This window comes from Amborella trichopoda, chromosome 2 (assembly GCF_054954075.1).
Source record: "Amborella trichopoda isolate Santa Cruz 75 chromosome 2, AtrichopodaSantaCruz75HAP2 v2.0, whole genome shotgun sequence".
Taxonomy (NCBI): Eukaryota; Viridiplantae; Streptophyta; class Magnoliopsida; order Amborellales; family Amborellaceae; genus Amborella; species Amborella trichopoda.
Genome location: NC_142337.1, coordinates 14,817,747 through 14,878,694, shown reverse-complemented (window position 1 = coordinate 14,878,694; position 60,948 = coordinate 14,817,747). Strand labels below are relative to the sequence as shown.

The window sequence follows — 60,948 nt, the reverse complement described above, 5'->3', positions numbered from 1 at the left end:
TTCTTAGTTTATGGAAGGATGTACTTATCGAGATACTGTAGGAGTTTCAATCACTATATAATTTCCAAGAAACCCTTGGGAAGTTTACTATAGCACACTATTTTACATACTGTCTCGTTAAAAATGAGGGATATAGTGTAAGGGTGAAATACAAAGGGTAATGGATGTAAATAGGAGATATATGATTCAAAGTTTGATAGAACGAATATTTTTAGAATCAAAACATGGTAAAGAGAGCACTCATGTAATATTAGGACAAGCAATGATGTACAAAGAAGAGCATTACAAAAATATATTGCTTCTTTAATCAAGGATAAATTAAGTGACATTGCGTAATACAAGGCTAAAGAAATCATAAATGATTTGTCTCAAGATTATGGGTTAGAACTACCTTATTATAAAGCTTCACGAGGGAAAGAAATGGCCATTAAAGAAATACATGATTCATAAGAGGAGCTATACAACAAATTACCTGCTTATGTAAATCGTATGTTGGAGACGAATCTTGAGAATTATGCAACAGGACAAGTATAGGCAGAGGGTAGATTTCATCGACTATTCCTAAGATTTTATGGATCAATATATGGCTTCAAAAGTGAATGTCGTTTACTTCTATTTCTCAATAGGACATCACTTAAAGGTGCAATACCTTGGGACTCTACTTACTGCCAACTCATTCGATTTCTTATTGCATTCACTCTTGTGGATACCAACAATACTAATAATTGGTCTAAAGATTGCTATTGAGACATATCGTTCAATCAATTTTTTGTTAGATAGACACCATAGTTTAGTTTATTTTATCTGTCAATTTTTTCGAATGCCCATCCTTCCTTCTATGAGCGTCATTTGGCAAAAAATTTCAAAAGGGATGTAAAATGTATACCTAATGTAGAGCATGTTGGCATACAGGAAAAAAGAGTAGTTTGACAGTAGACACCCCCCTCAAAATTCTGGCTAAAGAAACTCCTAAAAACCTCGATTTTGGACCACACAAACTTTAGTAGACCATGGACAACTTAAAATCAATTTAATTGGTCAAAAAATACACAAAATCCTATCCCAAATTGAAGTAGAGCCCGAGATCTTTCCAACGGTCCAAGAATCGCCTGAATCAAACTTATGGATAAAAAGACACAATAAATGACAATTTAGTCCCTATGAGACCCAAGTTTCGGGCCGCGGCCCAAGCTGTAATACAGCCTGGAAGGCCCATACACGGCTTGATAATACGGACGCGGCCTGATGACACAGTCAACGCATTTTATGATGTTGTAAAGGCGTTTTTTTAAATTAGATAAGGCTAAAACTTTAAGATAAATCCAAAAAAATCCAAAAAAGATAAAAAATAATCACCAATTGAATCTTATAAATACCCCATCTCCCTTACCCAAAAGGAGGATGAAAAAAAGAGACCAAAAAAAGAAATAAATCCCTTAGAAATTCTCAAAATTAGAAAATTTGACCAAAAATACCCAAAAAAAAAACCTTTAGAAAATTCTAAAAGTCCCCAAAAATCCCAAAAAATCAGATAAAATCTCTGAATTCAGATTCAACCTTTGGAGATCCCAAAAACCTTAGAAAACTAAAAAAAATTTCCTTCAATCCTAAGAAAAGCCTAGGTAGACTCTACTTAAAATTCTCAGTTTTTCTCTCTTCTTTATAAACATTAGATCTAGGTCAAAATAACTTTAGATCTACCAATTCCAACAAGCAAACACATCCAAAAAAAAGAGATGGTGGCGCAAATCGGAAGAGCGGCCTGATCCAAACCCGAAACTCCGGATTTCGGGTCCCTAGAGGTAAGTATCACTTTTTTTACTTAATTTAATTTGTTTTTCTTCATTTAATTATCTGTTTCTTTTTTTTTTTTGAAAATTAATTCATCATTAGATTTTAAATTTAGAAGCAATTTGTTTTTTAGTCAAAGAACGGATTTGGAGCTCGCGCTCCCAATAGACTCAGAAAAAGACTAGATCTACATAGATTTGGGATTTTTCTGAGCCCATAATCTAAACAACCCTATTATCTCTATCTTTTAAAAAATAACTCAATTTTTGTTAAGATTTGAGCAGATCTCATCACAGAGATCGGCACAGATTAGAGTGTAAATAGTTTGGCTCCCACCGTGGGGCATTCGGACCTTTAGATCCGTATTTTAGATTTAAAAAAGCTTCTTCTTCTTTTTTTTTCTCATATTTATTTTTTCAAAAAAAATAAAATAAATAAAATAACAAAGAAAGAAGAAAAACAAGGTAAATTTAAAAAGATTTCTTTTTATTAGATTTTATCTTTTCTTTCTAGATCGTATTTTTTTCTCTCTCCATAAAAATTTTAAGATCTTTTTCCTCTCAATCTTTAGATCACCTTTATTTTATTTTATTTTAGATCATCTTTCTTTTAGATCCCATCTTGATCTTCTTTATCTTTAGATCACTTTAGATCATCTTTATTTTTTTTAGATAATCTTTCTTTTAGATCTTATATTGATCATCTCTATCTTTAGATCTTCTTTATATTCATCTTTATTTTTTTAGATCCATCTTGATCATCTTTGTCATTGTATATTTCTTTTATGTTTACCTTCTAGATCATCTTTTTAGATAATCTTTTAGATCATCTTTATCATCTTTGGTTTTTTAGAACATCTTTAGATTCATTTTGATATCATATATATCATATTTTTTTTATCTTCTTTCATTCAGTCTTATCATTTTTAGATCATCTTTCATCTTTTTTTAGACCATACTTATCATCTTTAAGTGCATCTTTATCTTTTTAGAATACATCTTTAATAAATAATTTTTATCTCTTTCCTGATTAAAAAAAATAAAAAAAATTTACCTCTTGATAAAATACTTTTAAAAAAAAAATCATTCTTTTTTACCTCTTTTGATAAAATACTTTTTTTTTTTTAAAAAAAAAAAAAAAAGAGAAAATAAAAAGAAGATAGATCCGGGCTTTCTTTGCTTTATCTGTTTAGATTAGACATAGATCTCATCTTTTTTTTAATCTTATCTTTTGCTTTTAAGTCTTATCTGCATAACTTAGAATTTTCTTGACTTTATCTTCTTTCGAAGCATCCTTTATTCTCTCTAACAAAAAAAAATTCCTTTTAGCAGTATATTTATCTTGTTTCTTAGATAGGAAAAAAAAAAGAGGATAAAAGACAAAAAAAATGAGATTTTTGTGCATAGTCTTGTAGTTATGTCCATAGTTCATGGTGACTCAGTCATGTAGTTTAACTACATAGTCCAGACTCCTTTAAATGACTAGACCTACAAGACCTTATGGCTCAATTCCCTGGGTCTGTCATCGCTCAAGTAAATCGATACTAAGTTTCAGTGGGTCTATAATCTCACACTCAAGGCTAAGCCTATCTAACCCATCTGTAATCTAGCCAAACCGTAAAGTGCAGTAAGTTTGTATGGCTCGAACTACTCAAAACAGTCAGAGCATTCTACCGAAACCAAAGAATTAGGGTTAACCCACCTTCATCTTTTAAGTCAATGTCTAGGGAATATACTGCCCAATCAGAGGCGCACCTCCCACAAATGTCCAAATCTAACTCAAGCAAGGCTAGCCACCAAGGAAAACTATAGAGTAAAGCATCTTTACCTATACCCAATAGTTCATCAAGCTATGTCTCTATTCCTCAAGGTTCATTCTTACACAATTCTATTGACTACGAGTCCCTTCCAATCGAGTGTCTTAAGAACTTACCCAAGGTCAAAACTTTTTTGAAACGTGTTGCCCTTGTTGAGTCACACGTCTTGCCTAGTGTATCGAATCATAAGTCAGGTTCAAGTCAAGGGACCTCTTTAGCCCTTAAACAGCAAAGTCATGTGAGTTCCACTGCGTCGGCAAGCCGACACCGCCAATCTTCTCGTCCTCCACCATTCATAGAACCGGCTCGACCACAGTACCATCCATCCTATAATCAGTCTAGACCTGGCCCTCCTCAGGTCATGTATAGTCATCTACCAGTGCAACCTCTTCAGGCCACCTCAGTCCCACACCATTAGTCGTAAGTTGCCTATTCAGCTCCTGTTCCAACTCAATACTCACTGACTCAGCTGTACTAGTCGTCTCCATACCTTCCGACTGTAGTCTCGGCCTCTAGTCACCCATAGCTTGGATACCTGTGCACCGGACCCCGACTATCTATTTCCAGGCCCCGGCACCGGCTTATCAACCTCCGGCTCCTTCAATCCAAGTCACTTCTCAGACCTACCTGTATTATCCCTTGACACAAGCCCCTATGTCTGTACCACCTCTCTATCCGAATCCAACCATCTTGCAGGTCCAACCTACCCCTAGTCCAATGCAGCCCATATCAGCCGTATCTCCTACACCAAAAATTATGACATCAATTCTGGAAAACCAACAAACCTTTGAGGTTAAAACCCCTGAGTCAGTTGAGCTCACCTAGCTGAAAGGCAAATTAACCACATTTAAATAGACCCTAGCTAAGATTGGAGTTCCAAATATACTTCCTCCAATATCTTACGTCAATGATGTTCTTAGGGATATCGAACATCTTCCTTCGGGTTTCGATATCCCTCATTTTGAAAACAAGTTCAACGAGAAAGGTCATCCTAAAAATCACATCATTGCGTACCTATTGACCGTTCCTGCACTTGAAGAGCAACCTCGCCGTCTCAAGGTTATGTTTCAGTACACTCTCTCCGGACAAGCTTTAATATGGTTCCGAGAGGTGGTATCACCCGAATCAAACTTCCAATGCGTTTCAACGTTTTGCTAAGCAATAGCACGGGACCATAGAGAGATCAATGACCCTTGGCAAATTGGTCTCCACCAAACACAACTCAGGCGAGTTGTTTACAGATTTCGTCCAACTATTTAGAGAGACTATATCAAAAGTCATTAATTGCACTCTTTTTGAAGCCTTTAAGATCGGTATGGCCATAGAGAATGCTTCCCCTGAGTATAAACTCTACCTCAGTAAAGGCCTTCGGCCTTTTTCTTTTGACTCAATGCTAGAAATGATTTCACGTTATGAGAGCAAAAGAAAGGGCTCGAGATCGGTCACCAGTTACACTGGGGCAAGAGCCTGATGAAATTATACTGGGCCAAGAATCAGATGAAGTCATGAAGGAACAAGAGCCTAACTACAATGTGATTCATGCAAATGTAACTATGAAGAGACGACAATTGAAGAATTTGACGGCAATCCCAAGTCATAGCCATCACCAGAATCATTTAAGGACATAGATGAGGCTTACTCAAAACAAAGCCAGGTAATATCAAATGATAGGACTGATAAAGATGAAGAAGTCCTAGCTGGTATCGACTCGATAAAGATTGACGAGTCGAAATCCCTGCTCAAGCCTGAAAATAATCCTATATGGCATTGGGTCACAAGAAGATATTGCCTTGAAAATGAAGACGGTATCAACTTGATAAAGATCGACAAGTCAAAATCCATGCTCAAGACTAAAAATAATCCCATATGGCCTTAGGATACAGGAAGAAACCGCCCTGAAAATGGAAATCGAAATGGTAGAGTGACGTATTTTACTAAGAAATTTCAGACACCGAATGATAAGAATTGACTTAGTTCTGTATCTATTCTATGGGGAGCTCCTATAGAATTAGAGAAGTGCAACCCACAAGAAGAGGAAACAACTCCAATAGTCCCAATAAAGTTGAGAATATGAAGATACAAAGGGACCAAATTATCTACCCTATGAAAAAAATACCAAATGAGCATGAGTACACTCAAAATCATGTGGCTAGGGACTTTCATAAAGAGAATGTCAAGAATTGCCTTAGCCCAAGGTCCATGATTCATGAGAGAATGAAAGAGCAAACTTCCGCACAAGAAGTTCCAATTGAAGTGAAAGGAATAAACTTGTGGAAGGCTTAAGGGCAGGGGTAGATGATCCAAATCTTAATGTTATAGATTCTCAAATTCAAATTGAGGAAAGCAATTGTAACCAGAATTTTGAAACTCTGAAAAATGAAGAAGGTATAAGAAAAATCTCGATTTCGATCGAAGAAACGAGCGCAAAAAAAGTTCAGGACAATACATGTCACCACAAAAGAAAATGATCTCATCTGTCAAATAAGTGCAGTGGATGACCCACATGAGGCTCAAGACATCAATGAGCTCAATTGAGATCCTAAAACTAGGGACTCCTGAGACTACATTTGTGATGAATTCCTTAATCTCGACAGTGCAATCTACGAAGAAACAAAAGAGTCAAGCCTAAAGGATTCAATTGACATATTCATTAATGTGAACCCACCTATATGGGATGAAGAGCTGAGCCTAAAATAGTTATTTACATCAGTTACTATGACTGATCTAGCAATTAACAACGAAAAAGCAAGGGATTCAAATTTGATCAATCTTGAAGATCCAACACCTCTACAAGAGTTAAAAGAAATCAAAGCCCTTCTATGGGGACCACCGGGGTCACTTTCACAGGATTTTGTGAATAACCCATCTATATGGGATGAATAACCAAATATTAAAGATCAAATCATAATATTCCCTGAAGAGAAAGGGTCCAAAGAAAAAGATAGTGGCAGGGGCATGACACCATTACTTGGGGCACCCCACATTCAAAGAAAAAAAGAAGATCCAATAAAGGTAGTCATATCCATCAGTTTGATAGGGATCGCCCCATCTGATGAAAATACTATGGAGGCGGTCCCATCCAAGATACTGATTGTCTTGTCAAATGGAGAATATCCTACAAGGGCAGCCCTGCCAAACCATTTGATAGGGGTACCCTCACTTAATGTTGAAAATAAAGCAGGGGCAACTGGTGAGGGCCACACTTCATTTGACGACTCCCAACACGCCTTGAGGCGATGTGCTCCTCAAGAGTAACATGAAGTTGCAATTAAAAAGGATTACTGAAAAGGCGTCGGGTGATCGCTTACTCCTCCCTTTCAAATAAGCCAAGTGGGGCATCCACGCTCCGCTTAAGCATTCTACTATGTGGTATTGATAATATAAGGAGTTGAAAAATAGAAAAAAAAAAAAAACAAACAGGAGAAATATGAGCTTAGACCACCCAATAAGAGATTGAAGGACTAGGAAATTGATAGTGACTCCGAGTTTGATGATCAAGGCTCGAGTGAAGCAATCCAAGGAGGAAATATTCTATAGGGATTCGACAACTTTTTTGTCAAAGAAGTATCAGATACCAATTAGGGGTAAGGAAAATCTAAGGATAATCAAGACTAGGACCTCCTTGCCACTTGGAAGAAGGAATGATGATCGAGTTCATATCTGTTTTTTTTAAGATCAAGTGCCACAAGAAGGAAAAATGCTACAAACTCTTCTCCTCCTCATCTGTTTCCATCTTCTTCAAAAGAACAAAAAAAAAAATTCCGTTGAGATGAAAATCGAAAAGAATCTCGAGCGTTGGAAAAAAAAAATCACTGGGTTGAACACCTGATAGGGACCTAGCGGCAAAAAAGAAAAAAAAATCAGTCGGGCTTAAAATCTGAAAGGAACCCCGAGTGTTGGAAAACAGGTGACTGGGTTGAACATCTGAAAAAGATCTCGGGGCGATAGAAAGGAGGATGAAAAAAAGAAATAAATCCCTCTGAAATTCTCGAAATTAGAAAAATTGCCCAAAAATACCAAAAAATAGGAAAAACCTTTAAAAAAATTCTAAAACAGATCCCAAAAAATATCTAAAAATCTCAAAAAATCAGATAAAATATCTAAATTCATATTCAACCTCTAGAGATTACAAAAACGTTAGAAAACTAAAGAAATTCTCCTCCAATCCTAAAAAAAGCTTAGGTAGACCCTACTTAAAATTATCAGCTTTCTCCCTACCTTAGAAACCCTAGATCTAGGTCAAAATAACATTAGATCTACCAATTCCAGCAAGCAAAGGCATCCAAAAAAAGGAGATGGTGATGCAAATTGAAAGAGCAACCTGATCCAAGCCCGAAACTCTGGGTTTCGGGTCCCTAGAGATAAGTATCACTTTTCGGGTCCCTAGAGGTAAGTATCACTATTTTTGATTAATTTAGTTTGTTTTTCTTTATTTAATTCTTTTTTATTTTCTGAAAATTAATTCATTACTAGATTTTATTAAATTTAGAAGTGTTTTTTTTAGTCAAAATATAGATTTGGAGCTGGTGTTCCCAGTGGACTCAGAAAAAGACCAGATCTGTATAGATTTGAGATTTTTCTGAGTCCATAATTCAAGCGACCCTACTCTGTTTACCTTTTCAAAAATAACTCAATTTTTGTTAAGATTTGATCAGATCTCATTCTAGAGATCGGCACATATCAGAGTGTAAACATGACAATACAAGTGAAAGTAGATGATATTTTGAGGATGCATACATATGGTTCATGAAAACATCGCCAGAACGTTGGGCTGCATCCCTATTCATGGGTAAGCAATATGACCAAGTAACAACCAATGTGATAGAGTCATTTAATAAGTGCATTCTAAAAGCTCAAGATATGTCAATTCTTCAATTTGTTGACTTAATTAGGGGGCAAATTATGAAAGTAATGACCACCCACAGCCTGGAAGCTGACATGTAGACTACAATATTTACCCCGCACACTCAAGATGAACTGAAAAAGATCATAAATGTGAGGGCCACTATAGTAAATGCATCAATATTTGAAGCAAGGGGTGATCACATGAATTACAAGGTAAATATTATTACACGGGAATGTTGCCTTGCAAGCATGCTTGTAAAGCCCTTAAATGGATGACTATGGATCCCATTGACTTTTGTGAAGACTATTTGACGGTTGCAAAATACCGTAAAATATATTAGGAAGCTATTATGTCAGTTACCTTGATCGGTCTATCTAAGCGTAGTTTGTGTGGACAACTTCCTCTTGATGGAGTAAAAGTGCTTCCACCTCACTCAATACACCCCCCTGGCCAACTTAGAAAGAAGTGCATTGAGTTGCAAGAAGTAGAAGTGTGACCTATCCACTGTAGTCAATGCAATACACCCGGTCACAACATGGCAACATGTAAAGCTAATATTTGAAGGCTTATACTATTGCTTATCTTCTTTACGTTGTTTCTTGATCTTGTTTTTAGCGTTCCTTTTTTATTGGAGCACCCACTTGTGGGAAATGTTGTAAGTACATATCTTAATGGTGTTTGTGCTTTTTTGTATTTAAGCACCCACTTGTGTTCATTTCATGCTATTGATGTTTGTTTCTTTTCTATTAGAGCACTTGCATTTTTTGAATGTGCCAGTTTCTCTCTCTCTCTCTCTCTCTCTCTCTCTCTCTCTCTCTCTCTCTCTCTCTCTCTCTCTCTCTCTCTCTCTTTTAAACAATGGGTTGTGCATGTCATATGTACATGTAAAACTCTGATGATATAAATAAATCTAGCGATGCAAAACTCGAAACAACTAAGAGGACCAGGGACTCATCCACCTCATTTGATCATCTATTTGTTTTAGTTAATGATTTACATAATTAGGTAAAGGGTTATATTAGGGTGCTCACACTATAGAGTTATTTATCATTGTATTCAATAAATTTTGGACGCTTATATATCCTTATTTTATACATGGAGTATTTTTTTAATAAGTGTATTTTTGGTCATTAGGGGAGTTGTGACATCATCCACATCGGGTATAACATCACCTACATGGAGGACACTACTCATATTAAATGTTCATGTGGGTGATCTTACTCCCTTGTACATTACATCATACCCCTCCCAAGACTAAAAATACTCTTATTGGAAAAAAAACTCCATGTACAAAAAAGATATATAAGTGTCCAAAATTTGTTGAGTAGAATGATAAATTACTCTTTAGTGTGCGCACCCTAGCATAACCCTGAGGTAATTCTCCTATTGTTAATAATTATATAATTTTTATTGAATATTTGTTCCAAGAGAGAAATTTAGTATTTACAAATAAACTAAGGCTATAGTAAAATGGGAGCTTGATCGACGACATGTAGCTCTCGTTCAAAGACTAGTATGAGATCATTGATAGACATTAGGGTCTCCCATATCGATTGTGGTCTACTAAGGTCATTATAGGGGAATTGTGCAATGAGACAAATACCACACATCTAACCATTGGTGAGATAGCTCCAACCATGTACGATGTATGGTAGATATTAAGGATACCCGTGACAGGTAAGCCTATAACAGGCATCAGGTCTAAAATCTATAGAGAATTCGTGTATGAGTATCTAGGAGATTGCCTTCAAGAAAATAAGTTGATACGGATTAAGCATTCATGGTTGAGGACGAGATTCAAGCAACTACTAAAAATCCTATCAAACTACAGTGGTTGTAATATACTCAAATGTATTTCCATTACTTGGTCTACACAACTATATTTTCTTACTCATCTAAATGATCGACTCTTTGGATGAGGCATAGAAGTATGCATGGGGTGTTGTTACGCTTGCCTTCCTATATCGTTCCTTATTTGAGGTCGTGGTGGAGAGATGATGCATTTTAGTGGGTCATAACCCCTACTACAGGTAATTCTCATTATGTTTAGAGATTTACCATTATTTTGGCTTTTTTACTCTTTTTGGTGAAGTGCTGGGTCTAAGAGCATTTTTTAGCTCTATGCCCCAAGCCTATATTGATCAACCTAGGAATTCTTAGAGCTTGCATGTGGAAGAAACAACAACGCCACAAAGAATTTGAAATTCTTGATGACCCCTCATTTGATTTGGTTAGTGGTTTGCTTGTGTATTCATATAGTTGTAGTTAATGTATCAATTGCAAATACAAATAAGTGTTTATTGTGTCTTTTTTTTAGGTGATCTGGTAACCATACAAGGAGTCTTGCGATGAGGAGTACAACTCATTAGATTTGCTCAGTAAGGGAACCATACATTGCCGAACATGCTTGATAAATTTCAACATTGTAGAGTACTATATGCATGATCTCATGTTGTGACAATTTGGGAAGGCGCAAGGGATTCCTGTTGAGCCTCCCAAGTGGGACAAGAGGGAACAGGTCAGCATACACCCCACAAATTGAATTGGGGAGTTGAGCACGTAGATAAGCGACTGACGACAACGAGAACATAATGTTGTCAAAACAGATGTGATATGTATGGTGCAATACCTACAGAAAAGTACATAGCCCAGTACAATATGTTTACACACATATAGAATTACCTCAATCTTCCCCCCTCGTGCTCGCAGTCACATGTACAATGCTCCTTTAGCCATAACAACGACAGAAGTTGGGTACACTATTTAATTTATGTATTTCATTGTTTTATTGTCTTAATATGTATTTAAACTAATTTTTATTGTCATTTCTAATGAAAGCAATATACCTATATAGATGGAGATGACTAGACGTTGCACTTACTAGTGAAGTATTAGCAAGGGAATCCAGGCGGCCCATGATTTGCTATTGAAGAACACTCCAATAGAGATATATATCAAAGAGACAACGAGGAGTGCGGATGGAGGAGAAGAATATGAGAGTACGAGTGAGGCCGGTGAGGAGAGGGGTGGAGAAGCGGAGAGTGAAAGCAAAGAGGACAATGAGAATGGGAGTGCAGAAGAGGACATTGAAAGGGAGGAGGATGGTGAGGAGGGAGATGGAGGAGAGGAGGAATTCAAGAGCGAGGAGGAGAATGAGAGGGCAATAAAGAGAAGAGATGACCAGTGTCAAGTGCATATCCATGCACTGCCGTTGGATGAGGAACCAAGGTGGAAGTTTTGACCGTGAAGAGGGGGAGATGGCCAAGAAGCGAGGACTATAGAAGAAACACATGTGAAGGAAACGAGCATTCTTAGCTGGCCAAAATTAATGAGGCAAAGAAGCTGAAAGATATCTACAAATTTCAGTCTTTAACATTTACTTATATCTACGTAGTTTGATATGTACTTGTGAATCAGATGTTTCACAACGCAAAGGATACGTATTTTGAAAATACTGAGAGGTCATGAAATGTAACCTTGCAAATATATCTATCGCACTCATGCATAATCACACCGCCAAATCTTCATTACAAATTAATATGCATGATTCAAAGAAACAAAGCATAATATAGATATGGAGAAGCCTAGAAGCCAGTAGGGTCAGTTTCTGGAATCTAGAGGCTAGGGGCGGTATTTGTTTCTATGGTATGACACTTTTTGACAGCGGTTCGACACAGTCTTCTAGAATCCTAGCGGTCTGGGACTGTTTGCAGTGGGTCCAGTACTTTATTGCTACAGCCTGGCATATAGGCTTCTGGGTGCGGCAATGGTACCGATATGTCTGGCAGTTTGTAGCGGCAGTCTGGCAGTTGTAAAGATCAGACCATATTTTGTAGTGGCAATTCGGTAATTGTTTGTGGCAGTATAGCATTCCATCTTTGGGATGCCCTCTTCAGTTTGACAAATAATAACGCGGTTTGGCAATGTTTTGTTTGTGGTTCGGCAAAATCTTGACGCGGTCCAGCATTCGATCTTCTGGATGCCCTCTCCAGTCTGACAAATAATAATGCAGTCTGACAATGTTTCTGACAATGTTTTGTTTGCGGTTCGGTAAAATCTTGATATGGTCCGACAGGTGGATTTGTAATGCCACTGGTTTGGCAATTGAAAATGGTCCGACAATGTTTGCAATTGGTCTGGCATTAGTGATGCCCGACTGACACCGAATTTGACATATTTGTATCCGAGTTCGGTAAATTGTTCTATTGGCTCATTACCGGTCCAACATTGGTTCTATGACGGTCCGATATATGATTTGGGTTCCAGTTCGATAGGAATATGTGTCGAACCATCTTTGGTGATTTAGCATCCTACGAGAATGTGACGCTATAGTTTACGGAAATGAGCATTTTCATCCTAACACCTATGACGTTTTGATTGGGGTCTTTGCTATAAAAGTTAGTTTCAAAGTAAAAGTTGGGATATAAAAAATTGTTAGAAAAAAATATATAAAAAGTCATGTCAAAGGGGTTTTAATAATTTTCCGTAAGTATTACCATGTTTCGAATGCCAGAAAGTGAACCAATAAGAGAGGAGAAAGGGAGGATAACATCATCATCAGATAACCTTCATGTTTTGGGTCGTGGACCAAAAATAGGTCTTGTAGTGGCCCCGCATGCCAATTGGCCATTTAGGGTTTACATGTCCCTATAGCTAACTTGTTGTTCTCTAATTAGTTATTTTAAAATTTATTTATTTTTCTTATATAAAACTTTTATTTTCTAAAACTTTCAAAAGTCTTCAAAATTTATTTTTAAACATGGTTTGAATTCAAGGGAAAATCATTAAAGGAGAAATAAGCGCCTCAATCCTGGATTTTTAACTATACTAAGGCACTCCACTTGGCTCACCCTAACCACCTTCTCAAACCGTCCCAAGGAAGCTCATGACCATTGTCTCATTAGCTTATCCCCAATTCAATTGGTCCTAAAATATTCCAAACGTAGAATTTAACCATGTTTTTGTTTAAATTTTTTTATTCACAGCTCTAAGTTTTGAACATACGTTTCTTTTCAAAATTTTGTGCTCGAAAACTCAAAGTTCAGAATATAAGTATTTTTTAAAAAAATTATGCTTCAACTCTAAGTTCCAAACACAAGTTGTTTACTATTTAAACTTTATGTTAACTACTTAGAGGTTGAGCAAAGTTTTTACTAAAATCTGTTCCAAACTCTAAGTTCCAAACATAACTTTCAAGCTAAAATTTGCTCGGAAGTTATAGTCCTAAACAAATGGATATGCAACGGCAGACAAAGTAGGTTTGGAGCTTTGCATTGCAAACTAAAGGCATTAGGGAAAAATAGAAAAAGGAAAAAAGAACATGCCTCTAAAAATTAAAAAATTTATGAAATTTTTTAAAGGGAGCGGTTTGTATAAAGTCTAGGCTCTGAGCAATCAAATTAGAGCCTACATTCAAATAGTATCGAGAAGTGTGGTTTCAATACTGAAAATCTTTATGATAGCCTTTAAATATATTTTCATGTTTATTTATGAGGTTTAAAGATTAAAAAATAGTGTAGATCGAGCCGATCAATGAAAACTTGAAAATCTTAAAAATTGACGGTCTAAAATTACATTACAAAATGCACTATTTCCAAAATTTGAAATCCATTTTTTTCTCATGTCCATGCATCTTGATGTCGAGATGATCAATTTGGGGATATTTGGGCATCAAAACAACCGTTTTTTTTTTTTCGACCAAGATTCAACTATTTCATTAATAGACTAAAAGGAACTTACATCATTAGAAACAGTAAGAGAAGAAAGAGAGACACCCCTTTTGGCCAAGGCATCCGCAACGTCATTTGCTTCATGATAAATATGGGAGAAGGAGACTGATAGGTTGGCCACCACATCCAAAATTTGCAATCATAAAGATCGCAATTCCTACGGTACCCTCTGCTCCTTCTTACACCATCTGATGACATTAAGTGAATCCCCTTCTATTAGACAAATAGTGCCTAGATTCTTCCCAACGAAGATTTTGATACCCCTTAAAGCGTCGAAAGCTCCGCACAATTTCCTGTAGCAACACCAATTGGGCTACCATAAGTAAGCAAAACATTTCCAAAGCAATCTCTAACAACCGCCCCCCCCCCCCCCCCCCCCCCCCCCCAATGCTTGCTGGCCCGGGATTCCCCATCTAACTACCATCAAAGTTTAACTTAAAGCTACCAATAGGCGGGGCATACCACAAACTTTTAGGCCTACTGGGTTTAAAACCCAGAGAAAACAGGTTGGTTAAATTGATCATAACATCAACCTTAGTTATGCCCCACCTATTCTTATCCACCGATAGAGATGACTAGATAGATAGCTTAATTAGATGGATAAGCTTATCTAGAGGCAATGCCATACCCTCAAAAGTCCTTCTGTTTCTCTCCTTCCAAACTTCCCAAAGAGTCATACCTTTGCAATCTTCCAAATCGTGCTTCCAACCTTAGGTAAACAAGGAATACTAAATTGTGATATAATCTCAACCACTTTCTGGGGCAGCGATAAAAAAAAACCAGCTTCATTAATTAGCCAAAGCCATACCTTCAACGTATATGGGAGTGGATCAACAGATGGTCAATTGACTCACCATCCAATTTGCATAGCAGGCAAACATTGGGAAGAATTTTTTCCCGTTTTTTGCAAATTGTCAATTGTTAAGATTTTACCTTGCACAGCTAGCCAAATGAAGACTTGCACTTTATGTGGTATTGGCCACTTTCAAATTTGCGCAATTTTGACGACCATCTCCATTGGTCGTGAAAGAGGAGATTATAGCAAGATTTAACTGAAAATATTCCATCCCTTTCAATCTCCCATATCAAAATATCCTCTGCCCCCTGAGAAATATAGACTTTATCCAAGAGTTCCATCAGTGCGCATCATTGGGATAGCATGACATTATTTAACCTTCTATACAAGAGGGGTAAGTCCCACACAAACTGTTGGCCTCTTTTTTCAACTACATCACTAACTTTATGATAAGGAAAGGCAACAACCCTAAAAAAAATAAGGGAAAACAGACTTCAATGGATATTCCCCAAGCTATTTTTGATGCCAAAACAGAATTTGATTGCCACTCCCTAAATTCGATCTAAAGTAACCCAAGGCCATGGTCCTGCAATTGAAAATAATCCGCCACATAAAAGACACCTCGTTCGCTCTACCACCCCCAATCCACAAGTTATGCCTGTCCGTCCCATATTTTGACCATAAAACTTGATACCATAGATGATTTTTCAGGTGTAAACTCCACCACCACCATTTACAAAGCAATGTCTGGTTAGACTTCATAACTTTCCGTATACCCAATCCACTTTCATGCTTGGGTGTGTAGACTCTATCCCACCTTAACAGATGAAACTTCTTGCTCTTCGTGCTTGATCTCCAAAGGAAATCTCTCATCATCTTCTCAATTCTCTTTGCAATCAAAGCTGACATGTGAATTAGGGACATTTGGTACACAAGTAGATTATGATCTAAGAAGTCACCCTTCCCCCTATAGATAGGTACTTGTGTTTCCAAAGGTCAAGCTTGACTTAAATTCTCTCAAGTACCCTATCCCATATTGAAATGGGGAATTTTGAGTCTGAAATTGGAAGGCCTAAATAAGTAATAGGGAACGAGTCCACTCTACATCCCATCACCATGGCCAACTCACTCACGGTAGTCTCACTACAGTTGATCCCCAACATAGAAGACTTATGGAACTTAACCTTAAGTCCTAAAGTCACTTTACAAATCTCTAAAAATCTCGTAACATTCCTCACTTGTGAAGTTTCGGCATCAATAAAGGTTAATGTGTCATCCGCATACTGAAGAAGAGAGACGTAAATATCAGAGTTTGTGATTTCTGAGGTAGGCTCTAATTTGATTGTTTAGAGCCTCAGCTCTATATAAACTTTTTTCTTTTTTAAATATCTCAAAAACAAAAAATTATTTACATTAACTGCATACAATGAAACCATTTACTTTTGATTCAAGAAAGTTACAATTACTTATAATCATTTGGTATGTAATCTGATAGCTTGGGTGTGTCATATACTTCGAAAGAATTTCTGTTGAACTTTGAGCTTGGTTAATAGAATAAATGTAACAATCTGATTTTACATCCTTATGCTAAGGGCGCGCTTGTTTGGTTGAAAGAAAATCTTTCAGAAAGAAAAACTTTTCTATTTCTTCTGGAAGTAGAATGTTTTGTTCTGGAAGGTTTAAGTAAGTTCTGGGTACGCTGTCTGATAACCTATTCGAATGTTAAGAAAGTTTTGGATACTGTGTTTGATAAAAAATATATATTAACAATATAAATATATAATATAATGTATTATATATATATTATTAATGTATATTTATATTATGTTATATTTTATCATATTAATAATATGAGTATTATGTATTTATATTATGCATATATTATCTAATATTAGATAATATAGTATAATCATCATTATCGTTTTAGTATTTTCTCAATTAATTGGGATCAACTACATGAATCTTAGTTATCCATTATACTCTATTAAAATCTATATCTTTAGTGAGGTCATAAGTCCCCATATCTTTTCAGACTTATAATATAGTATAATATAAAATATTATATTATTTATATAAATTTTTATTTGTTTATTAATATTATATAGTATTGAAATATGATTTATATATCAAATATATAAATAAAATATTATATAATATATTATATTGTAAATAGTGAATAATGAATTGCAATCATCAGGCGTACTAAAAGACGAAAATATTATGACAGTTTAAGTTCCTACCCTCACTCCAGAAACTTAAACTTTCACCTTGTAAAGGATAAATAGAAACTTCATTGGAAGATATTTTAAAGAAAGAAATAGAAGTTATGACGCGTCAAATGCGCATCAAACGCAGAACTTTTACAAAATTGTAAATAAATCTTTGAGAAAATCAAACACACCGTAAAGGTAAATGGACTAATTGTATACTTTTTCTTATTTTAAAGGGTGCGATTTCTATAAGGTTGCAACCTTAAACAATCCAATTAAGGTTCACCTTCAAATTTTATCATAACATGTAATTTTGTTGTAAAAAAGTCTTAGGATTATCTTAAAATCTATTTTCATATCTAATTAGAAAATTTTAAACTCCAAAAATGGTTAAGATCAAGGAGATCTATAAACATATGAAAATCTTGAATATGGATCGTCTAGATAATGTGTTGCAAGAAGCATTATTTTTGAGACTCAATTTTTTTTTTATATTCATACATCTAGATGTCGAGATGATCAAATAGAGGGTTTTCCAATATTAAAACAATTTTTTCGATAGATTTTTGAGGTGCATCTGAATTCTACAGGTTGCAACCTCATATAAACTTTTCGGTATTTTAAATAGTTTAAAATTAGGTACAGTTTGTATAGAGCTGAGGCTCTAAACAATCAAAGTGAAGCCTACCTTCAAATAGTATCGAGAAATATGGTTTTAATACTGAAAATCTTTGCGGTAGCAAAACATATTTTATATTTAATTATAAAATTTAAAGCTTAAAAAAGAGTGTAGATAGAACAAATCTATGAAAACTTGAAAATTTTGAAAATTAACGGTCCAAATATACATTACATGATGCACTATTTCCAAAACTTAAAGTCCATTTTTTTCTCACGTTCATTCTGTCGAGATGATCAATTTAACGAAATAAACTTTTTATTTTAAAATTTCATGTGAAGGTTGGTGGACGTCCACTAATTTAGTATCACGACACACCCCATCCTATGATCCAAAAGGGTAAGTGGTCAGGTCTTCGAAGTGTTGGGGACACATTCGAATTTTTTGATAGTACGTGCTCTGCGCGTTCATTGCGTCGGTGGTTTTCCCTCTCAATTTACTAATTCGAACTTTCGAATGCGTCTTTTCTACTCCATTATTTTATCCATTTTTTTTTTAAAGCAACTTCATCTCTCTACAAAATGGACCATCCCCTCCACTCCCACATTTGAATTCCTGCAAAGTGGCCATGATTCCATCACCACACTACAATGCTGATGATCCTCTCTTTCCATCGCTCTGGTCTCTCTCTCTATTTTTCATCTTTTTGGTGTCAATACTTTTGATTTTCCATCTTAGTGCAAGCGTATTTGTGTATTTGAACTCAATTTGGGTTTTTATGAACACTATTTCAGTAAAATTAAGGGAGCTCTCGGAGATTTTTCTCGTGACCGCAAATCTAGTTCAGGTCCTCTGTTGGAACTGTTGGAGGACTGTACAAAGTCCTTTGAAACCGAAGATCGGTACCGGACTGACCCCAGATTCTTGAAAGTTTGGATTCTTTATGTAATCCCTAAACTCTCTCATCTCTCTCCTCTGCTTTTCTTTTTCTTTCTCACCTTGTTTTCGTAAATTCATTTCTCTTTTTATTCTGTTAAAGTTGTAGACTCCCTCTTCTGACCGTTTCAATTTTTTATCCATCTAATAGTATGTAAAGCTCATCCTGTTCAAGTTTTTCCTCAATGTAACATATTATCGTTTCGGAAAGGTTTTTGATGAAAGTATGTTCTTTTGCGTCTTTCTTGTTCTTTCTCTAGGCCGACATTTCTGAGAAGTTTGAAGAGGTTTTCAAAGAGATGGAGGAGAAAAAGATTGGGCTTACTCATTCTCTTCTTTATGAGGCCTATGCTGTATATTTGGAAGCAAAGGGCAAGCCTTCAGAAGCTGATGCTATTTATGAGCTGGGAATTTCCAGGTCATTATTCCCAACTTTCCGGGTTGTACTTGCTTCTTCCCTCTATGAGTTAAGGGGAAAAAAATGGACATGTTTTTGTTTGTTGTCTCTTACAAAGCTAGAATGTACTGTGTAATAGGAAAGCTATGCCATTCGAGTCACTGAAGAAGGCGTACACTTCCTTCCTCTGTAGAATGGCTGAAGTTACCCAATTTTCAGGGCTTGATAAGGTAACTCAATTCCTACTGTTTGGATAAGTCATTTCTTTCTTGTTCTTTAACATGTAATTCTATTGAAGGTATCAATTTGGATTTTGCCCATTAGTTGTGCTGCAAATGGTCTCATGCTGATGAATTAGGCTTATTGATTTGGGATGATCTCCGAAGAATATCGGTTTCAATTGAATCCAGGAAATGATATTCTTATGAATAGGACAAGATAGTTGTCAAAAACAAGAAGGGGAAGAAGAAACGTTCCCTTATTCGGAAAATGGTAGCTTATGAACTGAAGCCAACATGCTTGCATACAAACTTCCCTCAATTTATCTGACAGGCTAAATGTCCTTGGGTTCATTCACTCGAGACAAAAGCTATGGTTATGGCTGCCGGAATTGCCTTTTAGTATGGATTGCTTGAGCAAAATGTGTTTGCACTCTTTGGGAGTTTCTAATGGTCCCTCAAGATGATCCATCTTCCGATATATATAGCTATCAAGCACATATTACAACTTGTTAGTTTGGAAAAAATTCCTGGTCAACTTGTAACTTACTGAGTTCTGAAGCATTGAGATTCAGAAAGGTTAGGATGAACAGCGTGGGCCACAATAGTAAATGATAATGAGAAACATGGATCATAACAATATGTCATTATTGTCCGATAAACACTGGTTTTGACAACAAATATATGTGACAAAGGCACCTACTTAAGTTATTAAAAGATTGGGTATAAGCATAACAATGTCAAAGGGAGAAGGCATCTTACAAATAAAAGTTGAAGTTGCAAAGGTGTCAACCTTAAGCTGAAAATAGCATGAGTTAGCTGCATTTTTCTATTTTGGTGAATAGGTGTATTGAATGTTGCTACTACAAACTTCATCGAGCATAAAGGGCGAGTCCATTATATCAGATGTCCATCATCTAGGTAGTTGCTGAAGATAATCTCAATGCCTGGTCGGACCCTAGGCTTTGTTTGAGGGCCATATACACCTTTCTATGTTTCCCTCCTTTTCTCCTCCAATTCCATTGTCCTCGAGGATTTTCTTTCTTTGTGGAATAACAGCACCTGCTGTACAATGCTAAAGTGAAACCCATTTCTACTTCTTGACATTCTTGAATGTGATCAGTGGGCCACAATAGGTAAATAATGAGAAATTTGCACCAATTAATTTTTGTAGCCAAGATAACAGCCGTTCAAGACATTGGAATGAACAGATTTCAGTAACATTTACTGCTTCGTGAGTTGTAGATGGTAGATGAGCTAAAGGAAGATATATCTATGTAACAACTTCCTCACTTTAAAGGTATCTCATTGTCGTGATATATGCTGAGGATTGTATTGTTTGAAAATTAGAAATAATGTTGTTTCAATTCATTTTATTCTCAGAATAGAGGCAATTATGATGTTTATTTTTATTTATTTACAAATTTCATGTAAAATTGATTTTCCTTGTAGTATTTATCCTTATTTATGTAGAAAATTACCTTTTTATATATCAATACTGCTAATAAAGGCTTTAAAAATGGAGAAATACTAATACCAATACTTCTACAAATTTTATACTTCTGCAATGGAGAAATAAAATTCAGCAGATTAATGTGAATGCTGGATTAAACCATTTGTATAGAACTATTAGTATATGAAATATTTAAAATATCTTAAAGTATTATACAGCGTGATATATATTATCAATAAATGATGGCATTGTGCTGTTTGTACATTTCGTCGTTATATTGTGCACGCAATAATGAAATACATGCATTTTTAGCATTTAATCGACATCCTGCTTTTGATGTTCTTATGAAGATTTTTCATGATACATTGATTCTACTTGTGTTATGCTATAATTGGTTTTGATATATATATATATCAGCGTTTTTGGATTCGGCATATATATATGGAAAACACTACAAAATGCCTATAGGTGAAGTTCTACAATACTTCACCTACACCTCATCATCGTCCAAAGTTCATTACACGGTCACGGTTGTCTGGTAGTAATGAATTTTAATAATTATTGTACAAATCAGATTTATCTAAAATTTGGGGCGTATGTACATATGGCCAAGTAGCACCAAAATAAATATTAAAAAACTAATATTTATAAAATAAAGTAACAAAAATGCCCCTGAAAATTTATAGGGGTATTTTAGGTTATTTTTATCATCCAAATTATTTGTTTTATATTTTATACAGGTGCGTCTCACTAAGCCGCACACACTTACAAAATTTCAGATCAATATGATTTGTAAAACAAATATTAAAATTCAAATACTATCAAATATTTGTGGTTGTGTGATGAACTTTGGACGGTGATAAAGCCGTAGGTAAAGTACTGCAGAACTTCACCTATAGGTGTTTTGTAGTGTTTTCCTATATATATATATATGTCAACATTTTTGGACTTGGTCGAGGTGGCTCGGACACGGTCGAGTTACTCGGCCTTGGCTTATGGGCGAGGCCGAGTGCCCTGTACCGATATTCTATATATATGGTTATTTGTTAGCTCATTTGCACAGTGCCTCAGCGGTTTTTGGCTATTATACATGTTGTGGCTACCTTACGTCCTGAGTTCAAAGCCTCCCATGCACGATCTACATTTTTTATTAGAAAAATAAATTTTTTTGGCTATTATACATGCTGCGGCTACCTAACGTCTTGAGTTCAAAGCCTCCCACGCACGATCTACATTTTTTTTAGAAAAATAAATCTCTTTTACTTTATTAAAAAAGGCAACACTTTGCAAGGGGGTCAAAAATTGAGGGTTGGACCTCTTGTAAAGGGAACCTGACAACTTACCAGTATGATACTTGCATACTTCCATCATGTCAAGGTATGTTATTATATATGAACTTTATTTACTTTCATTATTCCTATTTTTTTAGCATGAACTCGCACGAGTTATTCGAACTCTGCCAAGTAACTTGGTTCGGCCAGGGTCTCAGTACCTTGGCTGAGTCGATTGTTTGAACATTGATATATATATATAAATGTTGACCAAATGTGCCTTTTGATGGTGCTTTCATTCGTGTTGACGTAAACACTGTTTTATTATGAGACTTTTGAGTTATTTCCAAACATACCATCTTTTCCTTCTTGTGTTACAGGCTAAAACAGATGCATGTATTGAGCGGGAAAAGATAAAGAGCATGAACCCATGGTCAGATTACACCATCAATAGTCTATTAGAGAAGTTGAACCCATTTATCAAAAAATATAATGTAAGATATTCTTAGCCTGCCAAGAAAAAAAAATGTAAGATATGTTTGGAAATAATTTTGTGCTTGTAGTTTTCCCCTTGAAGTGTCAAACTGATTTGTTGGTGTTCTCATACTCAGGGATACTTTAGGAGTGCAAAAAAGTATTTGGGAAAGATGCCTTTGTCTTCATTGCGAACGTCCCGCAATACCATCTTAGAGCTAGGTGGTATATCTTCTTAGTCTCGCTATTCTATTTTGAATAATTTCTTGATCTATTCTATTTTGGATAAGTTTTTGAAATATATTAGATACTCTTTTCCCAATGCATTTCTTGATCTAAAAAGTTAGAAATAATATTTGTTGATCTAATATCGTATTTGTCAGAGTATTGTTTTTTCAGATAGAACCCTGGTGTTAGCTATGCAATTCATCTCATGGTTTGTAATTTTCTTAATCATTTGTTTGTTTTCTTTTTTTTTCTAATGGTAGTTTTGAAAATTTCCATACATTGTCAAAGAGTTATATTAGCGATTAAAAACTTTAGTTTCATCATGCATCGAGGTATCAACAAATTCTTATAGTTATGTCTTTACAAATAAACTTAAAATTATATCTAATTGCTTCAAACTTTTCAAAGTATCAAGTCTGATATTTTTGAGAGAATGAAATGATTCTCATTAATTGGATAACGTCAGCCTTTGGTTATGTACATGTGATTTTTGGATCAAATGATACAAGGAACCTACTCCTATGCTTTAAATAATGCACATTCATATAGATGATCTAGTGCAGAATCTTATTCGCACCTTCTAACTCTGCTGAGTGTCAGTAGCGAAGAGTCTCTCAATGAGAAATTGATGGTGCTTGAAGGTCATGGCCTTTGCGAACAAATCTATGGTCTGATCGTTCAAGCAAACATCGTTTAAGTAAACATGGGGTATTGTATCCATGTTTAAGCTTGAAAGCTTCTTCCAAACAAAATGGCAGTCAACCTTTATTTGCTTGGTCTGTTCTAACATTGGATTGTGAGCAACCAATGTAGCGCTGGGGTTGTCGTGATGAATGGCTAAGGGAGGAGTCAAATGTACACTTATATCCTGAAGAATAGACTGAAGCCGAGTAATTTCAGTAGTCACAGAAGGCATCACCTGTACTCTATCTTGATACTAGAATTAGGAACAATGTGCTCTTTACTAATCATCCAAGAAATAACATACATCAAGAAAGCCACAATTAGCAAATTTATCAAAAAGAGGGGAAAAAATAAGAAAGATTGTACTTGTAGTAGACTATTGTTACAATCTGAATAAGCAACTAAGCTGAACGTGAGAGGTCAGTTTATGTCATAAGGGAACAATGGCGTTATGCCAAATGATAATAATGAATAGTCAGTCCTATGAACTACTGCACTATGACATGTCGGGAAGCAAATATAAACTGACTGGTAATGTTAACATCATAACAGCATTTAGACAAGTAACAGTCATGCTGATAATATTACCAACTAGCTGATGTTAAAGGGTAGATTCTTGAGCTCTATGTCCCATCTGTAAGTGAAGGCTTAGCTGCTAGCTCACAGCTAGATAAAACTGAAAAATTTGTGTGAAATTCTGCTCATTTATGAGCAGTCCCAAATAGTGAGTCAGAATTTCAACTGCCTGGAATAAATTGGAGATGCTGTGAACAATTATATGGATTTTGGATTCAATATTATGAGACACATGTCCCACTAAGGTAAATAACCATCTAGATGTTGATCTATATTCATCAATTTCACCTCCTAAATTAGCATCATTATATCCCTCAAGGATTAGATCCTTAGTACCATAACATAAACCATAATCATGTATCCCATTTAGGTATCTAAATAATCTCTTAACTAGTTGCCAATGCTAAACCAGGATTGGTCATGTTTCGACTAGCAATCCCCACTGCATAAGTTATATGTTTGATCCAAATTTTGCTTGTCCCATTTATAGCCATTTGTTTGATCCAAAATTTGAAATATACACTCTGTTCATTCTAATGAACAATCACAAAAAAGAAAAAATTGAAAACACAACTTTAAAAATATTTTTTTTGCCAATTAACATAGGTCGTTCATTTTGGTGAGATGCTTAGATCTAGGCCTTAGAAGAATTTTTTCATTTCCAATTTTTTTGGGATGGCTTTATTATCATTAGATGAACAATGTTAAAAAATAAAAAAGTGATTTTGGGTTTGTAAAGGCTAAGATCTTGAAATTCACCAAATGAAAGGTCTACATTCGTTTTTAGAGGGGACTCATTTTGACCATAACTAGGATTCAAATTGAAATTTTTTTTTTTGGGATTGATTATTGAGATGATGAGAGTGTGTATGCAAAATTTTGGTTCATACAAATACTATAAACATGGTTTTCCTAGAAGTGTCGTTGCATTAAACTATGATATAACCGTTGCATGAAATCACTGCTTTAACTTTAATTCTTAGAATATAGTCAACAAATCCTATATCTTTTATCTCAGACTTAAAGGACAACCACATCTTACATTCCTCAATGGCTTTTCCATCATTTTCCATTATGATCACATCATCTACATACAAGACCAAAATTAAATGAATACCTCGATGCCTTTAGTGTATACACAATAATCTGCGGTGATATTCTTAATCCATATTCTCTAAGCGTATGTGAGAATATGAAATATTATTGTCTAGAAGATTGTTTTAAACTATATAATGATTTAGTTAATTAATTTGTATACTTTATTTTCTTGACCTTCGCATACAAAACTTTCATATTGAGTCATGTACGTTTCTTTTAATTCAACTTTTAGAAAGGCAGTTTTAACATCCATTCGATGAATCTCAAAATCTTTAATGATTAGCTATGGCTAATATTATTCTAATAGGAAATTTTTTGGCTATAGGTGATAAAGTTTCTTTGTAGCCAATGCCTTCCTTTTGACCAAAGCCCTTAACCACCAACCTTGCTTTATATCTATTACCACTTCCATCAGAATTAAGCTTCTTTGAATATACCCATTTACAACCAATTGCCTTTCTATTTGTAGGTAATTCTGCTAGTACTCATGTTTTATTATATATTAAGGACTCATATTCAATCCTCATAGCCTCCATCCAACTTGTTGCTTCAGGTGAACTAATAGCTTCTTTAAAATTACATGGTGCTTCATTAACTTCAATTATAGTATACATAATCATCTAAATAACTTGGTCTTTAGTTCTCCCTAGTACTTCTTCTAAGCTCAAATAATTCAGTGTCATCAATTCGAGAAGAGCTTCCTACATCAATTATGTTAGGATTTCTTCTAAGCTCAAATAATTCAGTGTCATCAATTTGAGAAGAGCTTCCTACATCAATTATGTTAGGATTTTGTAGTTCTTCCCCACGTTGTTTTAAAATTCTAGCTTGTTTTACCTTTGATGCTCCAACATTTTCAAAGAAGTAAGCATCTCTACTCTCCACAATTTCTTTAGTCTATATCCCTTAGAGTCACTTGAGTACCCTACAAATATGCACTTTATAATTTTGGTTCCTAGCTTATCCCTCTTTTCACGGGGAATATGAACATGTGCCATAGAGCCCCATACCTTGATATGGTCTAGATTGGGTTTCCTGCCAAACTATAACTCAAAGGGTGTTACATAAGTTGATTTATATGTTGCCGTCATGATAGCTTCTCCCCAAATATGATATTCTGCACTAGCTTCTTGAATTATACGATTAACCATATCAATTAAAGCCTTATTTTTTTTCTTGGCCATTCCATTTTGTTGAGGGGTGTAAGGGAAAGAAGTTTGCCTAACTATTCCATTGTTATTACAAAACTCACTAAATTTGTTGGATCTATATCCTCCTCCTCTATCAGTTCTGAGAATTTTGATTTTAGTATTTAATTGGTTTTCAACTTCTAATTTATACCTTTTAAATTTATCTAGTGCTTCATCTTTATGAGAAATTAAGTAAGTATAAGGGTATCTAGAATAATCATCTACAAAAGTAATGAAATACTCACTTTCACTTATACTTCCACATATATCGGTATGAACAATGTCGAGAAGATTTTGAGTACTTTTACCTTTAGGAAATGATTTTTTATGCATTTTTCCTTTTAGACAAGTTTTACATTTGAACGTTTCCTTTTCTAGATAACGAAAAACATTTTGTTTCATTAATTTACTTAAATTTTCATAATCAATATGATCAAGCCTTTTATGCCAAATATTAAAATACTCATCATAAGCAAATGACATGTCCATTCCATTATCAATATTAAGTTTATACATGTTGCCAATCATTGTGGCCTTTACAACGAAATCACCATTTTTCTTGATAATCATTTTTTCCATCCCTTATATAAAATTCACCTCCACCCCTATCAATCCTAGAGGGAGAAATTAAATTCTTTCTCATATGTAGAGCATACAAAACATCATTTAGCATCAAATTGCTTAATTATCATTTCTTCAAGAATGTTAATGCTAGACGAGTTGCCCATAAACATTTTCTCAACACCATCACTCTTTTATTTGAACTTCACCATATTGTTTTTGGTGTTAGAAATGTGCCTGTAGCTTCAGAGTCTACCCACCATTCGTTGAGGGAGCTCACCATCAATGACTCTTTAACCACAAATGAGAAGTCTTTGGAGCCACTACTTTGTCCAATATTCTTCTTCTTGGGTTCAAGCAATATGACCAAATTTGTTACAATTAAAACATTTCTTAAGCTTGTAGGAAGTTTTAGGAGTGAAATGCTTCTTAGCATTCTTATTAGAAATTTTTTTATTTTTTTTCTTGGCCATTGCTAGGAGGGAAATGCTTCTTAGCATTCTTATGAGAAATTTTGTTTTTATTTTTCTTAGCCATTGCTAAATAGGCGTGGTTTTTAGCTTATCCATCCTTCTCTTTAATTTTATCATTCTCTTCCATCCTTAAATGTCCTCTAAGGTCATCCAAGGTATGATTTGTGCCATTATGGCGCAAGTTTTTTCTCAAAGCTTTCCATGAATTTGAAGGTTTTCTATAATCTTCATAATTATGCTTGTGCTCACTTATGGGTTCACCATAATCGGCAAGTTGATTATCCATAATGTTCATATAATCAAAATACTCTAGTACCGATTGACCATCTTTCATCTTACACATATTGTATCTTTCATTTAGCTCACATTTAACAACATAATTATCATCTGTGTGCCTCTTTTCGATGGCAACCCATAAGTTATTAACATTAACATACTTTTCAAATACTTTGTGCAAATTATCGCATAAACAATTTAGGATAGCAATTCTATATAAAAAATCATCATATTTCCACTTCAAATATTTTTGCCTCTCTAAGAGTTGAGTCATCGTTGGGTTCAATAGGTTTCTCTTCATTATTCACATACAATAGTTCTATATTTTGAAGTAAGAAAGATAATTTACTTTTCCATAAAGAAAAATTAGATCCATCAAGCTTATCAATTTTAACCAATTCTGATGGTATGCTTCTTGTAGTAGTCATCCAACTTAAGCTCTGATACCAAATGTTAAGATCAATTTAAGGTGGCTACTAATATGGAATAATGCAAAATCAGATTTGGATCAAAATATCTCTTTGAATCTTTTTTTTAATAAATTATCAAACACTTCACATGCATGTAATCCAGTCATATAAAAAGCATAAACATATATCTATAACTAAGAGCTTATCAAATCAGTCAATCAAATCCCCAATTTGTTATCATCTATTTCATGCTTTATCTTAGTCATGAATCATACCAAAATGAGCAAATGCAAACTATGAAACAAACTTACCAATATGCTACAACTAGGACTAGTAGAGAATATATAAATCCACACCTTTAGAGCATTAAAACCATGCAAATACCTTGTTGGAAAATCTGGAGCATGAAGCGATTAGTAGTAATGTAGAGAGAGAAAGTAATAGAAAAGTGATGGATCAATATGGCTTCACAATAGATGATTAAGGTCTCCCTTGCAAGGCTATGTATATGTACCCTTGGATACAAGGCACCTCCAAATGTTTAGTGAGAGAGAGAGAGAACTAAGATGTTGAGAGAGAATGAGAGATGCACCACACCACAACCCCCAAACCCTACCTCAATGTATATCCTTAATTGCATCAACGATTGGGAAGAATGAATGGAGGAGTTTTTAGAAAGCATGGATAAAAGGGACCAAGTGAAAATATGATATTTTGGTTAATTTTATTTATTTTCAAAACAAAAAGCAATATACCCATAGAATGAATGTAGCGGAGATGAGGATGTTGAGATGGATGAGTGGCAAGACAAGAAGGGATAGAATTTACAATGAATTTATTTGAGAGAATTAGGCGTGACACCAATAGTCGATAAAATGAGAAAGAGTAAAGAGTAGACTTAGGTGGGTAGGCCATGTGTGTTGTTGACCAAGTACAACACCGATTAAAATGCGTGAATTAGTTCAAGTGGAAGGATTGAAAAGGGCAAGGGGTAGGCCCGGAAGGATGTGGTTGAACGTAGTCCGAAAAGATATGGGGACTTATGGCCTCACTGAGGATATGTTCTTTAACAGAGTAGAATGGAGAACCAAGATTCATATAGCCAACCCCAATTAATTGGAAAAAGGCTAAAATGATGATGATTTATTTTCAAAACAGCCCCTAAGGTCATCAAGAAAACTCATACTCAACACAGACAAACTTTGAGAACCATGAAAAACATCGTCAGGAAGAAGGTATATGATTCAGGATACTCGATTAATGATCTTTGCAATGGATTTGAAGTTTGAAGATGCTATCATCACATAATTCAGAAGAAAATACCGCATCTAGTGCTCCACTAATACGGTTGCAACTGCAATTCCACTTTTCGATGTGAGACACAAAAAGGGGCGATCCAAACTAAGTATGTGCAACTGATTTTTCTTTGGTTTGCTTGGATTTGATCCATGGGTGGGTCTATTGGCCAAGCAATTTTTCAAATTTAATCAAATACCCTACTCGTAGAAAGTGATTTTGGCACGTGTTGCAACATTATTGGTGGATAGAGAAATCGAATCCCATGGGCGGAGTTTGTGGATGCCTGACATATTAGATTTGGGCCTATTGAATATGAGGATTGCCATGGGCTCTCTCTAAATTGCATCAAACTATTACAATTTTGGATATCATCAAATTTGTCTATATGAGCAGGATGTGCAAAAAAACTAATTTTCGGACACATGGATACTATGAATTCTTGGTCATGCGATTCAGCCTCACTAAACCACCCTCTACATTCCAAATCTTGATGAATGAAGCTTCTAAGCCTTATTTGCATAAACTTATTTTATTGTTTTTTGATGAGTCTTATTTATAGCAAATCTTGGAAAAAACACGAAGAGCATGTGGTGCTTGCATTGGAGCAATTGCAAAAAATGGGCTTTATGTGAAACATTCCAAGTGTTTGTTTGGGCATAGTGAAGTGGAGTACTTGGTATATTATCTGAATGGTGTTTCACTTGATCCCAAAAAGATTTAAAATATGGTTGAGTGGCCCAAGCCTAGTCCTTTAAGGCGCTTGGAGGGTTTTTGGGCCTTACCTGCTATTATTTGAAGTTTGTTAAGCATTATGGCAAAATCATCACTCCTCTTATAGTTCTCCTCAAGAAGAAATGCATACCAAGCATTTGAAACTCTCAAAATAGCTGCTACGAGTGTTCGCATTGCCTGATTCACTCAAAATTTTGCAATAGATTGTGATTCTGAGCTGGGATAGGCTTGTCCTTATGTACAATGGTCATCCCATAGACTTTATTATTAGGAAAGCATTTGAACTTATCAACATATGAAAGGGATATGATAGCAATCATTCATGCAATTACAAAGTGGGGCCCTATCTGTTGAGACGACACTTTGAAATTTACATTGACTACTGAAGTTTGGGGCACTTCAAGGAGCAAAGAATAAATTCGTTGGAGCATCAGAAGTGAGAATCAAAAGTATTAGTGTTGGCATGAGTTTTTTTTCCATATATTTTTTTATTTTCTTAAAGCACTTTATTTTCTTATGACCAAAATGTCCCTCGTCTAAGTATAATATATGATAATATATTTGCATGTATCCCTTTTGCCGAGTGTTACAAAGGAAAAGAAAGCTCATTCCCCCAAAACCCACTCGTTGGAATTTTGAGGTTGAAGAAGAGATGGGTTGGGAGAGAAAGCTATGGTGTTCTAGTCTCTCTCTCACATTACCCGTAATTCCTCTTTCTCTTTAAAGTTTTGAGGTGTCTTGGTCACAAGGGTGCACCCATAAGCCTTGCAATGTCACCCTTAGACAAGCCACTGTTGAGCTTAATCTCATACACCATTATTCTTAACTTTCTCTCTTTATATTGCTAGTAATCTATTCATACTGTAGAATTTCATACAAGATATTGGGTACTTTTGATGTTTTTGAGTTGTGGATTTGTTTATTCTTTGTAAGCTCTAGTTGGAGCATATTGGTGAGTTTGTTCCATACTTCGTATTTGCTCATTTGGTATGATTTATGACTAGGATGAAACATGAAATAATTGATAACAGTTTGGGGATTTGATTTGATGATTTAAGGAGTTCTTAGTTATAGATATATGTTTATGCTTTTTATATGATTGGATTATATATATGTGAAATGTTTGATAATATTTTCAAGTAAGGTTTAAAGAGAGATTTTGATTCAAATATATTTTTGCATTAATCTAATTAGTAGCCATTTAAATCGATCATATCATTTGGTATCAGAGCTTTGGTTACTTTCAATGGCTACTATAAAACTATTCTTTCCAATTTGGTGAAGATAGATAAATTTGATGGCTTCAACTTTTCAATTTTGAAAAGTAAGCTTTTTTTCTTGCTCCATACTATGGATTTGTTATATATGACTGATGAAGAAAAACCAGCTGAACCTGATGATTATACAACTCTTAGAGATAGGCAAAGGTTTATTAGGTGGAAAAATGAAGATTTCACATGTAACGGTGGCATTCTAACTTGCCTTAGTGATAGACTACATAAAGTGTTTGAATGCTATGATCGTGCAAACGTTTTGTGGGCAGCTATGGAAAAAAAGACGTGCCGATGATAACTCTGTGGCTAAATGTGAATTGCATGAAAGATACAATATGTATAAGATGAAAGAAAATCAATCGGTACTTGAAATATTTTGTTGACATGTGCATCATGGCTAACTAACTAGTTGGGGCTTTAGTTAACCCATTAGTGAACATCAACAAATTATGAAGATTATAGAAAATCCCCTAGCTCATGGAAGTATTTAAATAAATATTTGTGCCATAATGGGACTGTCCATACTTTAGATGATTTAAGAGGACACTAAAGATGGTAGAAAATGATAGTTTGGAAGAAGAATGAAATAGAAACCAAACCTATCTAGCAATGGCCAATAAGAATGAGAAGGAAAAATGTAACAGGAAATTTAAGAAGTTTCCTCAAGGCCAAACTTCTTTGAAATTTAAGAAATGTTATAATTGTAATAAATATAGTCATATTGTCAAATATTGTAGGAAACCCAAGAAGAAAGATGTTGGACAAGCGAGTGGCACTAAGGGTTTTACCTTTATGGTTGAAGAATCCTTGATGGTGAGTTCCCCCGATGAATGATGGGTGGACTTGTGAGCTATTCTGTATATTTCCAATACCAAGAACAATATGGTAGACTTCAAAGAAAGAAGTGACAGTGCTGGAAAACTTTATATGTGCAACACATCTAGCATTAACATTCTTGGAGAGGGCACCGTTAGACTTTCACTTCCAATCGGTGGCGCTTTGACTCTTATTGATGTATTGTATACCCCAGACATGAGGATGAACTTACTTTCTCTCTCTAGGATTGATAGGAGTGGAGGTGATGTCTATGTAAAAGATGGTAAAATGATTATTAAGAAAATAATGTTTTTGTCTTAAAAGCCACTATGGATGGCAATATCTACAAGCTTGACCTTGATAACAAAAAGAAGACGTCATTTGCTTATGATGAGTGTTTTAATTTTTGGCATAAAAACATTGGTTATGAAAACCTAAATAAATTAATGAAAGAAAATATAATCTCTTAACTAGACAAGGAAAATTTAAATGTGAAAGTTGCTTAAAAGTAGAAATGCATAGGAAATCATTTCTTAAGGGTAAAAGGGCTCAAAACTTACTTAAAATTATCCATATTGATATTTGTGGTAAAGTAAAAGCAAAAAGTCTTGGTGGTATGAATATTTTATCACTTTCATAGATGATTATTCTAGATATTTTTAAAATTATTTAATAACCCATAAAAATGAAGCATTAGATAAAAGAAAAAGTTTACATAAGGTTGCAACCTTACATGTAGAACTACGGATGCACCTCAAAAATCCATTGGAAAAGGTAGTTTTAATGTTGAAAATCCCTTTGATTGATCATCTCGGTATCAAGATGTATGACCATGAAAAAATAAAAAGATTTTAAGTCTACAAAATAGTGCATTTTACTACATCGTCCATTTTCAAGATTTCATATGTTTATAGATCTACTTGATGTTAACCATTTTTAAAATTTAAAATTTTATAATTAGATGTAAAAATAGATTTTGAGATAATCCTAAGAATATTTTACATCAAAAATTTATACCATGATAAAATTTGAAGGTGCACCTTACCTCTACAGCTACGGATGCATCCGTATGCTAACTGCACCCTTAGATAAATTCAGGACATATAAAATAGAAGTAGAAAACCAAGTAAATAAGAAAATTAAAATTCTTAGAAGTGATAGTATCATATGAATTTAACCAATTTTGTAACGAGAATGGTACCATATACTCTTCAACAAAATGGTATGGCCAAAAGAAAAAATTGAATCTTGATTGATATAATCAATTGTGCAATCCAAGAGGCTGGTGTAGAATATTGTGTTTGGGGTGAAGCTATAATGGCAGCAACATACATGTTAAATAGAGCATAGTTGTTAACATGAATTGTTTCGGGATCGGGGACAGGATCAGCAGGTTGAAGATATACTGAAGATCCTTGTGTTAGGGATCGATGCCTGTACAGCCTCAAAGGTTGAGATCAAGGCCCATGTAAATGGGGATCGAGCTCCTTTCTTACATAGGATTGAGAATTATTATATAAAGGTTCGAGATCTTATACACAAGAAGTGAAGTTCCCAAGGGCATTTTTTTGAGTTTCTTCACTCAGGGAGCGCATTAGTAAAAGTGATCCTACATATTATGGAGCAAGGAATAACTTTCATAGGAGCAGTTCCATTTTCTTAGAACAAGAGTTCCTCATATAGGTAATAAGTATCTGTGGCTTTAAAAGGTATCTCCCAGGCATTGTTAACCAATAACATGTTGGCTTAGTCTTCTATGAAATAAATAAGGAACTTTAAAGTGACCCCATATCGGTGGGATCTGGATGCCATGTATGGCGATGCTTGTGTTATGTTATTTGGAATCAAGATCCCAATGTGCTCTGGAGCGCGAACCATAGGACTAGGGAACTAGATCCTGTAGTGTTTAGGAACGTGAAATTTAATTGTAAGGAGCTCGTTCCTTTATAAGATGGGACCGAGATTTTGAAAATACTAAATTGAGTTTCAGACGAGATCCGATTCGGGATTATAGAATCGAGGGTCTGTAAGGGATCGCCAAGCAAGGAAGTCGATCCTGGTAACTATGAAATAGAGTCCCTTTTAAATTGACTAATGTAATACCTTGTGAGTTGTGGTTTCGAAGAAAACCTAGTTTAGATCATATTAGAACATGGGGCTCTTTAGCACATGTTCATATTCCCCATAAAAAGAAAGAGAAACTAACAACTAAAAGTGTTAAGTTTACATTTGTTAGGCATTTGGCTAATTCCATGGGATATAGATTTTACAACGATGACAAAGAGGAATCACTATATCCTAGGGCAACTAATGTTAGAAGCTCTTCTAAATTTGATCTGACCCTTAAGTGGTATGAGCTTAGAAGGAGTACTAGGGAAATGAAAAAATCGAGTTATTTAGATGATTATGTTTGTTATAGTGAATTGAATGAAATAACTTAGAATTTTAAAGACGTTATTGGCTCCAATGAATCAAATAGTTGGCTAGAAGCTATGAAGGATGAATATGAATCTCGAATAAGCAATAAAACATGGGTCATAGTAGATTTGCCTTTAGATAGACAAGCAATTGGTTGTAAGTAGGCGTACTCCAAGAAATTGAACTCTGATGGTATTATTGAATGATATAAAGCTAGGTTAGTGGCTAAGGGGTTTAGCCAAATGGAAGGAAATGATTTCCAAGCAACCTTTTCACCTGTAGCAAGAAAATTTTCAATACGAATAATATTTTCAATAAGAATAATTAATCATTATAATTTTGATGTTCATCAAATGGATGTAAAGGCTGCATTTTTAAATGCTGAGCTAGATAAGGAAATCTGTATGACTCAACCTGAATGTTTTGAATCTCAAGGTCAAGAAGATTAAGTATGCAGATTAATTAAATCACTTTATGGTTTAAAGGAGTCCTCAAGGCAGCGGTATATAATGTTTACTCACGCTCTTAGAGAATATGGGTTCAATAATATTGTTGCTGATTACTGTGCATATAACTGATACAATGGTGGTATAGATTTGATTTTGATCCTGCATGTGGATGATATAATATTAACTGGGAGTGATACAAAAGCCATTCATGATTGTAAAGAGTGGTTATCCTCCAAATTTGAAATGAAAGACTTGGGACCATTGTTCAAAAAGGTGTAGGCGCCCGGTAAAACCTTTTGGGGGCATGGCCGCCTAAGTAGGCGCTCAGGAACAAGGACGGGTGGACTATTAATTAAGATGAAATTGATATTATTGTTATTGTTAATTAATATCCATAAGATTTGGTTTTGGATATGAAATATTTGCAAAATATCAATTTCATCCAAAGTTTAAGACTATTCACAAAAGCCCAATTTCATTGTTCAAATGAAGAAAAATTCAATAAATCACAAAAAAATTCAATCTTTCAACTACGAACATGTAAATATATCGTAAAAAAAAAAGTAAAAGGAAAAACAAATGATTCACAACAGAATACAATATAGCAAAATGAAATTAAAACCCTCATTCAACTATGATAATACTTTAGAAATATCAAATCAAATCGATGTCGGTGTAAACCTCATCTAGTGGGTCTCCAAAAGTCCTCTAAATCAACTACTAGAAGCTCCAAAAACACCTACAAACCATTGCTTATGTTTTGGTAAGAAATTCCAAAAAATAAAAAATTTAACGAAATTTCAATAAATCACAAAAAGAGGTTTTTGGGGAGTTTTACTCTCTCTAAAAGGCACAACTTTGGTTTTGGGTTTAGAAAATCCCCAAAACCATTTTCTTACATTTTTAGGGGGGGGAAATGACAAATTTTGACCCTCACCGAGGGTTTTTTCCGCCATTTGACAAATTGTCACAAGGTGGTGCCTAGACGTTGGATGCCTAATAGTCTCGCCTAACTAGAGTCTAAGCATTTTTGAAATTTTTTCGCCTAAGCAATATGGCAAGCGAATTTTTGAATTGATAATGTTGTAGGAATCGAAGTGACGAGATATAGAAATAAAATATCGTTAATACTTAATCAAGATATGTATACTCTTAAGAAATGAAAGAAATTTAATATGGTGGAGTCCAAACCTATGGTCACCCCGATTAACAAAAATTGTAAGGTATCCAAGGAAATGTGTCCTAAAAGTAACAAAGAAAAGAAAATTATGAAGAAACACCCTTATGCACAAGCTGATGGTTGTCTTAACTATTTGATGAATTTTGTTAGATTTGATATAGCTTATGCAATAAGGGTTGCTAGTCGATACATGGCTAAGCCCGGAATTGAACATTGGAAATTGATAAAGAGTATATTTAGATAGGGACACATAATTATGGTCTATGTTGTGAAACTGAATTTAATTCTAGAGGGCTATTGTGATGCAAATCTAAGAGGAGACATTGACGATTACAGATGCACATCAAGATGGCTGTTTACATTTGGTGGGACATGTCTATCTTGGGGTAGTAAAAAGCAAAAATGTATATCATATTCCACTATGGCAGCATAATATATTGCTTTATATCATGCTTCAAGAGAGGCGATATTCTTAAGGCGCTTTCTTAGTAAAATGCCACTAGTCAAGTTTTGATCATGCACCTACAATACTTTATTTTGATAATCAAGCAACAATAGCCATTTCTGAACATCCAATGTATTATAGCAAGTCAAAACATAATAAGAAAAAGTACCACTCCGTAAGAGAAAATGTGCAAAACAAGGAAGTAAATGTTAGTTACCTTCTTGCTCAATTGATGATTGCTGATACACTAACAAAGGGTGCTTATGTTGATCCATTTGTAGGAAATGTATTTGTCTTGGGACTCAGACTCATAGATGAGTCACAATGATATTAGCCTTAGTGGCATATTGATGTTTGAGCAATATATTGGACCCTTAGTGGTTGTTACATTGTATCATGGATAGCCTTTGTGGTTGCGTTAACCCTTATAACGATCATATAATTACCTGCGTTCGTGGCATTTTGAGTTTTATCTTGATGATGCCTGTGTGGCATGAGCATTTTGGATGATGCAATGGTATCTTCGTGATATAGTGGTTTCTTTGTCATCCACTAGCTTGTGTGGCAAGAACATTTGAGTGATGCAATGGTATCTTCGTGGTACAGTGGTTTCTTTATGGTCCACTAGTTTGTGTAGCATGAGCATTTTAGTGATGTAATGGTTTGTTGGTAATATACTGGTTTCTTTGTGATCCACTAGCTTATGTGGCTAATGCTTTGAGCATTTATGAGTGATTGGACCTTCGTGGTTTGCCCTTGTAATTTACATGTTTGAATATTCGACAGTTGAGGATCTCTTGGTGAGATGCATCTATTTGTTGGATTTTATGACAACTCATTGCAGTGATAAATTATCAAAATTTTGATAATGGGTACATGTATGGCATTGGCAGTGCGGGTGTCTGACGCATTGTGCTGTTGCGTACTTATTGAGAGAGTATGTTGATTCAAAAGCTTATGCATGAAGTTCATTAGATGGTTGATGATCATGCAATATGTCACGATGTGTAATAAGCTTGGGAAAGTGTGTGGTTGGTGCCATTGAGTGGATGGAATATATATGTGGATAGATTATGGATTGCTTAAGCATGTACAACTCAAGTGATCATGATAAAGAAAAATCACTCCTATGGATGGATGATTGACTATTAATAAAAAAAAAAGTCAAAAACTGTGGAGGAATGTTGGCATGAGGTTTTTCTCCCTAATTTTTTATTTTCCTATAAGAACTTTATTTCCTTATGACCAAGATACCCATGGCCTTATTATAATATATTTGCATGTATCCTTTTTGCCAAGTGTTAAAAACGAAAAGAACGCTCATTCTCTAAAAACCCACCTGTTGAATTTTAAGGCTTAAGAAGAGATGGGTTGGGAGAGAAACTTATGGTGTTTTAGTCTCTCCGTCTCTCTCTAATTACCCATAATTCCTCTCTCTCTCTCTCTCTCTCTAAAGTTTAGAGGTGTCTTGATCACAAGGGAGTACTCATAAGCCTTGCAAGGTCACCTTGAGACATGCCACTGGTGAGCCTAATCTCATGCACCATTATCCTTAACTTTCTCGCTCTACATTGCTATTAATCTCTTCATGCTTCAGAACTTCTAGCAAGATATTGAATGCTTTTGATGCTTTTGAGTTGTGGATTTTCTTATTCTTTATAAGCCCTAGTTGGAGCATATTAATTGGTGAGTGCGTTCCAACTTCGTATTTGCTCATTTGGTCTGATTCATGACTAGGATAAAGCATGAACTAATTGATAACAGTTTGGGGATTTGATTTGGTGATTTGAGGAGCTCTTAGTTATAAATATATGCTTGTGCTTCTTATGTGATTAAATTATATGGATGTGAAGTGTTTAATAATATTTTCAAGTAAGGTTCAAAGAGAGATTTTGATTCAAATCTATTTTTGCATTAATCTAGATTAGTAACCACTTTAAATCGATCCTACCAATTAGGATTGAGATAATTCTTTGTAGAGGGACCAAGAATTTGGTTGTTGTGTGCATTGTTAAGACAATATCAAGAGGGCCCTCATGGCTATCTCTTTCCTCGATTTGAGTGGATTGAGTTGGTGAGGAAAGAGTGGATTGCTGGTCTTGGGTTGTTCAAAATAATCCATAGATTTCAACAAGGTATGGATGCCATCATGCATTATTCTTGCAAAGGAGGAGAACTTTTACATAAAAGGACGGGTTGTGATTGGGCATCGACCTCCATATTGCACATGGATATTCTTAAGGAGCTATACTCTTCACTTAGTGCAGGTTACTCAAGGTAAAAAAAGGATATGTGATCCTAATTTTGGAAGGGAATGAAGTGAGAAATCAAAGAGTTTGTTGAAGAATGTCATGTTTGCCAAAGGAATGAAGGTGAAATAGTCGGTTATTGGGGTTACTATAGCCACTCCTAGTACTTGATTATATTTGGACAGACATTTCATGGACTTCATAGAAGGGTTGCCAAGTTTTCAAGGCAAAAATTTTATCATGGTAGTGGTTAATAGGCTATCAAATATGTGTAGGTTGGCCTGATGTCTCAACCATACACTGCCTCCACTACTGCTCAAATTTTGTGGATAAGATTTTAAGTTGCATGACATGCCACAATCAATTATCTGTGGAAGTGCTGTTGTTTCTATAAGTAACTTTTGGAAAGAGTTCTTTCGACTACACGTATGCAACTTAAGATCAGTACGGCTTATCATCCACCGATTAATAGAAAAAGGGAAGTTGTAGACCGCAGTTTGGAGTTGAATTTATGTTATTTTTCTGGTGAGATGCCAAAATGCTAGGTAAGGTGGTCATCTTTGGTAAAATGGAGTTATGATGCTACACTCCAGTCTGTGACAATGATGACACCTTTGAACGGTCTATGCTCTACGTCACCATTAGTATCTTATTATTTTCCTGTTTCTACAAAGGTAGATCAATTTAATAAAGAGATACAAGATTTTGATCAGATTTTAAAGGTCTTGAAGGAAAACCTTCATGTTGTTTAACATCATCTGAAGCAATAGGTGGATCGTCACAGGTTGGAAAGGGAGTTTTAGGTGGATGGCTTTTCCTATCGACAGATCTCTATGAAGAAATGTGTAGTGCATAAGCTCTATCCCAAGTTTTATGGGCCTTATATGATCATTCAGAAAGTAGGTCTGATGGCTTACATATTACGATGAGGATTCATCCTCATTTTCATGTTTCTTATTTCAAGAAAAAGATTGGACCACATCATAGAGTTCCAACATGCTTCTTGGTCTTGCTAAAGATGGTGCCTTGAACGTTTAGCCACTTTCTATCTTGACAAGGAGAAATTGTTAAGCACAATGATCAAGTAGTTATTGAAGTGCTCGTCCAGTGGACTGATATGGCCCCCATGATGCAATTTAGGAGCATCTCTACAAGCTTCAACAACATACTTATGACCTTGAGGGCAAGGTCACATTCAAGGGGGAGGGGATGCTATATTTGATGTAGGGAAATTTGAGGGAAAAATAAAATATACAATAAGCACCTTGACACAAGTAAATTTGGAAAGAAGCCAAACATAAGCAATTTTGGAGAAACCCTAAGGCTTTCTCCCACCTAGGGCTCAACCTTAGCCGTCTTTTACAAGACAAAGTCTTTTCTTTGAGCCCTTAGCCGTCTTTTACAAGACAAAGTCTTTTCTTTCTTACAGAGGAATACATGAATGACTCTCTAGCTGTCACACACCAAGTTTTATAATACTAGAATTTCAAAGATGTGACAGTCCATTCTTAACGAACAAAACCAAATTTGAAATTTTCACTAAATATTACATCAAAACAAAATTTCCACTTAACTTTCCGATTTGTACAACGTTTATTTCACACTTATAATTTGCATGAAGATCTATGTGTATATACAACTGTAATAAAACAAGAAATACAAAGGGAATTCATCCATGACTATAACCTTCTTCCAACTACTTCTGCTGTACATACGAAGCATGCGGCTGCGATTACTCTAAAAAACATTTCAGAATAGTTTGATGAGTTTGACTACTCAGTAAGTGACCATCATTATCCCTACAAATCATGTTTAGAGAGTGTAAATATTTTCTAAAAGAACACATATTAAGCAGAATTTTGACATACTGATTTCATGCATTCTAATATACGCTATTAGACAGATTCACTTCTAATCTTACACATATCCTGTATTCCTTATTAAACAAAGAAAATAAGCATAATACATTGACTATATGCACATGATTGTATCAAGATCATATTATTACAATCAAGTATCAGATATGGTCAGACAAGTATCCACATTAACAGAAGTCCTGCACTAGAAGCAGTAACCTCGGGTTCCAGGCCATGGTTTCAAGGTTAGGACTTCTATTATCCCACAAAATGAAGCGCCACCATCGGGTAAATCCGTTGCGTAATACCTCACACACACACACACAACCCCAGCGCGCATTGGGGCTTTTGATAGGCACTGGCCTTGCAAGACATGGCCCTCTCATATGCCCTTTTGGCGAGAGAGCGTTGCACTACCAAAGGGGTCCTAATGAGTAGTGTCTTTCATAAGTTTTGGGGGTGCAACCTCCCAAACACAATCCGATCCTAACTCTCATCCTATTATAGAGAGTAAGGATAAATCACGACTGTCGGCATAAGTATCTCATCATATCATAACAGAGGCATGTCTTCATGCACTCATATTTTATAAATAGCATGTTAGCATGCACACCTATCTTATTAGAAGCATGCTGCTATACACGTGTATCTTATCAGAAGCATGTTGCCATGCACACATATCTTATTAGAAGCATGTTGCGATGCACACATCTTATCAAAAGCATGTGTCATATGTAATTACAAGGAACCTCAACATTTCTATGATGTACATATAGTCATGAGGGGCATCATTATGTCACACTATCATGCATATCAATTCAAAAGACCTTATTATGTCAATTGTAGGCTATATATCAATGTAGTAGATGTCAAACAACGATACTTTTCCATAAAATAATTCAAAGTAATTACTTGCACATAACACTTGAGATCTTCTTGATCTGAAAGATCATCGTCTTGCCCATTATTGAGGCTCGCGAACTGCTGCGCTAGCTTCTGTACGTGCCTTTCAAGGTCTTCAATTCTGTCATCTATAGGATCACAGTGTAGATCTACGAAAACCTCCCTTCTATGGCCTCTTCTTGCTGCCATGGGTTCGCCAAAATCTCAAATCCTAGGCAAATAATCAACAAAAATTGCTGAAATCAGCAAAATCTAGGTTGTTTTAGCAAAACTTTAGCCAAAATTAGCAACCCCTAGGTCCACTACAATTTCCCCTCTTTGTTGTTGACCTAGGGTACCAAAAATAGTAGTGTTACAGTAAATGCGTACGCTACATTAACTTTTGTACTTGCTACAGTAACTTCAGTGTGGATTGCGGGCTCTGATATGACTTGAAGTAGGGAAATTTGAGGGAACAATAAAATCAACAATAAGCACCTTGATACTAGGAATTTTGGAAACAAGTCAAACACAAGCAATTTTGGAGATACCCTGAGGTTTCTCTCACCTAAGGCTCAACCCTTAGGCTTCTTTTACAAGGCAGTTTTTTCTTTTCTTAAAGAGGAATACGTGAATTACTCTCTAACTCATCCATGCCCTCATTTATACTGAAAAATTATTGTTTTGGACAATATTTGTCATTGCAATAAACTTTTGACTAAAAGGTCCTAACTTAAATATGACTTCAAACTAAATTCCCTAACTTCAATTAAAATATCTAAAAACTCCCTAACTGGTCTGAAATGAATAAAAGAAACTATAAAAACCCTAGAATTCCTAAAAACTAAAAATCTTAATCTAAGTTGCGGTTAGGTTTTAGTATAAAAGAAAAATGTGTATTTTCAATTAGGGGAAATGAAAAACCCATCTTTTTTATTGATGTAGGAGGCTTGAGTTGAAACCGTTTGTACTATTCTTTTTATATATTTTTTGTGAGTTTTTCTAGCTGTGGCTGTGGCTGTGGCTGTTAGATCATAACATAGTCGTCAATAAGATATACATGTTGAGAATATGTAAATTTGGATTTTGCATAATGATTTCTGAACTTAGTCATGCGGATTGTTCATACTTATGTATTCCATTGAATAGAATATTGTGGTGTAATAGGGAAAGCCAATATGATCCATTTAAAATATGTATCAATTATGAAGTTTGTAATTGTCGCTGCTCTTGGTTTTGGCTCTTGGCTAGGTGGATGCAAGTACCAGATAAAAGGATGTGCAGGTCGTGGCGGTTTTGCTGAAGTATACAAAGCTTACAAGAGTGAACTCCCTGAGGACGTCGTTGCACTGAAGGTTCTTCCTTATCTTATGTTTGTGAGGTTTTATTGAAGTGCAACTCAAACCAAGACGTGGATTACATCTTATTTTCTCCAGATACAAAAGCCTGCTTTTCCTTGGGAGTTCTACTTGTACCGCCAACTTGATAAGCGCATACCGTCTAAGGAAGTACGCACAAATAGTTGAACTGCTATTATTTCTTGTCACTTTTGTGAAAAATCAGTGTGAGACTGAGTCCTTACTTAATTATTGGGGAATTTAGTTTTGCCAAGCTAATTTTCCAATTCATATTCAATTGTCTATAAAAGAAAAAAGAGAAAATCATAGGAGTTATCGTCAAATCATTCTGCTGTAGCACCAATGTCATACTTTGAACTTGCAGTATTTCATGTTCATCCCTTTTCTCCATTTGCTGATTGTTTAGGCTCTCTTCCATGCACTGCTGATTTTACGTGGATTCCTGTTTATACTTTATAATGCAAACATTTCTTATTTTGACTTTGTTTTCTGGGCAGAGGTCAGCCTTTGGCTTTGCACAAAGAGTGCACATCTTTTCTGATTGCAGCATTCTGGTCTGTGACTATGTGGCACATGGCCTTCAGGTATATGTTGTATGTGGAATGCTTGCATATGTTTTGTTGGAAAACAATCCAAGAAAAAAGAAAACTATAGGTATACTGTAATCCAATTGACTATGGAAAACCTTAGTTCACTTGGGTCATCACCGTCAAGAAAGGATCGGCAGTTATGGAGAGGGATTTGGACCCCTGTTGGGATCATATCCTGTTCTGGTGGGTCCCACTTCCTCTCCATAAGTGTTCAACATTCCATAAGACAGCAGAAAACCTAATCAACTAATCCCATAGTTTTATGTAATCCAAATAATGTGCACCTCTCTGATAATGAAATGACTGAGGGCTATGGCTGATTCTCTGGATCAGACAAGCTTTCATTGTATGCGCATTGGATGTATTCAACTCAGGATTGTTATCTGCTTAGCTAAAAGTTGAGGCACCAAATTTCCCCCCTTTTTTTTTATCATATGGATCTGTTATCTGATGCATTCATCATGTTATTATCACACATGAACAGGATGTTATAAATTCCTACTTAGTGACTGGACAACACATGGATGAAATTCTATGCATGTATTACACAACAGAGATGTTGCGTATGCTGGAAACTTTACACACTGCAGGCATCATTCATGGTGATTTTAAGTCCGACAATTTACTCGTTCGGTACGCGAGGTAAGTGTATTTGATATTTGGAGATCGTGTAGGTACCAAACTTGTTTTAGATATCCTCTGTGATCTACAGATTTTATGCATTGAAAATGAGAGTGCTAGAAATAAGTGTTGTAAATGACATAGTCATTGGAGGATCAATGTTGGGAATATACAGACCTACACCATATTACAGTCTCCTTAACCATATCATGGCACTGAAACAATATACTGATGCATTATTGGTATCAGAGTCATTATCTTGAAAGATGGATGGTCCTACGTATTTATTAAACATTAAGCTATATGTATCTTCACAGTTAAGAATGAAATAAAAGCACTTCCCTTGGTGATATTCAAGTAATTTTCAAAATAATGATTTCTTTGCAAATGTGAAGTTTTGATTAAGATAAATTTATATTTAGATTCATTGACTTTATTTTGATTCAATTAATTAGGGGAGTCGTGTGCATGTATGTTTGCCTTTCCTGTTATCGTTCAAAGGAATTTATGTCATCGTATACATGTCACTTTATAGTCTCGTTCTCTTGTAAATGAGGGGTTTAAGCCATCACTTTTATAAATGCAATTATGTTTATCTCATATACTTCATATCAAAGCAGAATTAGGAAAAAGGTCTGAAGATCGTAATTTGTTAAATTCAGTCATTGCTTGGAGTTGCTTCTCAACAAGATCTATAGTTCTTATGTTTCTATCTCTCAGTTCTAAGAATAATTGGGATAATTCTTTTTGTAAACTAGATTTTTGCTCTTGTAGGTCCTCAAAGGTAGAAGGACTTCTAATAGGAATAGTAGTCACTTGTATTCCTGACTAAAAGATTAAAGTTATGGCCCTATGGTCTCAAAGCCCAATTAGCCTTTAAAATGTTGCCTTTTCTTCTTAGATGATGCTTTCCTTATTGGTCTTAGGTTCATATAAAGAGTACTATAAAACTATATTCTCAAAAAAAAAAAGAAAAAAAAGAAAAAGAAAAAAAACTAACAAGCACAACAATAGGAGGCAGTGCACTGTCTATTGTAGAAAAATAATAACAATAGCAACTTTATTGAAATTGGTAGAGAGAGAAAATAGATATGGAGAGAGGAATTTTGCTGCGAAGCGTATAGCTAGAGGGATGGGTAGATAGCTCTTAGATTTTGTTGTGTATTTTAATGGGTTAGTGAGCCCTCTTTATAAGCTTTGCCTTAAAATACATGTTAGGTTTTGTATCCAATGGTCAAGGTCTATCTCTACCCATATCAACGGCTAAGCCTTCCTTCTCCAATCTCTCTCTCTCTCTCTCTCTCACACACACACACACTAAAAAAAACGTTTTGGTTCAACATGACCATTAAAGCATTATTGATGGATGGCTTGAAAAGGAAAGAGAAATGACATTTACAAAAAAAAGGTAGTCAAAGAATTTAAGGGAAATAAGACTATTATAAAAATAAATAATATTATTAAATGTATTTAGAATAAAAGAAAAAGGAGGGGCCATGAAGTAAATGGTAGTCATGAGGCCTTAGTGGCTATACTCCAACACCTCCCATTGTTCCAAACATATACATTGTGATCCAAATTAGCTATATAGCTTATATAAGGCTAGATTAGTAGCCAAAGGGTTAACTCAAGAAGGAGTAGTTTATGTGAAGACACATTCTCTTGTAGCAAAATTTGCATCTATAAGGATAATAACATTGGTAGCATATTATGGCTTGGAATTATTTCTATTAGACTTTAAGACAACTTTCTTAAATGGAGAATATTTATTTGAAACAAGTAATAGGGATATGTAGTTACAGATCAAGAAGAAAAAGTATATAAATTCAAGAAATCATTATATGGTCTAAAACAATCATCGAGGCATTGGTACTTAACGTTTCGCAAGACAATTGTCCAAATTAGCTATAAAGCTAATAGATTGAATCACTATATATGTGTTTGAAATAGTGGGAGTAAATTTGTGTTTTTGTCTCTATATGTAGATGATATTCTATTAGCTCCAAATGATATGAAAATGAGAAATAAAACTAAATATTGGCTTAATTTATATTTTGAAATGAAGGATATGAGAGTAGCTTCATATGTTTTGGGAATAAAGATTACAAGCGATAGAAATTCTAGGCCTCTCCACTTATCTCAAGAAAAATATCTAAAGAATGTTCTTAAGAGATTTAAGATAGAAAACTGTAAACCAATGAAGACTCCTATATGTAAGGGCATGAAGTTCTCAAAGAAAGAATGTCCAATTAATGATGCAGATGAAGCTAAAATGGAACATATTCATATAAACAAGCCAATTGATCTGTTATGTAATGCTTTGTACAAGACTTGATCTTAGTTTTGCAATAAGATATGTCAGTAGATTTCTATATAACCCAGTATGACTCGCTGGCAAGCAATTAAAATGATGCTTAGATATATTCAAGGAACCAAACATTATAAATTATGCTATCAGGCGTATAACGAACAAATTCAAGGATTCTCTAATGCAGATTTTGCAAGAGATCCTGATGATAGAAAATTCATTTTTGGAAGTCTTTTCTTCTTTAGACTGTTTCTTGATTTAGTAAGAAACGTGAATGTGCTTCTCGATAAAGCAGAATACATCTGTTGTAGTATAACTTCTACTTTTGTTGTCTAGATAAGCCGTTTCATTAGGGAGTTGAAGTTGGAAATAACCAAGCAGCAATTTCGTTAATTACAATTGAAGCTATTACCTCCAAGGGAAGACTCATAGAAGTTGATTATTACTATATCCATGGTAGAGTGGGAAAAGAAAGAAATTGCAGTAAGTTATTTGCCTCCAAATGATATGGTAGCAGACCCTTGAACTAACTGATTGACTGTTGAAATGTCCTCCAAGCGTGTGACCAAGATGGGATTTAGAGAAATATAGATTATCCTCTTGAGAGGCACCTTTGAATGTTACAAAGTATTAAATCCTGTAGATGGACAAAACCTTGTAGTGGGTCATGTTACATAGGGTAAAACCTTAAACAGGCAAAACCTTGTGGCTTAGCAATGTTCTTGCATTCGGCCTTTTAGCCAAGTGGTTGGTGTTCGAGTATGACCCCAAAGGCCTCATGACTACCATTTACTTCATGGTCCCCCTCTTTCCTTTTATTTCAAATATATTTAATAATAATATTACTTTTTATAATGGTCTTACTTCCTTTAAATTTTTTGACTACCTTTTTTTTGGTAAATCTCATTCTCTATTATTTTTAAGCCACCAATCAATAATGCACTAACGGTCATGTTTAAATAAAATGTTTAGTTTAGTATAAGAGAGAGAGAATGGAACCTATTGATATGGGCAGAGAGAGATCTTGACCATTGGATACAAAACCTACCATATGTGGCAAGGGGATAAGCTCTAAAGCTTATAAAATGGGGTTCCCTTAATCATTAAAATACACAACAAATTCTAAGAGTTATCTGCCATCTCTCCAGTTATCCATACGCGTCACAACAAAATTGCTCTCTCTATATCTATTTTCTCTCTATCAATTTCAATAACGTTACTATGTTTATTATTTTTCTAAACTGTTATCAGTGCACAATTGGTCTATCTTTTTTTTATTTTTCCTTGTGGGAGCACTATCTAATTGTGGTGGTGCAATCAACTTGTTTCTCTATCTCTGTTGGGTTCACCCAAGGATCACCTTTAACATTTCAACTTTTTTTTTCTTTCGCAAAAGGGTTCACGCCATTGACATCAATAACAGGTACGGACCTGTGCAAGCAAGATACTTTTTTTGGGGGTTTGTAGAGACTTATTCTCTCATCTTTTTTGGGTTTTAGAGACCTATTTTGTAACATCTGTTTTTTGGGTTTGTAGAGGCTTATTTTCTCTCATCCTTGAAAGCTTTTGTCCATTTGTTGCCTCTCCCTCTTTTGTCACGTAGTGCTTCTCTCCCATCTAATAACCTTTTTTTTGTTTTTTATTTTTTTAATTACCTCATTGGGCACACGCTTTGAGATCCAATTCTTTTTGGTTATTTTTTGCATACTTCTTCTTGCTGAAGTATTCTATCCCCTAGTAAACTTTCCCGTGAAAGAACTTGAGGGTCGTAGAAGCAACGTGATTACCTTGTGCACCCTCAGTTGAGTTGCAAGCACAAACTGTTGGGGTCCAAACTTTTGCAGCGAAGAGACTTTCACTTGTCGCCCGAAATTAAAGTTAGTCCTTCATCTTGGTGATTCTTTGGAGGCCATTACCTGCTGTTCCACTTAAGGCAATACATGAATCACCATCAATCAAAGAAGTGCAACCATCATTATCTAAAAAAAAAAAGTTGGTAAATCATCCGTCAACGGAGTGGTCAATTGATTTAAACCTTGAATTTCATTGGTATTCCTATAATTTTCTGATAACATGGTTAATAAATTTGTGATGAGTGAACTATCTAAAACTGAAAAACTTAATGGGACAAACTTCAATATGTGAAAAAAAAAGAATTGCATCTTAATTCAAGACAAGAATGATTATGTTTTGACATTTATTAAGCCTGAATTGGGTTCAAACCCCTCTGCCCTAAGTAGAAAACAACTTGCGAAATGGGAAGGAGATGACAAATTGACAAAAACCACATTGCTTATATTTATGGAGGATGATTTGATAAGGGTTTTTGTTGATTATGAAACCTCTAAATTAATGCTGGACGCTTTGACGGATAAATATGGATCTACATCTAAAACCTATATTCAACTTTTATTTCAGAAATACAATTCACGTAGGATGAGGGAAAATGAATCTATGGTAGTGCGTGTTAACAAAATGATTGTTCTTGTTAAATACAATTCACTCATATTTATGGTTTTGACTATGAGTGACAAAATCCACAATAGCATGATCCATTACAAGAATATCTTTTCCTTTTATCATGAGTGATGAAATATGTTTGAGCATGACACTCCTCATGATGAAAAGTTTGAGAGGTATTCACCTTATAATAAAACTATAAATATTTGTCATGAGAAAGCATAAGAAAAATGTTATGACAAAGCATTGCCACAATGGTAGTGCTCAAAAGTGGGAGTGGACCTTTGACAGATTACTAGGCTCAACCCTCATGATCAAGTAGGAGGATGCATGTGCATGTGGCCACTGTGTTGGCATAGACATTGTGTTAGCGCATGCGGTGATTGTATTGGTCCATGTGACCATTGTGTTGGCACATATGGTGAGTAGCTATTGTGGTAGCACATGTGGCTATTGTGTTCGCGCATTGGGCTATTGTGTTGGCAAATGTGACCATTGTGTTCGCACAACTGGTAAGTGGCTATTATAGTAGCATATGTGGCCATTATGTTGGCACATGTGGTTGTTGTATTGGCACATGTAACCACTGCGTTGGTACATGTAGTGAGTGGATATTGAATTAGCACATGTGGCCATTATGTTGGCGCATGAGCTACTTGTGTTGGCACATGTGACCATTGTATTGGTGCATGTGGTGAGTGTTTATGACATTATGTTGGCACATGCAGTCATTGTGTTGTCGCATGTGGTGGCCATGAGGCCTCACAATGCCATACCATTTTTCTGCATTAGCCAGAAAATTGTGACGATGGCTTGTAAAAATTTTCTTACTATGAGTGATAAATCTGCATTAAGGGCTCATGGCCATGCGTTTCTGGTGTTGGCACATGTCACCATTATGTTCGTACCATGTGGTGAGTGGCTATGGCATTATGTTGGCATATCCAGTCATTGTGTTGGCGCTTGTGGTGGCCAAGAAGCCTCACAATGCCATACTATTTTTTCGCATTAGTGTGAAAATCCTCATGATGCCTCGTCACAGTTCTTGTCTAATAAAACATATTCTATCATGAGGATTTTCATGCTAACACAGATTTGTCACTCATTAAAAAGATCATGCATATTCTTGTAATAGTTTTTTTTTAATTACTTAACCATGAGGACTACAACTATTGAATTTAGATAAGTCATGGATGCACTCCCACTTGGCCTCATGTGCCAACAATCTCGGACTTGGCCATGACCGCCGAGCATAATGATAAGTCAGTTACACTCCCACTTTTTGACTATGAATTTTATGGCAATATTTGTGATGATGTTTTTCTCACGCTTTCGCGGATATGTCTCTCAACAACAAATTTCTATAATTTCCATCATGAGGATTTTCATGTTAATGCAGATTTGTCACTCTTGGAAAACAACTGACTTAGACATGTTTTAGTCCCCATTAAGCTCGTGTGTTTAAAAAATAGTTTCACTTAGACTCTCTGTCAATGGGTCAGAGTTCATATTGGACGAGGGCAAGTAACTAATGGTTACGTCATTTTTTCAACATCTTGAATGTAGTGATATTGCACTTTTAGATGTTCTAGAGTAGAGAGAGAAAATCTAGAATGTTGTGTTTGAGCCAAGAGAGATATCTTGACTCTATACTAACAAGATTTAAAATGGAAAATTGTAAACCACTATCAACTCTTGTTGGAAAGAGAGTAAAATTATCTAAGAAGGATTGTCCAATAGAAGAACAAGAAAAATATAATGTTCCCTATGGCAAGCTATTAGTAGCTTAGTGCATGCTGCAAAGATGCCCAAAGACCAGATTCGACCCATGTTGAAAAGCAGCCTAAAGAGATGTTAAGCAATTCTTGTGATTTTTGTTTTTTACGGAATGGCTTCTTAGACAATTTTCTTGATAGGCATGGTTCACAAGTTTGGAACTCAATTTCTTTAAGATTTGGAATTAATCTTGTTTTTAATAATTTTTGCATTTTATTTTTGTTAATATGTCCTAATTTCAAGTGCCATATATATGCATCATTTTCAGCCACATTTCTTGCCATATCGATATAAGAAGAAGTAACATTATTCATTCCATTAACAACATTTAGGTGATACAAATTTTCAACTTTCTCCCCCCAATCATAAATTCAAGCATGTTTCTCAATAGACACCTTTCTAGTCCTGAAACACACCTTATAGCCCCTTTCATCTAACTTAGGGACAGAAATAAGGTTGTGCCTCATATTAGGTGCATACAAAGTATTAATGAGGAAGAAATTTATATTTTCAGGCAACTCCAACTTGTATGTGCCAACATCTAGCATATCACAGAAGGTGTCATTCCCCATGTATATCTGTTGGTTGCCGGTTTTCACCATAGTTGCTGGAATCTCTCCACCAACCTCGTGTTTCCAGTTCTGAGACCCGATTCCGTTAAGGAATCTCAATGGAATCTGTTTTTTGGAACCAAGGAAACTTGATTCCTCAATTTCAGAATTTCGAATTGACACATCTTTAGAAACCACTTTTTGGAACCATGGAAACTTGATTCTTTAATTTCGGAATCTCGATTTAACTCATCGTTAGAAACCATTTATCGGAACCAAGGAAACTCCATTCCTTAATTTCGGAATCTCAATCCAACGCATCTTTAGAAACTTGAACCCATTAATTGTGGGTAGACGTTCTCAAATATATCGAATATAGATTTCAATGAGGATTTAATCTTGATTCCACGTCAATTGGAGAAATCTTCTTTCAAATGCTTCTAGTGATTGCAGGGTTTCATTATTTTACTTGTGCCACCTTGGATGGCCTTTGCTTTAAATTTAAAATATAACTGGTAAATACAACACATACAAGTAAAAGTAAAACCATGGTGTAGACATAATCCTATTTTGTCTTTAAAATAATGAAGTCAAAATCACAATTTAAAAATACTTGTCTTTTGTATATAATGACAGTAAGTTCAATAGTCAACACAATCACTTTAAAATTTGATAAACCTTTTAATAAGAGACATCCAATATACGTTATAGAGTTGATGATCCTCAAGATGTGCTTGTGGCTTCCTTCTCCAACAAAATGAAATCTCGATTCCTGGTGGGGATCGTCAAATGCATTCCATAGTCCATGTTATTATAAATCTTGATCTCAAACTGGCATGGATCTTTGATCAATATACTTCAGAAACTTGATTCCAAATATGCTAGAATCTTGATTCAAAACAACAACGTATCTTTGTTCCACATATGTCAGAAACTCGATTCCATGGATGTCGAAAAATCGATTCTGCATATTAATGAATCTTGACTCCTGGAGTGTTGATTCGAAGGGGATAGGAATCTCGATTCCAAGGAGGACGGAATCTCGATTCCATATGTGGATGAAACTTGGAACTATTTTGGTCGAAACACGATTCTCAGAAACTAGGAATCTTGTTCCTAGCAATTCCTATTGTACGGACAATGTTTCCTAAGACAAGAATCTTCTAGCCGACCGCGATTTCGCGATGCCGGTTCCAAAAACGATTCGAGTTCCCAGGTGTTTCCAACAACTATGGTTTTGATTTCCTTCATATCAACAAAAACATCCTTAGTTTTTGAAACATGCCTAGTCGATGCAGAGTCCACCCATCATCCTCTCAAATCATGATTGGCCACCATTGATTCAGAAACCACACAAAATAGGTCGAGCTTCTTGTTGCTCTTGTGGTTGCTCCTTTGTTCATTGTTCTTGCGGTAGCCATTATTGGAAACATTGTCATTAAGACATTGAGGTTTAATGTGCCCTATCTCTCGACACTTGAAACAATTTGGCGGGTTTTGTAAGCCTTTCATCCTTGCAGTTTGAAAACTTTACCCTTCCCTTTAAATCTCTTATTGTTATTTCGATCATTGTAGGATTTAGGGCGGTCAGTTTTAGAGGAATTTTAGGCAAAGTACAATTCTTCCTTTCTCTTTTTTATTTCTTCTTTCTTCCTTTATATTTAGTTGCATGTGTAAGTTCAACATGGTAATTCCTTGGGTTGAGGGATTAAGAGCAATGACTACAGGTCCCCATGAAGGTGGGAGATTGTACAGTACAATTGACACTTGCATACGATAGGGAATGGGGTTTCCTGTCCCAACAAGGTCTTTAGCCGGAACAATCATTTTGTTAACATGCTCTACCACATATTCATTTCCCCTCATCCTACATGAATTGCATTTTTGAAACAAAGGTTGAATACGGGTTTCAGATGTAGATCCTTATTTTTCCATCCAAGCCTCCATCATTAATTTAGAAGTTTCATAATCTTCAAAAACTCTTATCAAATCATCCTTCATAAAGTAAGCAATGTGGTTTTTTCTAATTTGTCATCTCCTTCCCATTTCACAAATCGTCTTCTACTTTGGGCAGAGGGGTTTAAACCCAATTCAGGTTTAGTAGAAGTCAAAACATAATAAATCTTGTCTTGAATAAAGATGTAGTTCATTTTTTTTTCCACATATTGAAATTTGTCTCATTAAGTTTTTCGGTTTTAGATAGTTTACTCATCACAAATCTAGCAGCTATGTTATAAAAAAGTATAGGAATATCAATGAAATTCAAGGGTTAGATCAACTAACCACTCTGTCAACGGATGATTTACCAACTTGTTTTTTTAGATGATGATGGCTGCATCTCTTTGGTTGATGGTGGTTCACGGATCCCCTTGAACAGCTGGTAATGGCCTCCAAAGAATTACCAAAATGAAGAACTTTGATTTAGAGTGACAAGTGCAAGTCTCTTCGCTGTAAAAGTTTGGAGCCCAATAGTTTGCGCTTGCAACTCAAGTGAGGGTGCGCAAAGTAATCATGTTGTTGCTTGGATCCTCAAGTTGTTTCATGGGAAAGTTTACCATGAGATAGAATGCCTCAGTAAGAAGTATGTAAAAAAAACGCTCAAAAAGAATTGGATCTCAAAAAGTGTGCCCAATGAGGTAATAGAAGAGAAATAAAAAGACAAAAAAAAAAGAAGTTATTAGATGAGAGAGAAGCACTACATGACAAAGGAGGGAGAGGCAACAAAAAGGACAAAAACTTTAAAAGATGAGAGAGAATAAGCCTCTACAAACACAAAAAAATGATGTGAGAGAATAAGTCTCTACAAATCCAAAAATGATGAGAGATAATAAGTCTCTAAAGACCCAAAAAGGATGAGAGATAATAAGTCTCTAAAAACCCAAAAAAAAAGTACCTTGCTTGTGTAGGTCCGTACATATTATTGATATCCATGGCGTGAATCCTTTTGTGAGAAAAAAAAGAAGTTGAATTGTCAATGGTGATGCTTTGGTCAACCCAACAGAGATAAAGAAACAAGTTGATTGCACCACCACAATTCGATAATGCTGCCACATGAATTCCAGTGTAGAAAAATAATAAAAATAGAAAATTTATTGAAAGTAGGGATTCTCATTTCCTAGAAAATTAGGTAACGAGAAAATAAAAATAAAGAGGTTGAAAGTAGTTTTTTGAGAAAAGGTGACTAGATGTTGAAACTTGTTTGAAGGACACAATAAAGATCAAGGGAATCCCATGGATCGTATACCAACAACTAGTGATTTTGACCCTATTGAGTCCCCTAATCTAGATAAAAATCAGAGTTATAGAGCTCCTCCTTTTTATTTAGATGAATATTATTTTTTCTTAAATGAGGATGAGATAGATGAACCATGTACTTATAGTGAAGCCATCAACTCACCTAAATCATCTGAATGTATCAATGTTATGGATGATAAAATTAACTCTTTTTAAAGAAACCAAGTATGGGAACTTGTAGACCTACCTAAAGATATGAAGGTTGTAGGATGTAAATGGATCCTTAAGAAGAAATTTAAAACTGATGGAACCATTAATAAATATAAAGCTACATTAGTAGCTGAAGGGTTTACTAAAAAATAAAGAGTAGATTATGTGGAGATATATTCTCCTATGGCAAAATTTGCATCTATAAGGATAATATTAGCATTGATAGTTTATTATGACTTGGAATTATTCCAATTAAATTTTAAGACAAATATCTCAAATGGAGAATTAAAAGAGGATATTTATAGGAAACAATCAGAGGGATATGTAGTTACAAGTTAAGAAGAAAGCATATATAAATTGAAGAAATCATTATAGGAAAATGTTTATATAAGTGTGAGGCTCTAAACAATCAAATTAGGGAATTAGAAGAGGTTGTTTTGATGCCCAAATATCCTCAAATTGATCATCTCGACCTCAAGATGCATGGACATGAGAAAAAAATGGATTTTATGTTTTGGAAATAGTGCATCTTGTAATGCATTTTTGGACCGTCAATTTTCAAGTTTCATAGATTTGCTCGATCTACACTATTTTTAAAGCTTTAAATTTTATATTTATAGATGAAAACATATTTTAAGGCTATCACAAAGATTTCCAGTATTGAAACCACATTTCTCAACACTACATGAAGGTGCTCTTTACTTTGATTGTTTAGAGTCTCGGCTTTATACAACCCGCACCCATCATTATATAGTTTAAAACAATCATCTAAGCAATGGTGCTCAACTTTTCACAAAACAATTGCCCAAATTAGCTATATAGCTAATAGATTGGATCACTGTGTATATTTTTCGAATAGTGGGAGTAAACTTGTGATTTATCTCTATATGTAGTTGATATTCTATTAGCTGGAAATGATATGGACATGATAAATAAAACTAGATCTTGGCTTAATTCACTTTTTGAAATGAAGGATATGGGAGAAGTGTCATATTTTTTGGGAATAAAACTTGCAAGCGATATAAATTCTAGGCTTCTCCACTTATCTCAATAAAAATATCTAGAGAATGTTCTTAAGAGATTTAAGATAAAAACTGCAAACCAATGAAAACTCTTATTTGTAAGGGCATGAAGCTATCAAAGAAAGAATTTTCAATTAATGATACAGACAAGGCTAAAATGGAACACAGTCCATATAAACAAGCCATTAGGGTCTATTATGTATCATGCTTTGTACAAGAGCTGACCTTAGTTTTGCATTAGGATATGTCAGTAGATTTCAAAGTAAGCCAGGGATGACTCACTGCAATTAATAAAAGGATATTCATATATATCCAAAGAGCTAAACATTACAAATTATGCTATCAGGCTGATAACCTACAAATTCAAGGATTCTCAGATGCAGATTTCCTAGGAGATCTTGATATAGAAAATCCACTTTTGGAAATCTTTTCCTCTTTGTTGGAGGTTTTGTTTCTTAGTTTAGTAATAAATATGAATATGTTGCCCGATGCACAATGGAAGCGGAATATATCTCTTGTAGTTTAGCTCTACTTTTGCCTTTTGGATAAGCCACTTCATTAGGGATTTGAAGGTGGAAATAACCGACGAGGCAGTTCAAATAATTTGTGATAACCATGTTGTAATTCCGTTGATTACAAATAGAGCAATTAGCTCCAAGGGAAGACTCATAGAAGTCCAAGACATAGTGGAACAAAAAGAAATTGCAATAAGTTATATGCATTCCCAGGATATGATAGCAGACCCTTTAACTAAGCGATTGGCTGTTGAAATAGTCTCCAAGCATATGACCATGATGAGACTTAGACAAATATAGAGTTTTCTCCCAAGAGACACCTTTGAATGCTACAAAAGATTAAATCCTGTAGATGGATAAAGGCTTGTAGTTGACCATGTCATATTGGGTAAAACCTTGAACAGGCAAAACCTTGTGGCTTAGCAAAATTGATATATTCGGCCTTTTTTGCCAAGTGGGAGGTATTGGAGTCTAGCCACAAAGGCTTCATGACTACCATTTACTTTATGGTCCCTCTCTTTTCGTTATTTCAAATGTAATTAATAATATTATGTACTTTCTATAATGGTCTAATTTCTTTTAAATTGTTTGACTAACCTTTTTTTGGTAAATGTCATTCTCTTTTCTTTTTAAGCCATCCATCAATAATGCTCTAACGGTCATGTTAAACCAAAACGTTTTCTTTAGGATAAAAGAGAGAGTGAGAGAGAGAGAGAATGGAGAAGAAAGGCTTAGCTATTGATATGGGCAAAGAGATCTTGACCATTGGATGCAAAACCTGCCATATGTAGCAAGGGGATAAGCTACAAAGCCTATAAAAAGGTGGTAAGGGGATATGCTCCGTAGCTTATAAAAGGGGTTTCACTAACCCTTTAAAATACACCAAAATCTAAGAACTATTGTCCATCTCTCCAGTTATTCATGCGCTTCACAACAAAATTCCTCTCGTCATATCTACTCTCTCTCTCTCCACCAATTTCAATAAGGGATTATCTATAAAGAGATATTTTATCTTTTGTATATGGAGGTCATAATCATTTTTATCCCTTAAATTTCAAAATGGGTGGTTGTAAGAGTGTCATTGAATCGACACAAAGTTCCAAAAAAACTTTTTTTGGACTTTGTGACTCACCCCAAGCCATCTAATGTGACATCTAATGAAAACAAAGGGGTATTATTCATGATCTGAATTTAAAGGGTCTGCTATTTGAATAATTCCATTCATGAATAATACCCCTTTAACTATCTGAGAAAAGATTTCATGGGAACATTAGACCCCTTTGAATAATTTCGTTCATGATAGCAGACCCTTTAAATACTCACAAAAAGTCTGGAAGACCCAAAAGGAGAATTCCGTTCATGAATAATACCCCTTTAACCAAAGGGGTATTATTCATGATCTGAATTTATTGTCGAACATTTAGCAGATAAAACAAAGGGGTATTATTCATCAACGGAATTTATTGTTTTTCAGTTAGCAATTGAAAATCCATGAACCCGTCTATTTGCTTAAGTGGTGACCGACAAGTAATATTGTTTCGTGGTAGATTATATAAGTTCTCCTATTTCTGGTTTCTGCATCACCCAGAAATCATTGTTTTCCTCTTTTTGTTGAATATAAATTGTAGCATCTTGTAAGTAATGCATATCTTTATTCATGGAGTAATTTTCTGTAAATTACTTGTGGAGCCTTGTGCGGCTTCCCAATCTAAATTTATGGTCCTTTCTTTCAGTTCTTTCTGTAAGATTTATCATCATCCTTACTTGATTGGTCAAATACAATTGCTATTTCTGATTTGATAGTTCTAAGTTAGTTCCTACCTTTTCAATAGTGGTGACCCACAGGAGGATGCATTTCTTAGTCGCAGTGGGCCCTGGGAAGATCAGGTGAATACTATTAAGTCAAGTCTCAACAATTGGATAGTTCTACATTCATTCAGTTTGTGAATAATGAGTGTAGTTTTGAAGTGCAGGGACTTTGCCTTATAGATTGGGGAAGAGGAATTGACTTGAGTCTCTTCCCTGTTGATATAGAGTTCCATGCGGATTGTAGGACTTCAAATTTCCGTTGTATTGAGATGCAAGAGAATCGGCCATGGAAATTTCAGGCAATTCCCATTTTTGTCTTCTTCAGAAAGCATTACTTTAATATTTATGGAAATTCACTCATTATAGTTTTCCCTTAACATCTTCTAGGTGGACATTTATGGTCTTTGTGTCGTTGTTCACATGATGCTACATGGGCAATACATGGAGCTAGAGAAAAAAATCGGTGCCGATGGGTCTGTTCTTTATCAACCCAAATCTTATTTGAAAAGGTACTGACGTATTCTCCTTCTGGCTCTTCCACACTTTTTGTGAGTATTTAGGAGCCAAGTTTTCTCTGGCTCTATATTTTCAAGTTGCAGTTTGGATTGAATGCACATTAGACTTTCCATTCAGGCACACTTATGCAGCATTTTTTTTCCGATCTTTACCTGGGAAAACATTGTGATGCTGCTGCATCTTGGATATGTACTAAGGTCTCTTGAGGCCTTGAATACAATTTTGCCTGGCAAAATTACTAGATTTCTTGGGCACCAAAAAATGACTGTATCTACACAGTGATTTTCATTCCTCCATGATTATTAAATTTCAGGATTATGCATCTCTCTCTCTCTCTCTCTCTCTCTCTCTGCGGGTGTTATATTCTAGCACGAACCAAAAGGTGATGATGCGTCTCTTACACTTCCCATCAGGAATGTCAGGATGATACATCCAACAGACCATATTCTTTACCAAATGCAAAGTACTAATTGACATAGTTCTTCGTCTTCGCTTTTCATTGTAGATGTCTTTGTTGGTTTCCTAATGTATGGATATATCTAATTGAGTTTCAGGTACTGGAACATTGATCTCTGGCAAAACATGTTTACAACCTTGCTCAATTGTCAAGGGAACTATAGCCCCATGATATTGCAGGGCTTGAGGAAGTCTTTTGAAGACTATATGTGCAAGCAACCCCATTTGATCAAGAAACTGATGCAATTGTTAGTGAGACAACGGACATGCCTGTGTTCTGGCAAGTAATGCCATCTCCCCTTATCACAATCTGTTATTTGAGGAGACATACTCGTTCTCCTGTTGCAACACAATCATTTGTATGATTTATAAGTTCCCAATAAATATTAAGATGTAATATGCATCTCTGGAGAACTGGAAAGGCTAAGTGCTTCTGTTCCGATGTTGAAGCCTTTGTATGGTTGTCATCTTGAAGCACATACTGTTGCAAAATGGATGTAAGAACTCTGATTTTGCAAGAATGCAATTGAGGAGTTTCTGTAGTGATTCAAGGGATATGCATTTCTGAATTTTAGTTTGGAAGGATGGAAATAGATTTTCAAGCTACCATTAGGTTTTCGACACTGGAACGATATCTCCAATCAAATTTTAGAGTTGCGCCTTACTTCTAAATTATAAGGAGGCAATCTTACACAAACCTCACCGTAATTCAATTGTTAATTTCACAGCTAGCAATTGTGTTATTTTTAGAGTAATCCAAGATCAATTGATAGTATGATTAGGACATGTAGTTCCTAGTAGCGGCCATTTGATTTTGGGTGAGGTTTGTAGAAGGCACTCATCTTGGCACACATCTAAATTTCGTTGGAAGATATATTTTTGGTGTTGGAAACCTTATGATGATTTGAAAATCCATGTTAAAAAAATAATTAATAAAATTTAAATTTTCAAAAGTGATGCAGATCGAATAGATCTATAAACATTTGAAAATATTGAAAAGAGATTGTCTAGATAATGTTTTATATGATGCATTGTTTTTAGAACTTGAAATTCGTTTTTCTTATGCCATATTGTGGTTGAGATGATCAATTTGAAGGTTTTTTAATTTCGAAACACTATTTTCTATTGGATTTTTTGATGTGGGCCTTACTTCTATAGTACCTTATATAAACTTTTTCCTTTGATTTTTGGTCAGAATCGCCTAATCATAATAATATAATTTGATCGTAACATTTCTCTTGCACAATGTATAAAATATTAACACTACTCATGAATTTGGTTGATATTAACAAAAGATGTAAAACAGTAACACACTTGGGTAACACCACTCATTGACGAGTTCAGCTATTGTTACTAGTAACAAAGAGATTATGTATGCATTATCCATAGAACTGACAATGACCAATGGGAAAAATTCACTTGCACGCAAGACCAAGGAGGAAAAGTATCAGCATTCAAGAAGGAATCAGCAATTTGTAAGGTCAATTTTCCCGTGTAAAGTTTAAATAAAACAAGGCTAGGGTTTTTGAGTCCCCCGCCTCACATGTACATGTGTAACCGCATCCCCCTACTAAAGTCCGGCTTAGGAGCTTCCTTCCCAAACACTTTACACGTGCACAAACAGTATGTATATTTGATCCCGCCTTCCCCACCATTCCTCTAACATAGAACATTGATGTTAGAGGCATTTGTTTTTTTTTTTTGTTTTGGTGCAACTTACATCAATAAAACCAGTTGCTTACATAACTACATCAAGATTTGTGTAGCGACCCCAAATGTTGACACCAAAGATTACACACTTTATGGAGTTGGTTTTTGGTGATAAGAAGGTTTGGTATTTCTAAAGCTGATATAGAAGTTAATTATCTCA

At 35.1% G+C, this 60,948-nt stretch overlaps 1 protein-coding gene across 6 annotated transcripts; it reads left to right on the top strand.

Moving 5' to 3' along the window:
* The first annotated feature begins 18,222 nt into the window (after positions 1-18,222).
* Positions 18,223-59,647, top strand: LOC18439154 (protein kinase and Mad3-BUB1-I domain-containing protein). Of its 6 annotated transcripts, none has more exons than XR_016049296.1 (14): positions 18,223-18,488; positions 18,602-18,752; positions 19,004-19,161; positions 19,280-19,370; positions 22,463-22,576; positions 22,694-22,778; positions 42,904-43,007; positions 43,089-43,160; positions 43,508-43,594; positions 44,085-44,242; positions 58,130-58,184; positions 58,258-58,405; positions 58,494-58,615; positions 59,177-59,647. XR_016049296.1 is itself a non-coding variant. In XM_020670313.2 (14 exons), the coding sequence occupies exons 1-14, from the start codon at positions 18,436-18,438 to the stop codon at positions 59,364-59,366; spliced, it is 1,575 nt and encodes a 524-aa protein (XP_020525972.1). In that variant the 5' UTR covers positions 18,223-18,435; the 3' UTR covers positions 59,367-59,647. The 6 variants fall into 6 exon arrangements, 4 of the variants coding, with proteins under 4 accessions (XP_020525972.1, XP_020525971.1, XP_088714283.1 ...); XR_016049295.1 differs by having other exon boundaries at positions 22,694-22,781; XM_020670313.2 differs by having other exon boundaries at positions 58,271-58,405.
* The last annotated feature ends 1,301 nt before the right edge of the window (positions 59,648-60,948 follow it).

What these genes read in the sequence shown, in the direction of transcription:
- LOC18439154 (XM_020670312.2), top strand. Translation starts at nt 18,436, where the DNA reads ATGATTCCATCACCACACTACAATGCTGATGATCCTCTCTTTCCATCG. An exon ending in CCTCTCTTTCCATCGCTCTG is followed by an intron (nt 18,489 to 18,601) that starts GTCTCTCTCTCT and finishes ACACTATTTCAG; the next exon opens with TAAAATTAAGGGAGCTCTCG. An exon ending in ATCGGCCATGGAAATTTCAG is followed by an intron (nt 58,406 to 58,493) that starts GCAATTCCCATT and finishes AACATCTTCTAG; the next exon opens with GTGGACATTTATGGTCTTTG.